This window comes from Myotis daubentonii, chromosome 3, assembly GCF_963259705.1.
Source record: "Myotis daubentonii chromosome 3, mMyoDau2.1, whole genome shotgun sequence".
In the NCBI taxonomy this organism is placed as follows: Eukaryota; Metazoa; Chordata; class Mammalia; order Chiroptera; family Vespertilionidae; genus Myotis; species Myotis daubentonii.
The window spans coordinates 123113070-123185158 of NC_081842.1; the positions used below are offsets into that span (position 1 = coordinate 123113070).

Here is a 72089-nt window from a genome sequence, read left to right on the forward strand (position 1 = left end):
CATCCATCACCCAGAATGGGACCAGGACCTCTTCCCCAGGGCCAACATGAAACACAATGATTTCACTACTTTATCAATGGCATTTTTAAATGAAGCAGTTTTCTATTTTCTCCTTTGCTTTTCCTGACTGTTTGGAGAAATACAATGACCAGAAGCCAGTGTTTTCTCCACCACTGCTGTGGCATCATCTGTGTGACAGTGAACAGGACTGAGTGTCCCAGCACCAACAGGGTTGCAGACCACGCTTTGAGGACCACTCCAAGGGAACCACAAGTAGCCCCCAACCAGTACAACCTGTCTAAACTGAAAGTTGGGGGGCCTAAACTATGGTTACTAACTAAATTGGGATGGATCACTTAATTCAGTTAGGATTCAGTTCAGTTTTCTCTTCCTTAAACCAGAGACAGCTGGAACAAATTAATCCTGCAGGTTTAATGAACCTTTGCCTCTTGACCACCATGTTGAAAATTCAGAGATTCAGTGATTTTAAAGCCCAAGTACCATGACCAGCACACTATTTATTTCTGCCCTGCATTGGTGATTTTAGATGCCAGGAACCTCTCAAAATTTAAGAAAGGTGAGACAGACTCTGAACTGTACTCTACCTCTTTCTGAACAGTTGGCAACACACACTTTGTTTATAGTCCAGACCCAGAATTCAGACAGTCTTGGATCTCTCCAACTCTTCATAACCTCTTCTTCCTCATCTGTCAGTGGGGGAAAAAATAGTACCTACTTCCTAAGAATACTATAACAATTAAATGGGGTAATACATCCAGCATGCTCAGCACTTTGGCTGGCACTTAATGAGTACCCTCTCCCAGTTGGCTATTTTAGGCACTTATGAAAGCAAAGTTAACCACCTTCTCACATTTTTTTTAATGTCATACAGAAGGGAACTTCAAAGTTTTCTGCCTTCAGACACTACCTAACAGAAGGAAAGTTCCACCTGGAAAAATGTGTGCTGACGCCAAGAAATGGAGCTGCATAATAGTGTTTAATGATGCCCAGTATAAACAACCAGACTGCAGGTTATGTAAACTCTGCTAATTTATTAGGCAGGGAGTGGCAGATAAAGGATCAAGGTTGATTCATTCATGTCTGGGACAAGGAAAAAGTCATGATTTTCAAGTCTAACCATGTCAAACCATGACGGTTAAATGGGCGAACCTAATGATAATCTCCAAGCTAGCAGGCCATGAGCGGGAAGGAGAAGGGCTTGGGTGAGCAGGAAAGCACTGGATTGTCCCTGCGCAGAATCTTTCCCTACACACAAGCCCTCCTCAGATGACTGCCACCACCCACTCTTGGCTGCAGCTCTAGTTCCCCTGCAGGCTCTGAGAAGGATGATTCGACCAAATCCTCCAACTAAGCAGGTTTTAACCCATGTGCATTGGGTGGGCTCTTAACAGACACAGACTTCCAAGAAAGGTGTTTATAAAGTGTGTGTTTGTCTGTAATAGGAGGAAGAGCAGAGGGTGGACATCTACGCACGTGTAATAAAATATTAGAGAGATTATCAATAAGGGAAACACTGAGCTGCAATGAACAGAAAACCCAACTATCATAGCTTTGAAAGAAGGGTTCATTCTTTGACATAATAAAAACTTTCAATGTAAGCATTTGCTCAGTAAAGTCAGCAGCTCAGTAATTCCACAGCTTACATATCTCTGTACTTCTTTTACCCTTTCCCTCAAGTTTGCAAAATAGTTGCTACAACTCCAACTACTACATTTGCATTAAAGTGAGGAAGAAGAAAAAAAACACACTGGCCACAATCTGCCCCCTTTTATCGGGAAAGAAGCAGCATTCCCAAACCGCCACAGCAGATTTATGCTTATGTCTAAATAGCGGCCTGATGCACGAAATTCATGCAAAAGTAGGCCTTCCTTCCCCCGGCTGCTGGCACCGGCTTCCCTCTGGCACCCAGGACCCGGGCTTCGCTCCAGCCCCGGTTTTGTCCGAAATGACGCCCAGAATGACATCTGGTCTAATTAGTATATTACCCTTTTATTATTATAGATTGGCTTGAACTGTGGCATGTCCCTGGGACGAATGTGTCATCCCTAGTTATAAGGGAGGCTTAAAAAGTAAGCATCAGAGTTTATTCCCCTCTCCCAAAAAATTATTGGATTTTTGTTAGCAAGAAAGTGGGAATAAGTATAATGTAGGTAACTAACAGATTCCAAGGAAACTCCATTAGAATCTTTATCATGAACACATTTACCTTCATTATGCATAGCCACCAACACTGGTGATAAAGTTAATTTGAACAATATATAGTTGTAATGTTGCTGTTGTTCCAAACAATGATGATCATGAATCTTTATTATTCTCCAAACACCAGGATTACTACCATTCACTTCCCCTGAGAACCTCTGTTACCAGAGGCCCTTGATTATGAGCAAGGAATAAACAAAGAAAAGAAAAAGTGAACCTGGAATCAATAACTTTGATTAGCATTTGAGGCAGAAGAAATTGAAATAAATGAATGGTTATAAATAAAGTTGAGGGTACACTCATTCAACTGTGCTTATTTTTATTGTTTGGCTAAAAAGAACAACTTAAAGAAAACTGAGTTTCTGGAACTCACCAAAAGATGAAGGAAAACCTGTTATGAAATCAAACTTAGGCCTGTTACAGCATTCACTTTGCTGGTCCAGACTCCTATTTTGAGGTCTCTAAGTGTGTTCAGGTAAGTGCCATACATTTTGCTATGTAGAACCAAAATTTGCAAAATTAAAATTTTTGCAAAACAGGTAAAGGAATGCTGTACTTCTTAGAGTCCATCAGTACTAAATGTTTCAGTAGTGCCTGGGGCAAGAAGACAAATACTCCCCCACCTTCTCAGAGATTTCATTAAGGTTTTATAGGAGACAGCATATTGTGTGCTTTTAAGTATATGGAACATTTAATAAAGTTAAGTGAATTTTCCAAAGTGAAGGATAAAGAACATGTTCAGAAGGTATCAAAGTGGATGTTGCAACATCTTCATTTATATGCAACTATAAATGTGCATATCATTTTGGGATTAAGAAAAAGATTCTTGCCCTAATTGGTTTGGTCAGTGGATAGAGCGTCAGCCTGCAGACTGAAAGGTCCCAGGTTCGATTCTGGTCAAGGGCATGTACCTTGGTTGAAAGCACATCCCCAATGGGGGGTGTGCAGGAGGCAGCTGATCAATGTTTCTCTCTCATTGATGTTTCTAACTCTCTATCCCTCTCCCTTCCTCTCTTTAAAAATTAATAAAATATATTTTTTAAAAAAGAAAAAGATTCTTAATCTATGTGAGAATTGGATCCTAGGAGGAGAAGGGAAAGAACAAAGACAACACAACAAAAAATCTCACAAGTAGATAGCTAATTGACCTACAGGAATAAGGAGGTGAGGTGAACCATGGTATAAAGAAAGAAGTAGAAGGGATAGATGAAATAATGACACAAAGAAAAGGTGAGGGAGGATGATGCCCCTCATAAAATCAGCAAGTTGAACAAAAAGGAAAGGTGAGCCTGGTTGGTGTAGCTCAGTGGTTGAGTGTTGACCTATGAACCAGGAAGGAGGTCATGGTTAGATTCAGGATCAGGGCACATGCACAGGTTGTAGGCTCCATCCCCAGTGTGGGGCATGCAAGAGGTAGCCAATCTATGATTCTCTCATCAATGTTGCTTATATCTCTCTCTCCCTCTCCCTTCCTCTATAAAATAAATAAAAATATTTTTTTAAAAAAGGAAAGGTGAGAGAATGACCGGAGAAGGAAAATGATAATAGGATCATAGAACATCAGAGTTGGAAAATCCTAGAAGCTATCTCGTATGAACCTCTCATTTACAAGTGATGAAACTGAGATCAGAAAGTTTAAGAGACTATACTAATATTAAATAGGACAAAGGTCTCAAGATCTGAGCCCTCCTAAATGTTATTTCTTTCTAAATGTTAAAATGTAGCATAGTATTTTATAGATGCAGCTGTAAATGACATTAGTTGACAGGAACTCAATCAGATGAAAGTAGTCAACTATGTTGGGGTCCAACCCCAACAGGTCCAGGGGTTCCCAAAGGTGTGGATGGAGTCGGCGAAGAATGAAGGACATGGAAGCAGCGTTCAGTGGATCAGCATAGTAAGGTTCTCTTTTTATTCTCCTGTTGCACCTGTATTTATACCAATTGATTTTAATCCTATCCATTCTATTCCAAACGTTAGGGTGTTTGTTATCTCCTTCCAAGGTCACTACTCTATTGTTCTATTAAGCTACAAGGCAGTAACTGAAGGAGATTATCCTAAGTAAAGATTATGTAGCTTAAGTGTGATTGTTCATAGTTAAAGTGATTAACTACTCGCCTGGCACTTAGTTAAGGGGTTTTACTGATTCCCTTCCTTAGTCCTGTTAATCCCTAACAACAGGGGAAAATCCCCACCTGGGGAAACAACCTTTCCCGGAGAGGTGACTTTGGTTAAAACACATAGCACTAAGAAGGGGAGCAAACATATTAAGAACAGTATGCCATATACGCCAGGTCCCTTGAAACATATGCTGTGCAGATGTTTCTTTCCTGCAGTGACTGTGTCAAGCAGCAAGGATGGACCGGCTTCCTGCAAATTCCCCCTTTTTTATTTTTTAAATGATAGTGCATGTAAATCAGTGACCACCTCTCGGATTGGGTTGTTTAAGACTCAGAAGACCTGTTTGTGACTATATTGGCTCCCCACACAACTACAAAGAAGAAATCAACATATCAGTGCCAGTGTGTATAAGCAATAGTTAGCCTCCATTGGGGAGGCAGAACTTTGAATATGAATTCCCTATATCCTTTACTTATTGCAGTAAATAAAACTGAAAGGACAGAACAGGACTGATAGCTGCGTCCCTAACCCCTCTTCCAAGAAAAAGCCGCAGAATGTATCAGTTACTCAGCCTGCCCTTATCTCGGCCAATGGGAAAGCGGGGGAAACTAGCCCAAGCCAAAAGTATGCTAGCCACCACCCCTGTCTTTGTGTAATCAGACCCTAGCTGCACCCTGCCCTTGTGTCACTAGCCCCCGGCCCTCACTCAACCAACCGGAATCGGCCAAATCAGTGGTCAGAGTGTGCCCCCACCCCCCGACCCCAAGCCCTATAAATTCTTTGTTCTCTTGGGTCTCCGGGCTCTCTTGCATCCTGTAATGGAGGCAGAGGGACCAAGCTAGCTTGAATAAAAGGCTCTATGCTTTTGCATTGGACTTGGCGCTCCCTGGTGGTTCTGTGGGGGATCTTGAAATCTGGGCATAACAAAACTACCTTGGGAAAACCATGTCTTTGTTTTAAATAGGTACCCCAAGTGGTGAACCCTTTGAGTTTGATAACACTAAGACAATAAGGTTATGATTATGGCAGAGCCAAGAGCAAAACCCCAGCTCTAAGAAGTTCTTTACCCTTGAAGAATGAATAAATCAACACAGGAATGAGCCTCAGAGGAAGCCAAGGGGAGGGTAGTAAACTGGATTTCCTGTAACTGACAATAGCAATGAGTGGGAGCAGGAGAATCATAAAGAGATTGGATATAGAGGGACAAAGCCACTACCACTACTATTTAATTCGTACTATTTTTTTTTCTAAATTTTACTTTACAAATATATGACCTTCCCCAAGTCTGGTTTATAATCTTGAATTCCAGTGCATTCTTCTGGAACAAATGACAAATTTAGGTTGACTGACAATATGGGACCTAGAAAGAGAGTTTCTGCATAATCCATGTGATATCTATAATAATAAAAGTACAATATGCTAATTAGGCCAGACTTCCTTCCGGACAAAGGTGACCTTCTGGATGAAGCCCGGGCTGCGAGACAAGCCAGGTCCCAGGTGCCTGCCAGTGCTGGAGTGAAGCCTGGGACCTCCGTGCCTCCTGGCAGCTGGAGGGAAACCTGGGTGCCGGGTGCCAGAGGGAAGCTGGTGCTGGCAGCCAGGGGAAGGAAGGCCTACTCTTACACAAATTTCGTGCATCAGGCCTCTAGTGTAACTATAATATTAGAACCTCTGAAAATAACATATATAGGGTTAAAATGTATACACAGTAAATTTACTCTTGATTAGTAACTACACTATTCATTTGCTCTGAAATTTCTTTAACCTCTTTTAACATTAAAAGCTCTCATTTACAAATGATACAGTATTAAAAATAGGAAGATGCCTTGGCCAATGTGGCTAAGTAGTTAGAGCATTGGCCTGAGCATTGAAGGGTCACACATTTAATTACTGGCCAAGGGCACATACCTGGGTTTCAGGTTCAATCCTTACCCCCAGTCCTGGTACATGCAGGAGGCAACCAGTCAATGTGTCTCTCTCACACTGATGTTTTGAAACCAAAATGTAAGTTGTTTGAGTCCAAGTTTGTTGTCTCTTGAAAATCTAAGAATGAAAAATTAAGTCATGGACAAAATTGGTTAGCAGAACTGAAGTTTATTGAGAGAAGTCAGTCCTGGAAACTGTGCAGCTAAAATTCCAGGAGCAGGCCAGGGTCCAGAGCTGCTCTCCATGTTACAGTTGGGTGTTAAAGTCAATTGCTTTACGTGTAGAGTCCCACATGACCTTTCTTGGTTTGAAGCATGTCCCCTGCCATCCACCCAAGAATATAGAATGCCTAGGAGAGAGCAAGGGCAAGAGGAATCGCTCAATTTTTAATCTAGGGGGCGTGGATACAGCCTTGCTAGCTCCTGATTGGACTTTTCAAAGAATGTTGTCTTAGCACCATCCTTGGAATTGGTTTATATGTCTTATTGCCTTGTGATTGTTTATCTGCAAATTGATTGTCTTAGCAACAATCCATGTATTTTAAAGTTTGTCATTCATGCATGCCCAGCTGGGTTCCCCAGTTTTACTTCCTCTCCACCCTGCCCCCATGCTCCTGATTCCTGACTACTTAGCTTCCTTCTGTCTCCTCAGTTTTGCCTTCTCTTCCCTTCCTCCCTCCCTTCCACTCTTTTTGAAAAGCAATGGGAAAAATTATCCTCAGGCGAGAATTAACAACAACAAAAATAGGGAGAGGAAGCAACTGTCAAAGAGAAAAGCTCAATAAGTTATCACTTCCACTTCACCTCCACATCTTCTTCCATTCTTGGCCAAGACACCTTTAACTTAGATCCAATAAAGTGGCATTTTCTGAAATCACAGAGATCTTCTAATCTTTTTGCCAATAGTCTAGTATATTTACTTGAGAAATTCTTAAACTTATGCTTTTCAGATTAAAACACCAAAAAATTAAAAATTTTAGTAGACATCACTTATAATGCACTTTTTGAAAAATATAGCTGTAGTGAAGTAATAACAGATTAACTGAATTGGAAGAAATGATACCTAGGGAAAGCAGTGGAAAAAATTTTATCTCAGACACAAGAATTTTTATTTTGTTAATAAAAAACTCTAGTTTCACAAACAGGTAATTAAATATTGATGGCAATTCAACAAAGGGTTATTTATTCCTGGGAGTGAGATATAAAATAGATGCTAATTGAAAGAAACTGAACAAGGGAGACAAGTTGAGAGGCTGCTTCATTAATACCATTGTTGCTCACTTATCAAAGACAATTTATAAGTATCCGTAGTATTAATGGCACTTTATGAGATACAAATTAATACTTACTTGAATGAGAACAGTTACTACAGAAATGGAAATAGTCCTATTGAATATGAATAAAATGATTAAACCAGGAAAAAAAGAATCTATGGTCAGTAGTCATTGGACATTCAACTGATACCTAGTAAGTTCCAACAAGGTCATTACTGCCGAGTGAGCTATACTGACCTCATTCAGAGACTCCACAGAATGGCCCCAGAGAAAGAAGAGGCAGAGCCATACCCCAAATTCAAGCCACACCCCAAATTCTCAAATAGCTACAATAAAATCATAGGACCACTAGCACAGGACTTGAGGGTTTCTGACCCTAGCAGAAGAAAGTCATCTGACCCAGTACTGACATCCCTTTCTCAGGCCAGCGGCCAGTGAGCACGCCTTTCACAAAGCCAGCTCAGTGCAAATGAGAACATTCTGATGGGCTGTTCATATGATTTTACAAACTCTTTTGATCTCTTTCTATCGGATTCTTGACTGACAGCTGCCACATCTTAAATAATTATGTCAGAATTTGCTTTAGTGACAGCTGGGTCAGCTTCCCTTTTATGTTATACATACCTCTCATGCTAAGCATATAAGGAGGTAGGAGCTAAGGTTTTCATCTCAAGCATTAATGGAGTCAATTAAACCACATATTGTGTGACTTAAATGCTTACACTTAACAGATTAATTAGTTTCCTCCCCTGAAAGTCCATGAATACTCTGTGCAAATATTATGCATGCAAAGGGTATCATTATACCGCTTAGATGTTTGCAGTCTCTATTACTTAATAACTCTAAGTGATATTTATAGTGTCTACTAATAGGTAAGGCTGGGGGCAGGGGGGAGAGACAGAAAAAAGACAGGAGAAATATTAGAGCTAACACAACAAACTGTCTCAGAGGGGAAGCTTTAAGTGGAAGACATGGCTGAATGTCCACAATCACATCCCCTCCCAGTAGTATGGGCCCTAGAGCTCTGGGGTTACTTTGAAAGGTTCTTTGTTGTTGGGGTCTTTGCCACTGAAATCAAACTGATAAATGAACATAAAACATCCAGAGAAACTTCCAGTTAGTGATACACTTTGCAGACTTCAACTTTCTCTAGAAGAGCCCCAGGGCCATCTGGGATTCTCAAGCTTCCACCAGAACAATTGAGCAGGGTCTTCTGCTCAGACATACCGCCAAGCTGTATCACACTGACTGGTGGAAATAGGAAGCACTGGACCCAGGCAAAGAAAGTTGCTTGAATCAATGCAATTTTTTATTCTTGTGAAAATCTTACTAAAACTAGCCAAGGATTTTTAAAAAAAAAACACATCAACACATGGGGAGAAGAGAAAAAAGCTGTAACATTTGGAAACTGGAAAGCATGTGTGAAATGATTATAAGGAACAGACCCAGGAAAGCTCACTTCTCAGCCAGCAGTGGGAAAAGGCTGAAATCAACCCAGATTACATTAGGATATCACCAAATCCTCAGGAACTTTCATAATAGGCCCTTTTAGAATTGGGAACTAAAAGTAACTAAAATAAGAAAGATTGGACAACAACAGTCTGAGAAGCACAGAGTCATCAGTCACCTTTTCCTACAGGCCCGTGACAACAGGTGACCAAAGTGAGAAAAAGTGAGGGATTCTTCTCAGGCAGTCCAGGTACAGTGAAGACCTGATTACTGCATATGGAACAGGGGCATGTAGGAGACCCCACAAGGCTGCACACAGACCTCCTGCAGCTTTCACTGTCCCTCCAAGTCCAACACTGCAGCATGTCACTTGAAATTCCCATGCCTAGGGTTACTGCATCAGCCATAACTCCATCCCAATGCACTATAATTCAGTCCAGGATATCAGAAGATATTATCAAGTTCCATGCCAAAACTAAAGTTCATTTGATGTAATTAAGCAACCAATTGATCATTTATTGGGGGCTTTAAAGCCTTTTTAATGGTCCTCTATTTGTCCTATTCCTTTGAGTTAAGGGGTGGGGTGTGTTTTTTTTTAGGGGGGTGCTTTTCTGTTGTTGTTATTGTCAGTATTACATAGGGCTTCCATTTTATCCCTTTATGCCCCTTTCCACCCAACCCTCAGCCCACCCCAGGCCTTCCCCATACTATTGTCTGTGTCCATGGGTTATGCATATATGCATATAAGTTCCCTGGTTTATCTCTTCCCGTCCCCCCATACCTTCTCCCCTCTGAGATCTGTTAGTCTGTTGCATGCATCCTTATTTTAGTTCCTAGTTCTGAATGGACCTATTGTGTTCCTCAGTTTATTTTGTTCATTAGATTCCACACATAACTGAGATCACTTGATATTTGTCTTTCTCTAACTGGCTTATTTCACTTAGCATAAGGGTCTCCAGGTCCATCTATGCTGTATCAAAGTTTCCCTTCCAAGGAAAAAGCAGATATAAACTTAGGATTGAATAGTTCCATGTTCACACTTTCACCTCAGCGCAGATTCCACACATCCCATGTGGCTTTTCCTCCAAACATGGCTTCTTGAAGACCTCTTGTGTCCTTAGCATTGTCATAAGCCACAGCTTCGTCTCTGCTTTTGCTCTCCCATACCACTTCCACACACCCACTCCTCCTGACTGCATGTAACCTTGGCTATCGGCCCCTCCTTTTATCTTTCCTTTAAAATCTGAGTCATCCAGCAGCTCCAGGGTCAGCATTAATTTTTCTAGATACTGTTCCTTCTTTCTTGTAGACATCACATGTGATTATATTGTCAATCATTTTTTTAAAGTCTCCCAGCCTTATTGAACCTCACTCAGACGCTCTGACCATCAGATCACAAATAATCTTTCCTGTGAGTCAGGTGTTGCCTGGCATTGCCAAAGCCTCTGCTTCTTCATGGCAAAGGCTAAGTAAAGCCCAGTGAATCAGGAGAGCAGACAGGATGAGCTCATAAAGAGGCCAAGTCAGCCCTTCCAGAGCTTGACCTTGTGGTTTCAAATGCCCAGAGGTTTCTAAGGTTGTCTCAGACCACTGGGCTAGGCCCACCCCTCCTCCTTACTGTGTCATGTCTAGAAATGGAACCACCAAAGTGGTAGAGCTGTTGTGCATTCTGTAAACACACAGAAAAATCTCTGGACACAAACAGCTGGCCACCCCATCCCTGTCTGTTCTGGCTCCCTGCTTCATCCTCTCTTGTGCTTCCCTGGGTGAACTGGCCACAGCTGAGTATTTCTCATTTAGGTCTCACCTACAGATGCAGTCAGATGTCAGCAAAGGTCGCAGTCACCTAACCTCCCAGCTGAGTTAGATGTCCAAGGTGGCTCATTCACATGGCTGGAAGTTGATGCTGGATTGTCTGGGAGCTCAGCTGGGGCTTCTAACAAGACAGCCTACACCAGCAGGCACTGGGTTCCCAGAGACCACTCCCAAGGGCAAGCATTCTGAATGACCTAGGTAGACCTATGATGTAGCCTTGAATCCTCAGAATGTACCACCAATTTCCACTAGCCAAGCAAGTTGCTAAGGCCAGACCCAATTCAAGGGGAGGGTGCTAGACCGTCCCTCTTGCTATGAGGCATGAATGTGGAGGGAGGGAAGGCTTTGGTCAGCCAGCTGTAGAGACTATCTGCCTCACAGTCCATCTCCATTATTGGCTGACATCTCTGAAGCGAGAGGAGCCTGGTCTTAGATCTCGCAGCCTGGAGAGGCCAGGGAGTCCAGCCATACCTTCAAATGCAAAGAAGCGTGTCTCATTTTATACTTACCATAAAATGTGTCTATTCTCAACCTGTGTGACCCAGAAGGCCACTCCAAGCTGCCTCTCCTCTGCCCATCAAAACCAGAACCCGGAAAGGAATGGTTTCTCCTGACACTCTGTCTTGGATGAATTCGTCTTGGGAAACGGTGACTCTCATTTTAGATCAGTGGTTCTCAACTTTCCTAATCCGCGACCCTTTAATACAGTTCCTCATGTTGTGGTGTCCCCCAACCATAAAATTATTTTTGTTGCTAATTCATAACTGTAATTTTGCTACTCTTATGAATCGTAATGTAAATATCTGATATGCAGGATGTATTTTCATTGTTATAAATTGAACATAATTAAAGCATAGTGATTAATCACAAAAGCAATATGTAATTATATATGTGTTTTCCGATGGTCTTAGGCAACCCCTGTGTAAAGGTCGTTCAACCCCCAAAGGGGTCGTGACCCACAGGGTGGCGACCCACAGGTTGAGAACCGCTGTTTTAGAGGAAGCTGAAGAAACTAATCTGAAAGAGACATTTTCAAGTTATATTCTCTGTATCTATGGTAAGCTGAATAACAGCTCCCCCCAATATGTCTGCTTTCTAATTCCTAGAACTTGTGAAAGTTTCCTCATCTGACAAAGGGACTTTGCAGATGTGATCGAGTTAAGGAGCCTGTGACGAGAAGATTATGCTGTGAGCCAAGGAATGCTGGTGAATTTCCCTGCAGAGGCTCCAGAGGAACCTGCCCTGCTGGCGCCCTGACTTCAGCCCAGTGAGAGGCCTTGGGGCTCCAGGCCTCCAGAACTGTTAGAGAATAAGTTTGTGTTGTTTTAAAGCACTACATCTGTGGTCAATTGTTAGAACAGCTACAGGAAATTGAGACAGTATTCCATAAGAATTTTTTTTTAATTTACAGTTCTGAATGAATCCCGACAAGAGCCTAGAGAGCTTCCATTCTGTCCTAGAATTAAGTTTCATTCCTCCAACAAAATACCTTTTTTGTGTTTGGGTCTCATATACTCCATTCTGGAAATCTATTCCCATCCATGAACTACATAGGAGCAAGAAAGCCTCAGGAACACAGGAGACCAGGATTCTAAAATTAATAGAGTGAATAATTAATAAATCATAATCACAATAACAGCAAACATTTATTGAATTGTATGTGCCAGATAATGTTCTAAGGGCCTAATGTGAAAAATCCTGTAATAACCTTGTGAGGAAGGCAGAATATTTATTCCTGCTTTGCAGATAAGGAAAATGAGACAAAGGTTCAATAATAAATCCACTCACTGATGATCTGCCCTCTACACAAACACACGCCCATCCACACCATCGGTATACAAAGATCATAACTAGTATTAGCAACTATTTACCATGTCCATACACTATTGTGCTTCAAATGTATGAACACATTTAATCCTCAAATGACCCCATGTGATAAGTACTATATCATCCCATTTCACAGTTGAGAGAACAGATACACAGAGAGATGAGGAGATCAGCCCCCAGAAGTGACAGTATGGCTCTTACCCAGCAGACTGAGCCCAGAGCTCACACTCAGCCCTTGAGCGATGCTGCCACCTCCTAATGTGAAGAAGGGCCTGAAGATGGGAAACATGCACACACCTGCTGGGTGCCAGGAGTGGGGGTGAGGCAAGCAGCACCAGGAGACCCAAAGGAAGACCCAGTGAGATGGACAGTGTCAGGACCCAGGATCTGGGATAGAAACTCGCCAACATGGGGGAAGGCGTGGTTATCTCACCTACTGCAACCAGCCCCACCTTCTGCAACCAGCAGGCTTCAGCAACCAGCCCCACCTAAGAAAATGACTAAGTGCAAGTGGATCAAAATAGAATGACACTCAGGAGCCCAGCAGTGGGAAGGGAGAGCTGCCATGCACCCAGAGAACCACTACAGCATGAAAACAGCTAAGAATCTACAGAGCCAGTGGGGGTAGTGGAGACAGCACTGCAGAGTGGCTGCATGGAGCCAGCACTGGGGGTCTGACAAGAACAGGACAGGGGCAGGCTCCCTCCCACTCCCTACCACTCTGTGTGTGGTCTTTGGGTCAAGTTTGAGTTTCACTGGTCCATGGGGCAACTAACTTCCCTTCCAGCTATGATTTAAGTCTGTCTGCCCATAGGGTCATGTCCTTAGAAAGTTTAATAACAATTCTCTTATATCAACCAACTTAAGACCTTTATTGAACCATTTTGTTAATATGAATAACTCAGGTAAAGGTTAAAATGACCCTAATTTACACTAAGATTTGGTTACAAAAATCTTATAAATTTTTTAAAGTTCAATTTGAATGTTTTTTAAAATTCAAATAATAGAATTAGACTTTGATACTTATGTTTAGCTCTTTAGGAAAATATATGAAATAAAATCATTATCCTTTTAAAAGAAAGTGAATACTTGTCAAGCTTAAAGAGGATTTAAAAAATTGGTTCTCTTCAAAAGTTTTAAATGAATCCCTATAATTTTCTTTATTGATTTATTTGCCAAATTCTTTCATTGGCTGCTAGTCTGGGGTGATTCAATTCAACTTCTGTCTAAATTATTACATAAATGAACTATAAAACTTCAGTTCAATTGGTTTATATCACACAAATACAGATAGTTAACCAGATGTTGAAACTAGTAAACATCAACATTGGATAATCTCATCATCAATACAAATGATAAGGGGAAAAGTTTCATTGTAAGGACTATACAAATTGCATTGTTACCCACCTTGGGGAGTGGGAGAGAGGCACCCAACTGCTGCCCCAAGGCACATGAATATGGCTGAAGCTAAGGTCAGCCTAGGAGTTTTGATATGAGCCACACAGATTTGTCAGTAGCTGCACACCTCCTTTGCTTCAAGTCTCTTTGGTACAAAGTCTTTGATTCCACCTCCTCACCCCCTCCCTCTCAGTTAAGTGTCAAATTTAAATTGTTGCCTGTCACGGCACTATTTTAATGCTATTTTGTAATTATCTCCTATTTCTTTCTAATTCTGGGCTGCAAGCCCTTTCTTGGCAAGGTTCAGGTCTTTATATCTGTGCTATCTGGTACATAGTTTGTGCTAAAAATATTGTTGGCTGAATAAAAGAAGGTCCCTTTATAAAACCACAAACAGATATAAAAGTGTAGAAAATGAAGCATGAATTTAAACATCTCATCTTCTCCTTAAAAGTCCTGATTGAAAAAGGAACTCTGTGCAGTCTGACTGTAGCAGATGCTGTCCATGAACAGCAGCGGGACAATGCCACCGAGCCCAGGCTTTGTGCCTGCATCCCTGGGCTTGATGGAGATCCTGATGCGTCACTCACCCGCTATCCGCTGGGCAGCATGCTTGGGTAGTGGTCAATTTGTAGCTGCAGACCCGCATTGCATAAGCTGTGGGCTCCTGGTGCTTATGTCAACAGGGAAGCCTTTACCCAGCCAATGATTTCATGTACTTTTCCTCTTCCTTGACAATTAGAGCTCAAGTGTGGCATATTTGTGTTTCAGGTGAAAGGTTTGAGGCACCAAGAGAGAGTCGCCCTTGCTGTATCATCAACTGCTAATTAGCTGACGTTATTTCCAAATAGTCTTTGATTAAAGACTTTGAGGCAGCGACGATAAAGAACAAGGTCTAAGTGTTCGCAAATCAAACAAAAGAAATGCTGTCCACAACAGTCACATCTTGGAGCTTGCTGCCAGAAAAGTAAACCCACCAAAGACCAGCCATCCCTTAAGATCATCTGAAAGCAATCTGCAAAAGTATCTCAATCAAGAGCATTGCAAAATGCCCTGAGGTGCCTAAAATAGAGGTTCAGAATTACCTCCCAAAGAGCCTACAAGAAGCTCTGTTTGCCTCAGCAGAGAATCCTATATAATAAGAGAGAAACATGCAAATTAACCATCCCTCCACCACAAAGATGGCTGCACCCACAACTGAGGCCAAGTTCCCGTAAGGAGCCTTAAGGAGCAATCAGTGGGGACCTGAGGCCACGCCCCCCCATGGGGCTTGATAGGGGCCTCAGGCTGGGCCTCCCACCCAGCAGGGCTTGATGGGAGACCTCAGGCCACGCCCCCTGCCCGGCACCAGGCCAGGGGACCTGAGGCTATGCCCCCGACCCAGGGGCCAAGCTGGGGGACCTGATGCTGTGCCCCTGCCTGGCAGGGCTTGACAAGGGACCTCAAGGTACACCCCCCACCCTGGCGTCAGACCAGGGGACCTGAGGCCACAGCCCCCACCCAGCGGGACTTGACAGGGGACCTCAAGGTGTGCCCCCTGCCTGGTGCTGGGCTGGGGGACCTCAGGCCGTGCCCCCCACCCCAGCGAGGCTTGACTGAGGACCCTCAGGCTGCACCCCCAGCCCCAGCACCAGGCTGGGGGACAACAGGCTGCTCCCCCTGCCCAGCGGAGCTTGACGGGGGACTTCAGGCCATGCTCCCCCCCCCCCCCGCACCCTGGTGCCAGGCCAGGGGACCTGAGGCTGCGCGCCCCACCTGGAGGGGCTTCACAAGGGTGGGACCGGCCAGGTCTGGATCTAGCCCAATGAGGGGGGGCCCGCTGGGTCTGGGTCTCGTGCAATTTTGAGGCACACATGGGTGGGTGGGGACATGACTCTGGGTCCCATGGTGCACCCAGACTCTGACAGGAGGAAGATTTTCATATACATTTTACTAATTTTCTTTCATCTCTAACACTTCTATTATAAAGGGCAAATAGCAATATTAAAATATTTCCTCTAATTAATCCCCTTTTAATGTGCACAAATTTTGTGCACTGGGCCACTAGTATAGGTAATAACTAAAGCATGGACTCTGTGGCGAGACCAACTCTCAAATACCTCCTCCAGGGTATTGCTGGCCAACAGCTGCAGGTTACAAACTGGAACATGCATCACATTATACCTTCAGTCTTTACCTCCTGCTTTTCGTGTTTCCCTCCCCTCAACCTATTCCTCACCATCTCCCCTGCTGCTCCAGCCCCATGCACTCCTCGTTACTTCTTCTCTCCTCTCACATTTTATTGAGATCAAAGGCTGCAATTGATATCAATAATTATATCTAATGTAAAAAAATAGCTTTACCCAGATCAGCAGAGATGAGTAATAAAAGAAAGTCTTAGCAGCTGGGTAGAGGAGAGGGAGGACACAGGGTATCTTTCTGTGAAAGTTGAAAATCACTGGTTTAGAGGCAAGTAATTTGTGGGTGAGAAGCAAGAATCCTACACCTTTAAATTGAATATTAATTAAATTCAACCCCAAACTTGCAAATTTATTACCAACTCACCAATAATCTTTGAATGGAATCCCCCCCTGCTTCTGCTGGGACCTCTTCATTCAGTTCATCACCTACTGAGTTATTCCTCTGTGTCAGGAACTGTGCTAGGTAGGCACTGGGGATGAAAAAATGGGAAAGACACATACCTTCTTTCAGGTTGCTCAATCTAGGTGGGTCTACTTGCATGGTTACAAGAGGGATCTTGCTTGAAAATTCAGTCAATGAGGTCAAGGAAAGTAGTCTCTACCTCCATCTCCATCAGAAATTTAGAACCTATTTTCCCTGGTTTGCTTCCACCTCAGATCTTCCCTGGTCCCATGTAGTGACAGCATTTCCACATACTAAGTCAATCATAGGCAGCTTCCTTAAGCCTGGGTGGATTTCTTATGGCAGATTTTCTTCCCTAATTTTGTCCTACTTTGATCCATAAACAGTATGAATCTGTTTAAATTTTCTTGAAACAATATTAACCAGAAACTCAAGAACCACCTTACTTCCAAACATGTTAGATTCTCAGTCTTAATTGCCACCAATAGTTCACAGGTACACACAGTTTACTAAAAAATACACAAGATTTTGCTAAGTGAGATTAAGCTAATTAAAATAAAACTGTGAATGGAGAAACAAAGGTAGAAAATTGTTTCCAAAAGAGTGACTAATTGGTGATGTTCAAATCTATTTAACCTAAATTGGCAATATTTATTCAAGGCTCATATAATTGCCTACCATGAGAATTGTGGTAAACTTAACACAGGGAGGTAATAAAAATCTTTGAACCTGGTTGGAGGCATTTCTATCCTTCTTTTTGGTTGTTATTCTTATTTGTTGATTGTTGGTGAGTTGGTAATAAATTGGCAAGTCTTGGGTTGAATTTCATTAATATGTAATTTAAAGGTATAGGATTCCTGCTTCTCATCCACAAATTACTTGCTTCTAAACCAGTAATTTTCAACTGAGTGACTGCACCCCCAGGGACACTGAATGATGTATGGGCACATTTCTGTCTTCACAACTTGGGAACAGAAATGTGAGGGTGCAGCTGGCATCTAGTGTGGAGAGACCAGGGATGTTCCTAAAACATCTTAAGTGCCCAGGACAGTCAAAAAAAATTACACAGCCCAAAATGTCAACAGTGCCACAGTTTTACAACCAGCTCTAAAGAAACCCATTAAACTGCACAGTGTGTTCTGATCGCTCTGTGTGCCACTTTGCCTATCCCATAACTCCACCTTTGCTGTGTCACCCAGCTATATTCACTAAGTGTCCCTCAAGAAAGTACCCATGGCAAGGCCAACTACACAATGCCTTAGTTCTGGCCAGCTTTAAGTCTTCTCTTTTTTAAAACTGTGCCCTTGCCTGCTGATAAGAATACCAGAGTTAGCAGCACACTCCCACAAGCCTCATACCCTCTAAACCCTTACAATGTTCACAAGGGACCTTAACCAGAGTAGGACAATTGTTTTATTTACTTGAAAGGTTTGGAGAAATAGGTGGAATGGTAACTAGTAATACATGCTTGGCTTTGTATTGCCTGGGTGGACAGGTCTAATCACACTAGACCAGACATGTATGGTGTAAACGGACCCTTTCTGAAGAACACCTGCAACTTGCCACACTCACTGCCTCCTGGTTAGAGTTTCCTTATGCATAGGTCACCACAATTACATTTGGGGCTTACCTACCTGGTCAGACAAGACCAAGGATGGGTGTCTGCTCCAAAGGTGGTTCAGAAGGGAAACCTGAAACATGAGCTCTTAATACAAATGAGTGATTGGCAGAAACTACCATGTTCTTTGGGTTGGAGTGTTCATGCTACATATAAACAATGACACAGATAGTTTAAAAGCACAGACAAGGCTGTGGACAGAATCCATGAATGGCACAGATATCAGCAAGCAGAAACATGATGCAAAATGAAGACAAATCTGTTACACATGCTTGTGAATCCCAGTGTGTAAAATTATCACTGGCTCATAGGTGGGTGTTTAATAAATATATGTTTAAAGACTGACTTAAGAATAGGGAGTCATGAAAACCAAGATGGCGGCATAGGTATACACCTGAAATTGCTGCCTTGCACAACCACTTCAAAAATACAACTAAAAGACAAAACGGACATCATCCAGAACCACAGGAAGGCTGGCTGAGTGGAAATTCTACAACTAGAAGGAAAGAGAAAAGCACACTGAGACTCAGAGGAGGTGCGGCAGTAAAGTGCAGAGGCACGGAGGCACACTGGAAAGGGCTGGCAACGGAGGACTCGGTTGTCTTTTTCAATTGGGAGGGAGACACAAGCTCCCAACGGCCCTGAACTCCAGTTCCAGGTGAGTCTCTGGGGACCCAGACTCATACGGGGAGAAACTGGACTGTCTGGCAGTGGGTGGAACTCCAAGGCAGCTTTCTCTCAGAGGTGCTTGCAATGATTACCAAGGGACACTGAGACCTGGGACCTCTTAGGGCAGGGCTGAAGATTAGCTATAACTGTTTGCTCCACCCTGTTGATTCCCTGAGACCCCGCCCCACCCAAGCTGTGCAAAGAGGCTTTGGATATGAATGGCCTGGCCCTTTGCAATCTAAAATTACCTAACTAACTGCAGCTGGGTCAGAGAGACCCAGAACATCCAAAAGAAGGCCCAAGGCCCCATAGCAGCTTGCATTGCTTCACAGCTGGTCCTCATCTGGGCATCTCCAAATCCCAAACAAAGAAGAGGAATCTGCAGATCTCTCTGTAGCTCCTGCTGGGTAGCCTCAGGCAGAGGTTAAATTAGCACCTCCTTAGAGATCCAAGTGTCAGTGTACCCAGTGGTCAGAGTGGGACCAACCAGATTGCAACTCTTCAGATCCATAAGGGACATACTCAGGGGGCAGACTCAGTGAGCACCAAAGCCCCGCTAAAGCAAGTTTTGCCCCATAAGGGTGTCTCCAGCACAGAAGTTCTCCCACTGCAGACACAGCTGATTCTCACAGCCAATTGGCCTGGAGGTCAATTCCTCCCAGTGATATCAACTACAATTAAGTCTTAACTACAACAAGACTGTGCACACAGCCCACAAAGTGGTGCACCAAGAGTGTCCACCTCAGGTAATTGGGGAGGCTGAGCCACTGGGCCCTATAGGCCACCTAGCACAGAAAGCCACTCTATCAACACAGGAAAGCAGCCAAAATGCGGAGACAAAGAAACAGGTCACAAATGACAGAAATGGAGGAAAGCAAACTACTGGATATAGAGTTCAAAACCACGGTTACAAGGTTTTTCAAGAATTTTCTAGAAACCACCGATAAATTTAGTAAGATCTTCAATAAGTCTAGTGAGACCTTCAAGGATATGAAAAAGGGCCAACTAGAAATTAAGCATACACTGACTGAAATAAAAAATATTATACAGAGCTCCAACAGCAGACTAGAGGATCGCAAGAATCAAGTCAAAGATTTGAAATACAAAGAAGCAAAAATCACCCAACCGGAAAAACAAAAAGAAAAAAGAATCCAAAAATATGAAAATAGTGTAAGGAGCCTCTGAGACAACTTCAAGTGTACCAACATCCAAATTATGGGGGTGCAAGAAGAAGAGAAAGAGCAAGATATTGAAAATCTATTTGAAGAAATAATGACAGAAAACTTACCCTACCTGATCAAAGAAATAGACTTACAAGTCCAGGAAGTGCAGAGAACCCCAAACAAAAGGAACCCAAAGAGGACCACACAAAGACACATCATAATTAAAATACCAAGATCAAAAGACAAAGAGAGAATCTTAAAAGCAGCAAGAGAAAAACAGTCAGTTACCTACAAGGGAGTACCCATACGACTGTCAGCTGATTTCTCAACAGAAACTATGCAGGCCAGAAGGGAGTGGCAAGAAATATTCAAAGTGATGAATAGCAAGAACCTACAACCAAGATTACTTTACCCAGCAAAGCTATCATTCAGAATTGAAGGTCAGATAAAGAGCTTCACAGATAAGAAAAAGCTAAAGGAGTTCATCACCACCAAACCAGTATTATATGAAATGCTGAAAGGTGTTCTTTAAGAAGAGGAAGAATTAGAAAAAGGTAAAGATACAAATTATGAACAACAAATACACATCTATCAACAAGTGAATCTAAAAATCAAGTGAATAAAAAAATCCGATGAACAGAGTAAACTGGTGAATATAATAGAATCAGGGGCATAGAAAGGGAGTGGACTGACAATTCTCAGGGGGAAAGGGGTGTGGGGGTGCTGGAAGAGACTGAACAAAAATCGTACACCTATGGATGGAGACAGTTGGGGAAGGGGGGTAAGGGCAGAGGGTGGAGTGGGAACTGGGTGGAGGAGAGCTATGGGGGGGAAAGAGGAACAACTGTAATAATCTGAACAATGAAGACTTAAAAATAAATAAATAAATAATAATAATAATAAAAGAATAGGGAGTCATGCATGACTAGTAGCAGGAGATACCAAAGAGGAGCTCCTGACACCATAGTGATGGAGACCTAATACAGGACACTACAGGCACTACTGCTGAGTGAATGACAAGGTAACTTGATCCCTAGAGGTCTCATATAAGATAAAGTATCCATTTTTACCCTGAGGCCAGGCAAGGCCTCTGTAGAGGCTGCTTCCTATTTTTTACCTGTGGAATTTCAAAACAGACTGACAGGGACTTACTTAGGTACTCCGTCTCTTGAAATGCAAAAAAGAAGATCCATGAGACCTTGTCTAAATGAGAAGGACGCAGAGCCCCTAAACCTGGGAATATTTTATTTTATTTATTTTTTAATATATATTTTATTGATTTTGTACAGAGAGTAAGGGAGAGGTTATAGAGAGTTAGAAACTTCAATGAGAGTCTACGGCCATACCACCCTGAACGCACCCGATCTTGTCTGATCTCGGAAGCTAAGCAGGGTCGGGCCTGGTTAGTACTTGGATGGGAGAAACTTCAATGAGAAAGAAACATCGATCAGCTGCCTCCTGCACACCCTCTACTGGGGATGTGTCCACAACCAATATACATGCCCTTGACTGGAATCGAACCTGGGACCCTTCAGTCTGCAGGCCGATGCTCTATCCATTGAGCCAAACTGGTTAGGGCAACCTGAGAATATTTTTAAATGGATGGAGGACCATGGAACTTGGAGGACTAAAAACCATATATATACCCTGTGGTTAATCTCCAGGACATTTTGACTTTCCTTCTAGTTCATGACAGATTAATAATGGGACATAATCTCTTAGTGGAACCAGAAGGAGAAAAAATATTTTCCAGATGGTTCATTCCTTCCCCAGCTGCTACTACATGGTACCTGTTGCCAGATCTAATACAAGATTTTCTGTACTTCTTCCTGCATGATATAAGCGGGGCTGAGGATTGCATGAGCCCTAGTTTAGGTGAGACCTGGGAGAGACAAAAACTCTGTGCTCAGCCCCCTCCTGAATGAATCAGCACAACTCAAATCACCCTATCATCAAAGCATGATTTATTTTGGAGCCCTGAACACACAGCAAACATTAGATAATAATTAACCTATTAATAAGAGATGAAAGTGTTATTTTTACATTAGATTAACCTAGAAAAAAAGTTGACTCAATTCTGGCTTAGTAAAATGACCAAGATTATATATATTTATAGCAATGGTTCACCTACTTATGTATTTAGCAGTGCTCAAATTAGCAGCTCATATCTACTCTCGTAGCTCTTTGTGGCATCTGATGGACACATATGATCTAGGTAAGAGTCACTTCTGTGAACAAATGCATTTCTTTTTTCTCTTAGAAAACATCTCAAAATCTATTCCAAATGCTGTGCAAACCAAGGCTGTAAGGATAATACAAATTCAGTGCAAGTTGCAATCTGACTACAGTTTCACACTGAGTTGACATTTGCTTGTTCCTCTTTTGGGTTTTCTTTGGTGGGTGGATAGAAGGGAAACACAGGCACAACACAATGCAAGTATGATTGCTGCTGTGGTTGTTATAGTAAGGTTTTAAATTAAGAATTAATTACTCAATGTCCACATGGAAATAACTTAAAGAGAATGAGGAAGAAGAAGACAAAGAACACTGTTTTGTTTTCAGAAAAAATCTCTGTGTTTCCTTTAGATTCAATAGTCCTGACAATTATATAAATGAGATAGTATGCTCATTTTACAGATTGGGTAATTGAGATCAGAATAGTCATGATCACAAAACATTTTCTAGTTGATTCTAGAATGAAGCCAAATTTTTCTCATTTTAATTTTAGTACTATGACCTAAATACATGTATTTCATTATCTGAATAGGTTAAATGAGACCAAAAAAGAAATAGAGCTACTAACTCAAAATTATTAATATAGGAGTTTTATTTCTGGCTCTGATGTTTCAATCCAAACATCCTACTAGGAACAACCATAAAACCTGAAGAAATTACAAGAGAAGTTGTTGAAAGACAATACACAGTAACCAAGTCAACAGAGACTTGAGGGGGAAAGATCTCAGAAAAACAACCAAGTGAACTCTGTATTCCTCTTTGCTCTCTCCCTAAAGCTATATCCTAAACAACACCAGCACAAGCAGAAAGCAGCTTTCACCAGGTGTCAAAGAACTGAGAAGATGGAATTGGAGTCCAGGACTACCAACAGAAGTACTGAAGAATGCCAGACTTTGGAGACACAGAAATCATAGATCGATAAGCACAACATTCTGAATTGATTTTCACCTTGAGGTGTCTGTCAGTTCCTAACTTGTGTGCAAGGAGAATCCAAGAAGCTAATAAGAGTGTTCACTAAGAGGCCACAAAACATCAGAGCTTTCAGAAAAATCATGGTACCGGAGACAATAGAGAAACAGCTGAAGATTAATGTGCTGGTAATAAGAGGAAACTAGAAATAGACTAGCCCACATAAAGAGTTAAAACATTTCAATCCTTTATTGGATCAAGGTGATCTGCCCTTTTGTAACTAACTGTCTGTTAAAAGGAAAGTAAATTCTCTGTGAGAAAAGACAAGATCATTCAAAAAGTCTACAACTTTTATATGCAATATTCAATCATAAATTATTAGGTATGCTGACAAACAGAAACAAAGGAATGAAAACTAGGAGAAAAGTGTAGACAATGGCAACAGACATACAAGTGATCTAGGTCTTGTTATCAGATAGAATTTTTAAATAACTGTGGTTAATACAGTCAAAAGAATAGATGACAAAGATGGGGAACTTATATTTTAAAATTTATGAAAAATCTAGAAATTAAAAATATAATTATCAAAATTAAGAATTCAAGGATGTGCTCAATGATAAACTAAACAGAACCAGCACAGAGAATTAATGAATTGGAAAACTGGTTAGTAGAAAGAAGCAAAGAGAAAAACAACTCTGGAAAAGAAATATAAGAGCATGGGAAGTACATGACATAGTAAAGGACTAACATATTAGTAATTGTAGTTTAAGGAGGAGAGAGAGATAAAGGACCAGAAGCCAAGTTTGAAGAGGTATTGATAAAGAATTTTTTCCAAAATGGAAACAGGGTAAATCCAAAGGTGGAGGGAGGAGGGGGACTTTTAGATTCATCAAAGTTACATCAAGCTAAAAATATCATAGTCAACATGCTGAAAACTAAAAACAGAGAGAAATCTTAAAAATAGCCAGAGGTGAGAGGTAGGGACAATAAAGAGGGAGATAAATCACATGCAGAATAGCAACAATTACAACTGTAGGTGCAAGAAAGAAACATGGTATCCAGAAGATGATGGAATGATCTTTGAAATGCTAGAAGAAAATAGTTGCCAAATTCTAGACCTAGAAAAATATATTTTTAAGTGAAGGTCAGATAAGGTATTTAGTCAAATCTATTGCTATATAGCAATATAGCATAGTAGAGAAAGTTGTAAATATTTGTTTAAAAAGTTATTTGTGCAATTCATGTTTTTCTTCTAATGTATATGGCCTCTCCCACTAGGCTATAGACAAGGTCGGAAACCACAAATTATTTTTAAGAGCAACCAACTAATACATCTCATGTTTTTTCTTACTCCAATTCAAAACTTTCACCTTTATCTTCAAATATACAAAAAGTTGTGCCTAGGAAACTATCCTATCTAATAAAAGAGAAACATGGTAATTGGTGTACGACCGCTACCCTTCCCATTGGCTAATCAGGGCAATATGCAAATTAACTGCCAGCCAAGATGGTGGCCGGCAGCCAGGCAGCTTGAAACTAACATGAGGCTTGCTTGCTTCAGTGACAGAGGACTCCAACGTTCCCCGCCTGCCACTGCGGCCCTCTGAGCTGCAACTCTAAGCAACTATGAAACAAATATAGAAGCTAAACAAAACCCCAGAAACCTGCTTTAGTCCACCAGGCTTCAGCCAGCAGGATCGCAACATTGTAAACAAAGGCCAGAAACCTACTTTCAGCAGCGGAGGCCTAAGAGCTGGAGCCAAGCCTCAAAGCTAAAGCTGGCCCAGAATAAAAAAAGAAAAAAGAAAAAAAAGAGTGGTTGGGAGCTTCTGTCACCCCCAGCCTGAAAACAGCCCTCAGCCCCTCACCCAGACTGGCCAGGCACCCCAGTGGGGACCCCCACCCTGAAGGGTGTGTGACCAACTGCAAACAGCCATCATTCCCTCACCCAGGCTGGCCAGGCACCCTAGTGGGGACCCCCACCCTGATCCAGGACACCCTTCAGGGAAAACCAGCCGGCCCCCACCCATGCACCAGGCCTCTATCCTATATAGTAAAAGGGTAATATGCCTCCCAGCACCGGGATCAGTGGAGCCATGAGGCCTCCCGGCACCGGGATCAGCATGACAGGGGGCAGCGCCCAAACCCCCTGATCACCCTGCGACTCTGTGTGTGACAGGGGGCGGGGCCAACACCCCCTGATCGGCCCTGCTCTGTGTGTGACAGTGTGCGGTGCCCCAACCCCTCCCCGCCCCCACGGGCCCTGCTCTGTGTGTGACGGGTAGAGCCATAACCTCCTCATTGGCCCTGCCCTGAGTATGACAGTGGCGGTGCCCCAACCCCCTGATTGGCTCTGCTCTGTGGGTGACAGGGGGCAGCGCCCCAACCCCCTGATGGGCCCTGCTCTGTGCGTGACAGGGTATGGAGCTCCAACCCCCCTGATGGGCCCTGCTCTGTGGGTGACAGGGGAAAGTGCCCCAACCCCCTGATTGGCCCTGCTCTGTGCGTGACAGGGGGTGGCGCCGCAACCTCCCCATCGACCCTGCCTTGAGTGTGACAGGGGACGGTGCCCCAACTCCCTAATCGGCCCTACCCTGAGCGTGACTGAGGGTGGCATCACAACCTCCTGATCGCCCTGCTCTGTGCATGACAGGGGGCAGCGCCTCAACTCCCCAATTGGCCCTGCTCTGAGCCCGACCAGGGGCTGCACCTAGGGATTGGGCCTGCCCTCTGCCACCAGGGAGCAGGCCTAAGCCAGCAGGTCGTTATCTCCCGAGGGGTCCCAGACTGCGAGAGGGCACAGGCCGGGCTAAGGGACCCCCCTCCCCCTGAGTGCACAAATTTTTGTGCACCGGGCCTCTAGTCTATATATATAAAACCCTAATATGCAAATGGACTGAACAGCAAAACAACCAAGCATCTGAACAACCGGTCGTTATAACCTGTGCTGACCACCAGGGGGCACGTATGGAACATGGCAAGCATCAGCAGCAGGTGGCAGAGCGCAGAACATGGCAGGCATCGACTGTTGTGGGATGGTGGAGCAGGTGAGTGGAGGTTACTGAATATTCTTTGCTCCCACACACCCTGGTTCCACCGGGTGCTTGCATCTGAAGCCAGCACTGGAGCCACTGCTCGCACCCGCTGCTGGCGCCCATTGCTGGTCCTGATCGCTCGGCACCATCACCAGGTGCAAGCGGTGGCTGCTGGCCCCAATTGCCCCCTGAGGGCTCTCCAACTTGCCCTGCTCCTGAGGGGTGACCGGGGCAGCAGCCACCCCTCACACCTGCTGCTGGTGCCAGCCCCTTTTGCTCTGCGCTGTCAGTGGGTACAAGTGATGGCTGTGGGAGTGGGGCTGCTGGCAGAGCAGGGTTGCCTCCAGACAGGGGATTGGGGCTGCAGTGTGAGGGGCCAGAAAGGGGTGCCAAGGATGGGCCGAGACCCGCCCCTTTGCCCACCACAGCCTTATGGCCCACAGGTCCTTTCAAGGTGCACTAATTCATGCACTGGGCCCCTAGTATCTCTCTATAAGTAAACTTCTTTGGTAATTGAAAAGCATGAGAAAAATGAATTTAAAGATCTTACTCTGGTACCACACAGCAGCTGAGGAAGACAGGGACATTCATTATCTTTCTGCATTATGTTTCTAATGTTCCTGCATGGAACAGAAAATGTTCAAGTGTGAGGTGTGAAGCTGAATAGAGGCATCAATAACTTGCTACAGATGCATTGCCTGCTGAAGGTACTTTAAGACTACCTGAAAACGTGATAGCACCTGTCCTTGATGATGTCCACAGAGTGTGAAGGGAAGATTGTGGGGCTTTGGCATCAGACAAATCTTTCAGTGGTCTCTTCACAGCCATAACTTTCCAGCTGAATGACCTTACTCAAAGCACTTAATCTCTTTACACCTTGTTTTCTCCATCTTTTAAATGGGAATACTAATACCTACCTCAAAGAGCTATGAGGATTAAATTAGATAATGAATATAAGTTCCAAATACAGTGCCTGACTCATAGTTGGCACCCAAAAGAGGCGGTATTGTTTTTATTGAATAGGTATATTGGTCTTTCAGGTACAAGAAAAGGAGTGAATGGCAAAGTACTAAGTGGGAAAAAGTTGGTAAGTCCATTGTCACTCAAAGATGATGAGGAATGGGGCTGGGCACCAACAAAGTAACATGTTATTTATGCATGCTGATTTCCCTCTTCTGCAAGCTGTGAAATCTGGTTGCCTTAGAGAATGAGTAGTTATTAGCCACCAGAAAAAAATAAGCACACTACTGAGAATTTATAGGAAAATGCATTTAATTAAGTGCCATCTGAGCCACCCACCCTGTGAACAAGGATTCTGGCAACAAAGGGGTTATTATAGCCAAGTTCATTTTCCTAAGTTAGTGTAGTGTGTGTGTGTGTGTGTGTGTGTGTGTGTGTTTCTTTTCTGACAGAGGCCTGAACAAAGAGTTCCAAGTGGAGTGAGAAAGCCTGGTCACCATAGACCAAAAGTCTGCCAAAGTCCAAAGAAGACTGGGAAAAGCTTTAAAAATATTTCCCCTGAAAGGAGGAAGGGAGTGGGTACCACAGTCAAATTTAAAGTAGGAAATAATAGTGATTAAACCTTTGGGTGAATTCTTTGAGGATGCCAATTAGGTTTATTCATCTTTGAATGTGCCTCCAGTGTGGGGCCTTTGAAAAGTACAAGGTTGTCACTAAGTGCGGTGGGACTGGATTAGACCAATCACTAGAAAAGACATTAGGTACCCCGTAACATAAACAACCATACCAATCTAATAAGCACCTGTATGTTTCAGTCACTGTTAAGCACTTCACATGTATTATAAATTTTAATCTTTGCAAGCACCCTATGACAACTTTATTTCACCCCAATTTTTAGGTGCAGAAACCCAGTCTTAGAAAAGCAAAAGAGTTTACTTGTTATCATAGCTCTATCAGTAACAGAGCTGCCTCAAAACAAGGTTGTCTGAATTCAAAGGTCATATGTTACCACTCACTGAGAAAATGGGGCCAAGTTCCAAAAAGTCCACTTTTACATGAATAGGTAACTAAAAAAAAATCAATGTATAAGATTAAGCCTGGTCAATAGGGCAATACCAGCCAATATGAGAACAGAGGTCAAGAAACTCAGAAAGATATTTGTCCTGTGTTGGGCAATCACAGGACAGTCTATGTAACAAAAAACTTCAGTGTCATGGGATTAAAAGTAAAAGCATTCCAAAAAGTCCATGAGGGCCAAGTGTTTAACTTAGTCCCATATTTCCACTAGAGGGGCACAGTTTACATCTATATCGTTTTACAGCCTCTTGCTTTCTTCTTAGCTTGTAGAAAAACCTGCATGTGCAAGTTGCAATTATAAATGAAAAACTTTTCAGCTGTGACTGGTTTGGCTCAGTGGATAGAACGTTGGCCTGCAGACTGAAAGGTCCCAGGTTCCATTCCGGTCAAGGGCATGTACCTTGGTTGCGGGCACATCCCCAGTGGGAGGTGTGCAGGAGGCAGCTGATCGATGTTTCTCATCGATGTTTGTAACTCTCTATTCCTCTCCCCTCCTCTCTGTAAAAAATCAATAAAATATATTAAATGAAAAATTTTTCAAGTAATTGTCAAATTTTCTTCTAGATGTCAGATGTAGTGACAAAAAGACACAATGATAGAGGTCTTGTTTTCATAACTTATACAAATAGAAAATAATGGAATGGAGATATTCAAAGTACTTAAGTACCAGATACAAGTGCAAATTTATCCCATACGCATGACCTGTCTCTTCTAGATCTATCATCTATAAACTGAAGACCCCTATATCACTCATAAATATCTCTCCTGAGCTGCAACTCCATATGTCCAGTTAGCTTCCAGACAACTACAGTTATATGTCACAAGCAGTTCAAATCGTGTAGTCTAAATATGTTCTTTCTTTAGTACCCTCTCTTCCAGTGAATAGCCCAGGTATTCTCACAGTCATTAGAGCCAGAGAATCAAGGGCCATCTTTACTCCTCTCTCTCTTTCTCCCTTGACATACAATCAGCCACCACGTTCTGCCAGTTTCATCTCTGTGTATTTCTTGATTTCATTTCTCTCTCTCTTTCCATTCCTAGTGCCATTCTTTGTTCAGCTTATTTTCTTACCTGAAATAAACCAAGCTTCCCTGTCATTCTCCCTGTAGTATTGCTCTCACATAGCCCATTCTTCCCTGCATCCAGAGTGATCTTTATACAATTTAATCTGCTCCTATCATCTCATTAGCAAAGAGCTTTAACTTTTTCTCTAGGCACTTCTGTAAAAGATCCAAATAGTCTCACATGCCATGCAATATTCTTCGTGATCTTTCACTTTCTTATCACTCCTTGTTTGACTCTTAACATTTCTACTTTGCCCTACTATAATCTAATCAAAGCAAATTACATACCTTATTTCAAATTCTTGTACTCTTATCTCTATCAGTTTTCTAAATGTTGACCTTTTAGAAACAAACAAATAAACAAAACAATTGAAATTCTTTCATCTCTTTCTTACTCATTGCCTGCTAACCCCTTTCTACTCCTATCTCTGGTAACATTTCTTCCAGAAAGTTTGTTCTTAACATCCATCTTTGGTCCTATCATGGTACCCTGTGTTCTGTCATGGTACTTATCTAATTGGGTTATGATCATCGTCCCAACTATGGTGTAACCTTCTAAACAATAGGAATCTATTAAAAATAGTAAGTGGTCAATAAAAGTTTGTGGTCATAACATTTCCTCTGCATTTTGAATTTGTTCAACCAATTTATTGAAATCATTTTAATGAATTGGAATTGCTAGGGCTAATGATATTCAAAGTTTATGTTTTGATTCAAAACTAGCTTGCCCAATTGTAGATGCTCCTCATCAATCTGTCTCCCAGTGTTTATTTATGAGAGTTTAAACTGAACAACACTGTTCAAAACTGAAAAACATTAGATGTCACTGTTTTTATTCTGTGAGCGTGATACTGCAGAGAAATGATTCTTCTACCACTGTTCAGGACAATCATCATATGTGCTTCATCCTTAATCGTCATTTGTATTATTTCATGTTCTTTTTTCCAGTTTCCTTGGATTATAATGCTTTTGTTGCTGGTTTCTAAGAGCTCATTTATGACTAAAGATGTTAATTATTTCTTATGCATTGCAAATGAAATACCATGTTTTTTTGTTACTATTTTACTGTAGTGTTTTACTTTTTGGTTGTACCAAAGTTGTATATTAAATACAATCATGTTTTGTTTTAAAAAAACTTAAGTTAGAAATACAAGAGAAGAATTTCTTTTCAGACACATTTTAGCAACTATGAAACAGATGATTTAATATAGTTTTAGGATTCAAGACTTCAACAGGGAAATGAGAAGAATAAAGAGAATCCTGATTTCAAAGATTCAAATAAAATAAAAATAAAATTAGACATACAGATGGCCAATAGACACGTGAAAAGTTGCTCAACATCACTAATAATCAGAAAAATGCAAATCAAAAGCACAGTGATGTACCACCTCACACCTTTTAGAATGGCTGTCATCAATAAATCAACAAACAAGTGTTGGCAAGAATGTGAAAAGAAGGGAACCCTCATGCACTGTTGGTGAGAATGCAAACTGATGTAACCACTGTGGAAAACAGTGTGAAGGTTTCACAAAATATTAAAAATGACACTTTCTTGTGAATCATCAATTCCACTTCTAGAAATATATCCAAAGAAACCCAAAACACTAATTTGAAAGAATATATGCACCTCCATGTTCATTACAACATTATTTACAACTAGAGGCCCAGTGCACAAAATTTGTGCACGGGTGTGGTCCCTTGGCCTGGCCAGCAATTGAAGCGCGAGTGTCTGGTGTGGAAGGGCAGGTCCCAGCTGACCTCTGGGCCCTGGGAAGTACCTGGGCCTCTGGGCTCCCGCCCCCCTGCCCTACCTCCGCTTGAGTCATGGGGCCCCCACCCGGTTCCCTCAGCGCCTGGAAGCCAGATGGAAACCCCATCCCCCACCACCTCTGGTCCCCTTCAGCGAGGCAATCGGTGGGGTGATTGGGCCCCACTCGCACCTGCCTTGTCCTGGCGCCACCTGCTCACCTGCTCCACCATCCTGCCATGGTCCCACTCTTATCGGGGCTGGCAGCACTTCTACTGCTGCCCACTGCCAGTGCTGTGTCGCTGATGCCCACCATGTTCTGCGCCACCCCCTGGTGGTCAGCACACATCATAGCAAGCAGTCAAACTCCGGGTTGAGGGGACAATTTGCATATTAGGCTTATATTATATAGGATAGCCAAGATATGAGAGCAGCCCAAATGCCCACCAATGTATGAGTCAGGGGAGAGGGGGAGCTGTGGTACATATACACAAGGGAATACTACTTGGCCATAAAAAATGAAATCTTACATTTTGGAACAGCATGGATGGACCTATAAGATAATATACTAGGTGAAATAAATCAGACATCTAAAGACAAATACTATATGATTTTACTTATATGTGTAATCTAAAGAACAAAATTAATAAACAAACAAAATAAAAACAATACAGAGAATAGATGGCTGACAGAGAGGAAGGGGTTAGAAGAATGGGATGAAAAAGGTGAAGGGCTTAAAAAGTACAAATTAGCAGTTGCAGAATCGTCACAGAGATGTAAATTATAGCATAAACAATATAGTTAATAATATCATGATAACAATGTACAGGGAGGGATAAAAGTGGGTTTAGTTGTGAGTATGTGAAACACAGCATTTATTCTTGTATTATTATTAATTCATTGTTGTATTATTTTCCATGTGAACAATTGTAAATCTATTTTTGCTCCACCATTTATGGGGCCAGGTGAGTACTTAAAATATCAGGGGGAACACTTTGTAAAGTATAATGCTTGTGTCATAACTATGCTATATACCTGAAACTAATACAAAATAATATTGAATGTAAACTGTAATTGAAAGAAAAGAAATACAAAATAAAAGAAAGATCAAAATTTAAATATTTAATTTCCTAAAGATACAAATGGATTCATTAGCTGATAGGTAGATGATTCATTGGTTGGTTGATTAACTGTTAAATAGATAATAAGTAGGTGATAGAAAGATAGATGATAGCTAGATGAATAGATTGATTGATAGAAAGATAATAATTAGAAAGATAGATGATAGATAATAAATAGATGGATGGATAGACAGACAGAGAGATAATTAGATGACATATAGAAAAGGAGGGGAACAGAGTGGGGAGAAGGAGGTAAAAAAGGAAGGAGCTCAGTAATTGGAGCGTCGGCCCACAGACTGAGGGGTCACAGGTTGGATTCCCAGTCATAGGTGCGTACCTGGATTTCAGGTTTGATCCCTGGCTCTGGTTGGGGTGTGTGCAAGAGGCAGCCAATCAATATTTCTCTCTCTCTTGCTCACCACCAAGTTTCTGTCACTACTGTAAGCACGGAACGTGTGCTGGACCTCAAGGTGGCTGCAGATTACATCACCAACATCTTGGAGGGGATTGACCTGATTGAAAAAAGTGAAAAGAAAAAAAAAAAACAGCATCCAATGGAAAGGTGTGGGTGCTGACTGTAACACTAAGAAGTCCTAGAGAGGTTCATTTAAAACTTAAGAAACAAACAAACAATTGTTTTAAAGCCTCTTTAATCTTGACTTCTTTATTTTATTTTATTTTATTTTATTTTATTTTATTTTATTTTATTTTATTTTATTTTATTTTGTATTGCTTAGAGTATTACATATGTCTCCTTTTTTTTTCCTCTCCCCTTAACCTTCCCCTGGCCTCCCCTACCCCCCAGTGTCTTGTGTCCATTGGTTATGCTTATATGCATGCATACAAGTCCTTCGGTTGGTCTCTTACCCCCCGCCCCCCAACCAACCCTCCCCGGACTTCCCGCTGTGGTTTAACAGTCTAGTCAAGCTCTTAAAGCTGAGTCCGAGGATCTAGAACTGAAGGAATAACAAGGATCAGCAGAACTAATAGCTGCAGCAAAGCATCAAAAATGGGATGGATGACTCCATTAATAAGAGGTTTGCTATGTAACTCATGAGGACATCTGCAATTGCTTTAACAGTGACACAAGTTGGGCCATTCAGGCACCTTCTGGTACAGAACTGGAGGTCCCTAGTCCATAAATGGGTCAGAATGGACAAAAGAAATACCAGATCAATTAAGAGTTATTTGGGCCCCATGCATGTGCTGCTTATAAATAAAGAGTCCAGTTCATTCAGCCCTTGGTCTTTCCTGTCCCCCCACTGGACAACCTCATGTAGCCCTTCTCTTAACCCTCAACTCCCGGGTCTCTGCAGAAGCCCAGGCCCCCGAATCGGAGGCCCTCGGGCAGCCAGCCTCTGAAAGGGGCCAGGGCCTCCGGCACGCACTGCCACTGGCTCGGCTTCAGCACTGATTAATGCGGATACCATTAATGAGCTCATGTCTTCTGATGTGTTTCCTCTTCTGTGGCTCTCTAATGAAGGGGTATGTGACTTTTTTGATGTCCAGATACTAAATTATTAGATTCCAAGAAAACTTTGGACTGTTATCTACCTATAACTGTGTAACATTGTAGACTTCCTAATAACCTAAGTATTTGTAAAGAACATAACACCTGCTTAGTTTGCGGATCCTGAAGTCTCATTTCCTAATACTTTCTCTCTTATTTCACAAACCTTCAACCATGAAAACTATATCTTACAGAAGGCAGACAAGTATATGAGCATACTAAATAGCCACATGGAAGATATAAAAAAGAGCCTTAAATTTTGGAAAGAAGTGCCTCAAAACTTGAGGTATTTCTATGATATGTGAGAGGAAAGCAACAATATCCACTTGCATAATCTAAAATTATCAGACTACTTATTGTGCAAACAAGTATACTTTTGAGAGTAAAAGAAAAACAATTACCTTGGAACTGGAAGCATCAGTTGAAGCTACCCAGGGTTAATTATGACATGTGATGAGGTAAGCATTCCCTCCCAAAGCTTAGCAAGATTAAACTCAGGACAAGGAAGTATGTGGTACCCGGCCATCAAAAACAGTTGACACTATAAAATTCCTGTACTTAAAGAGATGACCTACAGCTCTTTTGGAAAACCCATCTATCCAAAACCTGAAATCTGCCTGACATTAGTTTTTATTGCAGCCTTCTCCACTTTGCCCCATGACTGATTTTGACCTCTCTTTACTGTGTCATGTCTGAATCTTCTATTGAGAGTCCCAAGCTCAGATTCTGTAGTCCTTCCCCTGATAAAACTTAGCCGACCAATGTTCCTGTCCCATGGGACCCTACTGTCCACTACTCAACAGGAGCTAATCTTACCAAACTCAAAGGGTTTGCCACTTGGGGTGCTCTATTAAAAAATAAGACATGGTTGGTGCAAGGTAGTTTTACTTACTTGCAACAAGTAAAGGGGAGAAGGGATTCATATCCAGAGCTCTGCTTCCCAGAAGGAAGGCTAATCACCATTGCTTACATATACTATTTGGTCATTTATAAGTTGATTTCTTCTTTGCATTTGGCTACACTTATCAGATGAGTTCCTATTAAGTTCATCTTGTTTACATCTGATCTGCAAAACTCTGCTGCATATTTTAACATTTAGCAAGAATAATATTTAGAAATAACATTTAGAATTGCCCATACCTTGAGACCCTCCTCCTACTACTACTAAGATAAAAGATTTGTGGAAGAATGAATGAGCTCTTGGTATATATCTTAAATAAATTTTGACAGTTATATCTTTTTTAATATCTTTAAATTCTTTATTAGTTAAGGAATCACAAATGTATCCTCATTCCCCCCCCCATTAACCCCCATCCTCCCCATCCCCCCGCCACTCATGCTCTCATCCCCCTGTTGTCCATATCCATTGGTTTGGCTTATATGCATGCATACAAGTCCTTTAGTTGATCTATTCCCCTTACCCCCACCCTCCCCTACTTTCCCTCTGGGGATTAATAGTCTGATTGCTGTTTCTCTGTCTTTGGATCTGTCCCTGTTCATCAGTCTATGTTGTTCTCTATATTCCACAAATGAGTGAGATCATGTGGTATTTATCTTTCTCTGACTGGCTTATTTCACTTAGCATAATGCTCTCCAGTTCCATCCATGCTGTTGGAAAAGGCAAGAGTTCCTTTTTTTTTTTTACCTCAGCATAGTATTCCATTGTGTATATGTACCACAGTTTTCTAATCCATTCATCTGCTGATGGGCACTTAGGCTGTTTCCAAATCTTAGCTATGGTGAATTGTGCTGCTATGAACATAGGGGTGCATATATCCTTTCTGATTGGCGTTTCTGGTTTCTTGGGATATATTCCGAGTAGTGGGATCACTGGGTCAAATGGGAGTTCCATTTTTAGTTTTCTGAGGTAGCTCCATACTGTTCTCCACAGTGGCTGCACCAGTCTGCATTCCCACCAGCAGTGCAGAAGAGTTCCTTTTTCTCCACATCCTCTCCAACACTTGTTGTTTGTTGATTTGTTGATGATAGCCATTCTGACAGGTGTGAGATGATAACGCATTGTCGTTTTGATTTGCATCTCTCGTATAATTAGTGACTTTGAGCATGTTTTCATATGTCTTTCGGCCTTCTGTATGTCCTCTTTCGAAAAGTGTCTATCTAGGTCCGTTGCCCATTTTTTTATTGGATTGTTTATCTTCCTTTTGTTAAGTTTCATGAGATCCCTGTAAATGTTGGAAATTAAACCCTTATCGGTGGTATCATTGGCAAATATGTTCTCCCATGTAGTGGGTCTTGTTGTTGTTTTGTTGATGGTTTCCTTTGTTGTGCAAAAGCTTTTTATTTTGATGTAGTCCCATTTGTTTATTTTCTCTTTAGTTTCCATTGCCCTAGGAGCATTATCAGAGAAGAAATTCCTTCGGCATACGTTTGCAATTTCGCTGCCTGTGGATTCCTCTAGTATTTTTATGGTTTCCCGTCTTACGTTTAAGTCTTTTATCCATTTTGAGTTTATTTTTGTGTATGGTGTGAGTTGGTGGTCTAGTTTCATCTTTTTGCATGTATCTGTCCAATTTTCCCAACACCATTTATTGAAGAGACTGTCTTGACTCCATTGTATGCTCTTGCCTCCTCTGTCGAATATTAATTGGGCATAGTGGTTTGGGTCGATTTCTGGGGTCTCTATTCTATTCCATTGATCAATATGTCTGTTCTTGTGGCAGTACCAAGCTGTTTTAAGAACAGTGGCTTTGTAATACATTTTGATATCTGGTATTGAGATCCCACCTACTTTGTTCTTTATCAGGATTGCTGCAGCTATTCGGGGTCTTTTTTTATTCCAGATGAATTTTTGGAGCATTCGTTCTAGATTTGTGAAATATGCCGTTGGTAATTTAATGGGGATTGCATTGAATCTATAAATTGCTTTGGGTAGTGTGGACATTTTGATGATGTTGATTCTGCCAATCCATGAACACGGTATATTCTTCCATCTGTTTATGTCTTCCTCTATCTCTTTTTTCAGTGTCCTGTAGTTTTTGGCATATAAGTCTTTTACCTCCTTAGTTAAGTTTATTCCTAGGTATCTTAATTTTTTTGGTGCGATGGTAAATGCGATTGCTTTTTCAGTCTCCCTTTCTGTATGTTCACTATTGGTGTAAAGAAATGCCTTAGATTTCTTGGCATTAATTTTGTATCCTGCTACCTTGCCGAATTCATTTATTAACTCTAATAATTTTTTGATGGAGTCTTAGGGTTTTCTATGTACAGTATCATGTTATCTGCAAATAAGGACAGTTTTACTTCTTCTTTTCCAATTTGGATGCCTTTTCTTGCTTCTTCTTGTCTGATCGCAATGACTAGTACTTCCAGTACTATGTTGAACAAGAATGGTGAGAGGGGGCATCCCTGTCTTGGTCCTGTTCTCAGGGGAAATGGTTTTAGTTTTTGCCCATTGATTATGATGTTGGCTGTGGGTTTGTCATATATGGCTTTTATTATGTTGAGGTATGATCCTTCAATTCCCACCTTGCTGAGAGTTTTTATCAAGAAAGAGTATTGAATTTTGTCGAAAGCTTTTTCTGCATCAATTGATATGACTATGTGGTTTTTATCTCTCAATTTGTTTATGTAATGAATCATGTTTATTGATTTGCGGATATTGTACCATCCTTGCATCCCTGGGATGAATCCTACTTGGTCATGGTGTATGATCTTTTTGATGTATTGCTGGATCCGATTTGCTAGAATTTTGTTGAGTATTTTGGCGTCTATGTTCATGAGGGATATTGGCCTATAATTCTCTTTCATTGTGTTGTCTCTATCTGGTTTTGGTATTAGGGTGATGCTGGCTTCATAGAATGAGCTGGGAAGTGTTCCTTCTTCTTGAATTTTTTGGAATAGTCTGAGGAGGATAAGTTTTAGTTCTTCCTTGAATGTTTGGTAAAACTCCCCTGTGAAGCCGTCTGGCCCTAGGCTTTTGTTGGCTGGAAGCTTTTTGATGACTGCTTCAATTTCTTCCATCGTTATTGGCCTGTTGAGATATTTAGAATCCTCTGGATTGAGTTTTGGAAGATTGTATTTTTCTAGGAATATGTCCATTTCCCCTAGGTTGTCTAGTTTGTTAGCGTAGAGTTGTTCATAGTATTTTTTAACAATTCTTTGAATTTCTGAGGGGTCTGTTATTTTGCCTCTTTCATTTCTGGTTTTGTTTATTTGAGTCCTCTCTCTTTGCTTCTTGGTGAGCCTGGATAGAGTCTCATCAATCTTGTTTATCCTTTCAAAGAGCCATCTCTTGCTTTCATTGATCTTTTGTTTTTGTTTTTTGGCTTCTATGTCAATTATTTCTGCTCTGATCTTTATTATCTCCTTTCTTCTAGTCACTCTGGGTTTTTTTTGTTGTTGTTCTCTTTCTAATTCTTTGAGTTTTAGTGTTAAATGATTTACTATCATTTTTTCTTGTTTATTGAGGTAGGCCTGTAGTGCTATACACTTCCCTCTCAGGACTGCTTTCATTGTGTCCCATAGATTTTGGGTTGTTGTACTGTTATTGTCATTAGTTTCCAGGGTGTTTTTAATTTCTACTTTGATCTCACTGGTAACCCAATCATTATTTAGTAACATGCTATTCAGCTTCCAAGTGTTTGAGTTTTTTGGATTGTTTTTATTGTGGTTTATTTATAATATTATGCCCTTGTGATCTGAGAAGATGCTTGGTATGTTTTCAATCTTCTTGTATTTGGGAGACTTTGCTTGTGACCCGATATGTGGTCTATTTTTGAAGATGTCCCATGTGCACTTGAGAAGAATGTATATTCCGTGGCTTTGGGGTGAAATGTTCTGAAGATGTCAATTAAGTCCATCTGATCTAGTGAGTCATTTAGGATTGCTGTTTCTTTGCTGACTTTTTGTCTAGAGGATTTATCCAGTGATGTCAGTGGTGTGTTTAAGTCCCCTACTATGATTGTGTTGTTGATCTCTCCCTTGTTATTTTCCAGGAGGTTTTTTTTATGTATTTGGGTGCTCCTGCATTGGGTGCATATATGTTTATAAGGGTTATATCCTCTTGTTGTATCGACCCCTTTAATATTATGAAGTGGCCTTCCTTATCTCTTGTTATGGCCTTCACTTTGAGGTCTATTTTGTCAAATATAAGTATTGCTACCCCTGCTTTTTTTTTTCATTTCCATTTGCCTGAAAGATATTTTTCCATCCCTTCACTTTCAGTCTGTGTGAGTCCCTTTTTCTGAGGTGGGTCTCTTGTAGACAGCATATATATGGGTCATGTCTTTTTATCCATTCAGCTACTCGGTGTCTTTTGATTGGAGCCTTTAGTTCGTTTACATTTAAAGTTATTATTGAACGGTACGTGCTTAGAGTCATTTCTATTTTTGTGCCTGTGTTCTTTCTTACCTTTATATTTCTTCTTTTTACAGCATTCCTTTTAGCATTTCTTGCATTGCTGGCTTGGTAGTGATAAACTCCCTTAGCCTTTTTTTGTCCACAAAGCTCCGGACAAATTTGATTGATAGTCTTGCTGGGTATAGTATTCTTGGATTCAGTCCTTTGCTTTGCAACACTTTGTATACCTCCTTCCATTCCCTTCTAGCTTGATGTGTTTCTGTTGAGAAATCATTTGATAATCTGATGGGGGATCCTTTGTAGGTAACTCTCTGTTTCTCTCTTGCAGCCTTTAAGATTCTCTCTTTGTCTTGTACATTTGCCATCATTATTATGATGTGTCTTGGTGTGGATCTTTTGGGGTTCATCTTGCTTGGGACTCTCTGTACTTGTGTAACTTTTTTCTTCCCCATATCTGGGAAGTTTTCTGTCATTATTTCTTCAAATAGACTTTCTAATCCTTGCTGCTCTTCTTGTCCTTCTTGCAGCCTTATTATGCATATGTTACTTCGTTTCATGTCGTCCCAAAGCTCCCTTAAGCTTTCCTCCTGCTTTTTAATTTTTTTCTCCAGTTGTTGTTCAGATTGAGCTTGTTTCTCTGCCTTATCTTCTAACTCACTAATTCGGTCCTCTGCTTCTTCTAGTTTGCTGTTGAAACTTTCCATGGTGTTTTTGATTGTAGCTATATCACTTTTCATTTCTTCCTGATTCTTGCATAGGCTGTTGATTTTCTCATCCATCCAGTGAATGAATTGTACAACCATTATTCTGAATTCTTTTTCTGTCATGTTGCATGCTTCAACTTCATTAATTTTCTTTCTTAGCGACTCCTCATTGTCTTTCCTCTGGGTGTTGTGTCGTCTCTTCATTCTGATTATCTCCCGATGGTTCAAACACCGAGTTGCATGGGCCTGGGCCGTGTGCAGTGGGAGCCTCACACCACCCAGGTGTCACTGAAGAGCTCTGACACTAAGATGTGTTGTTGTTGTGGGTTCGTGGGAACCAGGCTCTCTCAGAGTCAGTGTTGCCAGCGCTCAATGTGGCCTCCTGTGCACCCTTAGAATCAGGGACACTGCCTGCACCCTGCTGAAACATAGACCCCCCTGGAGCATGTTGAAAATCAGCGCCCCCTAGCATGTGCCAGGAATCAGAATTCCCCAAGAATCCAGTATCAGAGTCTCTGATGCTTCACACGACCTCACATTGAGAATCAGGGTCCCTGTGTGCCCTTGCACTAAGAATTGGAGTCACTGGCTCTTAGTATGAATGCACAGGGAGTCAGGGATCTCAGGCGCAGGTGATAAGGAACACAGTCAAGTCACTGGTGCTTGGTGCTGCCTCCTGCCCAGAGAATCAGGGTCCCTGGGCCCGCGCTATGTGGGACAAATTCCCGGTGTTTGCGAGATTACTCTCAGACCAGGGCTCCTGGAACAGGCAGTGCATGCAGGATCAGTTCCTGATGTTTGCACGTTTGCTCCCAGCCCAGGACTCCTGAAGCGGGCACTATGCGGGACCAGTTCCAAAGTGCCCGCGCACTTCCAGGCTAATGTTCCTGTGGCAGCACTGAGGCCCGGGCAAGGGGTGGGTCTATCAGTTACTATGGTGTTGCCCACGAGCCTGAAGGGAGGGGGATGGGCTCTGTTACTCACGGATCTACCATAGAGATTTCTGAACTTTTGGTGTCCGCAGGTCTGTAGCTGTGGTCACAGGTCTCTGTGCCCAGTGTCTGCAGGGTCCTGGTATGCGTCTGAGATCAAACTGGGTGGTGCTGAAGCCAGGATCCTAGTCTCAAGCAGCTCTGTTTCCCAAGATGGCATGGTCGCTGTGCCTGGGCTGGCCGCCCAGGAGTGTCCGCACAGGGAGCAGGGCTCCGCCATCTAAAACTGCCAGGTTAGCAGCCCCTTAGAAGACCTGCAGAATCTAACTGTCCCTAGCTCATACACACACACACCACACACGTCCACACACTGCTCTATCACTTCCTTGCACTCTCACACTCTTTCCCTCCCTACCTTCCTGCCGGTCACCATTTTTTCTGTCTTGACGGTTATATCTTAAAGTGTTACTTTTGGGAGGTAATGCCTTGGACCAGCCATTTTCAACTTTTTCATCTCATTGCACACATAAACTAATTACTAAAATTCTATTGCACACCAAAAAAATCTATATTTATAAAAGTCTAAGTGACCTTTACAACCAGTCGACCCAACGACCGGTTGACCGGTTGCTATGATGAAGCACTGACCACCAGGGGGCAGATGGTTAATGCAGGAGCTGCCCCCTGGTGGTCAGTGGGCTCCCACAGCCTACCTCCCACAGCCAGCCAACCTCCTGCGGTTCCACCCCCCAGGGCTGGCCAGCCACAATCAGCCCTGATCAACCCTGATCATTGTCCAGGCTGAGGGACCCCACCCATGCACGAATTCATGCACCAGGCCTCTAGTATATTATAATTTTTGCTGATCTGACCAAAAAGTAGGTGTAATTTTCATTTATTCACCAGACAGCTATTTTTGTTGGCTGTTGTCATTTACTTTTTTAATTTGACAATCTAAGGGAAAAGAGGTCAGTGCCTCTGACTAAATAGTCAAGTATTGCCTGTTTTAAAAATTCTTGCAACACACCAGTTAAAAATCGTTGCCATAGACCAGGAATAACAAGAGTGAAGATGTCAGGCCTCTTTTGAGGGCATGTGAAACTGGACTTTCAGGACAGCCCTCAAGTTGTAATTATGATAGTTTCCTTTTGACTAAATTTTGGCAAATTCTCTGCCAGGTGGAATCCACCCATACTCTGAAAGATTTACTCAAGTGGGTCAAAATATTAATGGTTGCCAAACAAATATTACAGGATTGCAGGGCATGAGGAATAGGGAAGCTGGGGTAGGGAAGTTAAAACAAGGCCAAACAGTATGAGCAACTTGTAGCCAGCTTGTAACTAACAAACTATTATTTTCCCCAGCCAAAGACACTAGATCAAATGGTTAAAAAACCTCCCTAATGAGAGCATGCAGAAAGAAAGGGGAAAAGGGGAAAGGAAAAAAGGGAAGTTTTACTCCCTAAGCAAAGAAACCAGCAGTCTTAAGGTTTGGCAAGATAAAGTTTCAGCTGCTTCTCACGAATTCTGGGAAGGCCACGATAAAGTTAAAAAAAAAAATGGGGGAAGGGGGTAGACCTTGAGAATTAATCTGTACCAAAATATTCAGCAAAAGAATTTTGAAATCTATAGACAGGAGGTTATACAATGCCTCAGACCACCACCCAACCTGCTCTTCAGAGTAGCTGAGAGCCTGTCTGCCCTTCATTAGTCAGATGTATAGGCTTGCTTGCTTTGCTTTTTCAATAAAGGTGCATGCTTTAATAAGTTGACTTTTCACAATGTAATCAAGGTATCTCATACAAATTCATATTTATGAAAAAACCAGGATCAAGGTTGGGAACAGCCTTCTCCCACTGACTCAGGGGCCTGTCTGGTAACACCTCTCTGGTGTTAGTGAGAGGTGCCACTAACAGAAAGATACTCTTTTGAAAGATAAGAAACAAGTCTCATGAAATCTTAAAATTGCTCAGGTGAGAAATTTGGATCCACGGGCATAGTGTGAAAGGACACTGGAGGTGTTGGTCACTAGAGTGTCTATTTCAACGAGCCTTTGTTCACGTAGATAATTAGATTATCACAGAGCCTGATTTCATGTTATGACCTGATTGAAATCCAGACCTAAACCTGTCCTGGAGCATGTGATAAACCATATGAGCCTGGAGCTCAGTTGTCACTACCTTTTCAAATACAGGCATCTTAATTAAAAAATTATAAGCTAGACTTTTGCCAAGGATTCAGATAAAATATCAAAAGAGGGAGAGGAAGGTGTCTTTCTTTCAGTTAAAGGGCAGGTCAAAGGTTTTGTAATGGGCAAAAATCACTCAGAGTGGGCTCCTGAGGCCTGGACCTAAGACTGACCAAGGGGTAACCCACCCTCAGCCATGGGAACTTCCCTATTTTTTGAGAGAGATTGCACCATGCTGATGACCATGTATAAAACAAGCCTCTTCCCTCCATTGCTAAAGCTTGTCTCTGAAAACAGGCCTGTTCCAGCATGTGGGGAAAAACATGCAAAGCATGTTGAGCTTAGATATGAATCTGAATGTTGTGGAAAATAGCCAAAAAAGTGGCATCTTGTCAGCCACTAATAATACTTTAGATTCCTCTGTTCCTTTCAGGTAAATGTGAAAAAGAACTCAATCTTGGCTCCCAGCAGGAAAACAATTTAACACAGGAACATCTACATTCATGTAAAAAAAGTTCAGTGCCTGGTAATTGATGCAGGAAAAGAAAGTCAGATTTGTTAATGTCAAGAGTAGTCTTGGAATGACAAAATTGGTAAATATCAACCTTGAAGTCAAGAAAAAACAATCCTTCTCCAGCCATAATCTGATAGTGATCTGACAGTCTTCAAAATTTGGGTATTTAACAAACAGATTTTTTTATAAAATGTATAATTAACACATAACGGTTGTCGATGAAGATTGGAATATTGAAAAGACAAAGAGGAGAATTTAGTTTATCTTCAGTGCTCTCAATTTTTACTTTCTATACCTTTATCTATAGAATGACCACATCCCAGAAACAAGGACAACCAACAGAGGAGGTTTAATGAGAATTCTCACACAAACCTCTCTTCACCTTGGTGCCCAGAATTGGAACTTTTCAAAGATTCAGGTGTACATGCTTCTTCAGGAAGCTCAGTGAGTTCCAAACAAGATAGATCCAGAGAGGTCCACACCAAACACATCATAATTAAAATGGCAGTTTAAACACAAAGAGAGAATCTTAAAAGCTGCAAGAGAAAGGCAGTTAGTTGCCTACCAGGGAGCTCCGATAAAACTATCAGATGATTTCCCAACAGAAACATTTCAGGCCAAAGGGATTGGCATGAAATATTCAAAGTGATGAAAAGCAAGGACCTAAAATCAAGACTACTTGCTTGATTAAAGCAAGATTATCACTGAAAATTGAAGAAGATATAAATAGCTTCCCAGACAAAAAGAAGCTAAATGAGTTCATTACCATCTAAATAGTATTACAAGAAATGTTAAAAGGTCTTCTTTGATAAGGAGGAGAAGGAGAAGAAGAAGGAGGAGGAACATAGATATAAAGATTAAAATGACAGTAAATACATACCTGTCAATAATCACTTTAAATTTAAATGGCTTAACTGCTCCAATCAAAAGACATATGGTAGTTGAATTGATAAGAAAACAATACCCATATATATGCTGTCTTCAAGAGACCCACCTTAGAATGAAAGATACACATAGACTAAAAGTAAAAGGATGGAAAAAAAATATTTCATGCAAATGGGAAGGGAAAACAAAGCTTGGGTAACAATACTTATATCTGAAAAAAACAGACTTTAGAACCAAGGCTATAGTAAGAGACAAATAAGAACACCAGATAATGGTAAAGGGAGCAATCCAACAAGAGGCTATAAGCCTTATAAACATTTATTCACCCAACATAAGAGCACCTAAATCTGTAAAGCAAATCTTAATGGACATACAGGAGAGATTGACATTTTCTTTGGCAATAATGCTATGCAATCACAGGAATAAAAACTGAAAAACACACAAGACATGGAGGCTAAATAACATCTTTCTAAACAATGAATGGGTTAATAATGAGATCAAGAAATAAATCAAAAGATATATTGAAACAAATGAAAATGAGAACACAACAACCCAAACTCTGTGGGACATAAGGAAAGCAGTCTTAAGAGAGAAATTCATAACATTACAGGACTATTTCAAGAAAGAAGAAAAGCCCAAATAAAAAAACAAACTTTACGCTTACAGAAACTTGAAAAATAACAACAAACAAAGCCCAAAGTGAGTAAAAGGAAGGACATAATAAAGATCAGAGCAGAAATAAACAAAATAGAGTAGAAAAAATCAATAGAAAAGATCATTGAAACCAAGAGCTGGTTCTTCGAAAGGATAAAAAGACTCACATACCTTTAACAGAGTCATAAAGAAAAGAAGAGACAAGACACAAATAAATAAAATCATAAATTAAAGAGGACAAGTAACAACTGACACCAAAGAAATACAAAGGATTGTATGAAAATATTACAAACAACTATATGACAACCAATTAGACAGTTGGGATGAAATGGATAAATACCTAGAAATATACAATCTTCCAAAACTGAATCAGGAAGAATCAGAGAATCTGAATAGACAAATTACAACTAGTGAAATTAAACAGTAATCAAAAAACTCCCAAAAAACAAAAGCCCTGGACCAAATGGTTTCACAGGTGAATTTTACCAAACATTAAAAGAACTAACACCTACCCTTCTCAAACTATTCCAAAAAATTCAAGAGGAGGGAAGATTCCCAAGTTCATTATATGAGGCCAGTATTATCCTAATTCCAAAACCAGATAAAGACACTACAAAGAAAGAAAATTTTAGGCCAATATCCCTGATGAACACAAATGCTAAAATCTTCAACAAAATGTTAGCAAATGGAATCCAGCAATACATTAAAAACATCAAACACCATGATCAAGTGGGATTTATTTTGGGGATGCAAGGTTGGTACAATAACCATTAATCAATAAATGTGATACACCACATAAGGAAAATAAACGATAAAAACCACATGATCATATCAATAGATGCAGAAAAAGCATTTGATAAAATTCAGCCCCTATTTATAATAAAAACTCTCAGCAAAGTGTGAAGAAAGGGAATACTAGTATATCTCAATGTAATAACGGCCACATATAACAAACCCTCAGCCAACATCATACTCAATGGGCAAAAACTACAAGTGTTCCCCTTAAGATAGGGAACATGACAGGAACAAGACAGTGCCCACTTTCACCACTCTTATTCAACATAGAACTGGAAGTCCTACCTGCAGCAATCAAACAATAAAAATAAATAAAAGGTACCCAAATTGGAAAAGAAGAAGTAAAACTATTATTTGCAGTGACATGATACTGCCTATAGAGAACCCTAAAGATCCCACCAAAAACCTATGAGCACTGACAAATGAACTCAGTAAAGTAGCAGTATACAAAATAAATATCCAGAAATCTATTGCATTTTTATACACCAATATTGAACTATTAGAAATAGACACTAAGAAAATAATCTTATTAACAGTTGCTTCAAAAAGAATAAAATACCTAGAAATAAATATAACCAAGGTTGTAAAAGACGTCTACTCAGAAAATTATAATATGCTGAAGAAAGAAATTGAAGAAGATTCACATAAGTCAGAGCATATACTATGTTCATGGTTAGAAAGAATTAACATCATATCCATGACACCCAAAAAAATCTACAGATTCAACACAATTCCAATCAAAATACCATTTGCATATTCCACAGAACTAGAAGAGATATTCCAAAAATTTACATGGAACCACGAAAGAACCAAATAACAACAAACAGTAAAGTAGGTTTCTTCCTACTCTTAATTTTCCTTTAGTCCCCTAATCCTTTATTTTATATCATATATTTTAATTTTATTTGTTTGTTTGTTTGTTTGTTTGTTTATTTATTTTGTTAATTCTCACCTGAGGATATTTTTTCCATTGATTTTTAGAGACAGTGGAAGGGAGGTGGGGAGGGTGAGTGAGATAGAGAGAGGTACATCTATATGAGAGAGACAAATTGATGGGTTGCCTCCCACACCTGCCCCAACCTGGGCCAAGGGTCAAAACTGGGAGGCAATACATGCTCTTGACCAGGAATCAAACTCTGGACCCTTCAGTGCTCTAACCCGAGAGCAACAATGGCCAGGGCTATATATTTTAATTTTATAATCATTGGTTTATTTAAGATTTATCTCTCTCATACTCCAGACTCCAGGAGGGCAGGAACCATATCCAATTTTTTCATCACTATATACCCAGTGCCCAGGACAGCTTTTGACACAAGGAAGGTACTCAATAAATATTTGCCAAATCAGTGACAGGAGAATAATTGCTCAATGGTGAAAGCTTTAGTAATGATGATGAGAATGAATGAATGAATGAATGAATGAATGAATGAATATGATCAGAGAAAAATGAGGCAAAGGAAAGATAGACTTTTCCTCTCTTTTAAAGTGAGTAGTCGAGAAGAAAGACTTTCTGCAAGAGGAGGGGTTTGATTGTCCTTAAAATATAAGTTGGTTACACAAGTAGATTGGATGAGAAATTGGAAAGATAATCTAGTTAGAGGGAACAACATAAGGAAAGTTAGAGGAATAAAAGAGAATGACCCGCTGGGAATCTGCAGTAGTTGGGTCTGGCAGGAAGGAAAATGTAAGAAGGTGCAGAGTAGGTGGCAGAAGCAAGATCAGGAGGAGCCTTCTGCGCCTTGACAGGAAGTTCGGACTTCATCTAGTTCTCCTTTGGAGTCTGAAGATTTTTAAGCAAAGATTATCTTAGGCTAATTTTCATTCTGGAAAGCTGACACTATCAGTCTGTAGAGACTACATTGGACAAATGGAAGAAATGTGGAAAGAGAAGGTGGATTGATTGAAGCATGTCAATTGAACAAATAGCAGTTTGGACTGGGGAACAGGTGCTATGAGGGAAATTCAAGGTTGAATTCCAATTATCCAGCTTAAACAACAGAGGATATTGTGTACAGATCAATGAAATAAGGAAAGTACATGGCTTTGTAGGAGAAAAAGATAATGAATATCCTTTAGGACATGATCACCTGACCCCCGCATCATACCAAATGCACCTCTTCCTAGATGGCGTGCTCTTTGAGCCTAGAAATCTGCTAAAAAGAAATGAAATAACTGGGTAAATGACACTAAGAAATATATCCAGGCATTACCACCCTATAGGTAATCCATGAGCATTTCCATAGGGACCTTGTTAAAAAACGAGCATGTTAAATGAAATTAGTTTGGCTTGTTGGGCTACCCAGGTATAAGTGTCTTTTTTTAAATTTGCATTAATATTGTTATTTAATAAATAAAATCTAAGAAATAAAAGCAGTATAGCAAAGAAACAATATAGAAAAAATTCTGTCTGTAATAATTTTTTTAAAGAGAGACTTCTAATGATGAAACCATCAGGAACCATATGGGAGATATTTGGGGCCATCCGATACATGGATTATTTCCTCTCCTGCTTCACATATCTAATGTCAAAAAACACAGGCTCAGCACCTGAATTATTATAGTAACTAAATTCACAGGATAGCTCTGCACTTAGGTTTATACCGCAGCACTGTCACTTCCTAACTCTGTGACTTTGGTCTCCTTGTTTCATTGTGCCTAACCATGATAATAATTTCTACTTCACTGAGGTGTTGAGAAGATTAAAGGAGACTACTGTTAATGCCCAAAGCATCTGACACACAGTAAGTCTCAAGATATGTTAGCTATTTTAGTAGTAATAAAGTTTCCCGGGAATATTTGTGACTTTTTATGATTTACTGTTTCTACATGGTTAGTTTCCCCATGCCATCATAGGCTGAGAACAGTCACATTTCTTTGTCCTATTCTCAGATTTGGAAACAAGGCGGGGTCCTGAGCAGACTCTGCTATCCCTAAGGAGCAGGAAGTAAACATTGCGAAAGACAAATAGAATCAAACACCGTGTAAACAACTGCACAAAGCTCACAATGCCTTTGGTGATCCTTGTAAAGACAACAGGAACAACAATTATGACAGTGAAGCAACAATTATGGCAATTAAGTTTAATGGAGGTAATTAAGCTAACTTAAATCAATGAACATTCTTTAGATATCTTGCTTACTTCTATCACTTAAATGTTCTTAGGATTCAAAAGAGCAAAGCAAACATACAACCCAGTCTTCCCACAGAAGGTTTAGGGAGAAACCACCAAAGCTGCAGGTGTCCCTCCCTTTTTAGGGCCACAGCTCTCAGGATGGGGATGGGTTAGGAAATGGACCTGGTTGCTCATGTGAGGCCCCCAGGCAGGGACCAGGCATCTCTTAATAGTTTCCGTGTTTTCACACCTGGAGAGCTGAAAAAGAACTGCAATGCTGAGGGCTCTGGCAATGACCCTGGGATTCCCTGCAGGGTAAAGACCTTGCCCCTGAATCTCCCCTTCTCCTCAATAAGTTCTCTGCTGAAGCTCTATCCTAAGAGCACCTGGATGGAGCACAGAAGAAAGCTGTAGTGTTAATGCCCAGAAAGAAAGATAACTAAAACTAACCTATCTCAGATAACAACCACGCTTTTGTTGATGAGACTTATGGGGAACTGTATGGAAACTGATACATATAAAAGGAAGAAAAATAGTACCTATGATCCTAAACACTTCCCAGTTCACCTCCAAACAGTCCTGCTGGTGTTTGAAACAGTTAAATAAAATGCTAAGCTACACAAGAGACAGAAGATAAAAACAAGGACTCAGATTTGCCAGGGTCCAAATCAAGACTCTGTCACTTACAAGGTGAATGATCTCTGTCAAGTTACTTAACCTTTCTTTGTTCCCATTTCCTAATTTTTAAAATAGGAGCAAGTATAGTACTCCTTATAAGGTCATTTAGAGAACTAAATTGAGTTGCAAATATAAAGTACATAGAACAATTACTGACATATACACAGCACTTTGTAAGTGTTAGTGTGGGACTACATGCACATTTAAAAATATGTATTTTATTTATTTCAAAGAGGAAGGGAGAGGGAAAGAGAGATAGAAACATCAATGATGAGAGAGAATCATTGATGGGCTGCCTCCTGCATGCCCCCTACTTGGGATCAAGCCCACAACCTGGGCATGTGCCCTGACCGGGAATCGAATAGTGACCTCCTGGTACATAGGTCAAGGCTCAACCATTGAGCCACGCCACCTGGGCTTCATGTGCATTTTTAGCTTCAGTCAACTATGAGCTTATTCCATCCTGTTACTACCAAATCACATCCTTCCGTGGGAATTCAGAGCATATGCAATACTCTCTCTTTTTGTTATTGTTGCCTTCAGGAAAGGGAGGACTTTTACACTTGACTCATCAAACATTATATATTTGATTTAGAAAGTCCTCTTAGATCACAGAATCTGTTTTGGATCCCTGCATGTTTGCTTTGAATCATTTGAATACACATGATCTCTTCTCCTACCCACGCCTTCAGCCAGATCAACCTTTTTCTAACTGTGCCTCCTATTCTTGATCCTACCCTGTTGTCCATGTTTTATCTAACTCTTGAAACAAATTTCCCACTTCCTGTTGAGGGACAGTGTTCCCTGCATATTTTCATGTTTCTGCAAGGTCAGTTGTTTGAGCAACCTGGGATAAAGTATGATTGAATGACAAACAAGTTATGAAAGTTAAAGATAGAAACTTCTTTAGAGAGAGAGAAATATACATATACAGAAACAGACTTACCACTTCCTGTTCACTGAGACACATCAGTTCACCTAAATTCACTTTCTGTTGGAATCCATCGATGGATAAAATTACGAATTACTAAGGGACTAGTTCTATTATTGTTTTTTTGCTCCACAAACTTGATACCCTCCCTTTCTTTTAACAAAGCACAAATCCATTAAAAAAAAAGTGGTAAAAGAACTAAAATGACAAAAAATAAAGTCAATCCCAAATATTAAAAGACTCACAGAACCACACTGGTCTGGCACTAGTTGGGTCCTGCTTTGGGATGGTGTAGAGCTGCAGGTCGGGAGCCACTGATCATAAGAGCTTGGAGAGGACTCCTGCCAGTGTCAGCTCTTCCCTCCCTCCACCACTTGCTGTATAAGGTGGGGACAGAGGAGCTCACATTCAGATTCTTCCAATATTTGTCAAATTTAAAACTGGCTTTGTATGAGAGCATGGTTTTCGTTGTTTGTTTTGTTTGCTTTCATTTTCTGCCTTAAAGGCGAAGCTACAGCAGCCGCTACAACTGCGCAGTAGAACAGGGTGAAAGGGCACGGCAGAGGGCAGGAGGAAAAGACCAAAGGAAAGTGTTCCTATTTTTCTCCACCCTCAGCTCCTCAGGACCTCCCTTCTTCTCATATTCTGGTTAGTAGATAAGTTAATAAATAGTTTGGTAAGGAAACAAGCTGATGGGTGTCCTGCTGTCCTCTGCCCAGTTATGCCCACACACAGAGACCCAGGGAGGAGAGAAGTAGGACCTCCTCTGAAAGGAAGGGCAGAGAAGCAAGTTCTTAGGAAGAAGAAACAAGACTAAGGAAGAGGACAATGGCTGGGGTTCCTTTAAGAGAAAGGACTTGGGCAGCTTCTCTGGAGAGCCCGTGGCAGTGGGAAGAACCTCAAGGAGGCACAACTGCAAGGACCACCCTGGAGGACTAGTTCTATTATTTTTGTTTGCTCCCCAAACTTGATACCCTCTCATTCCTTTAACAAAGCATAAACCCCAGCCAGATGACCACAAAGTTCAGACCGATGTGTGCTAAAGAATGGGAACTGGCCCCTCCTCACTCCCAGCTAGCAAGTGGCAGAGGAGAGGCGTGAGAATGATGCTGGCAAAGCGTCGGAAGTCAGATCTTGGGACCTCATCTGAGTGCAGCCAGCATCGTGCTATAGGGTTGGCTGGGGCTGCAGCAGGTGGAATTTCTGGCTACCCTGGCTAAGTGAGGACTCCGTGTCAGATAGATTTTAATTTAGAAAAGTATTCTGCTTGCTGTTGTGGACTGTGTTGGTATAACATGAATTCCAGCTTCATAAATATGCCTCCAAGAAATCAACCTGTACATATTTTTCAATAGTTAGTTTGCCTTATGAATAGGACTATAGTCATTTCAACAACTCACAATTTTAAATCTCCTTTTTCTCTCTACATGCAAAGGGGGGTTCATGCCCTGCCTTTTTTTTCCTGGCTGCCTTCTTTGAAGACCTCTGCATGTGCTGGAGTAAGTAAATGGCAGTCCTGTCGGTGACAGGTTGGCTAAACCTGAGCAGTCAGCCTCCTTTCTGCTGCTCAGCTAGATGTGGCAGGAGGAAGTTACAGAAGCATTGGTGGTCATGGCCAACACCTAGGAAGTAAAGGGAACAGAGTCCCGCCCCGCCCCCCCCCAACTCTTCTCTGTTCACCTTGAGGAACCTCCCCTGTCCTCCCTCAGGCGCATCTGTAAAGGCAGTTCCACCTTGTGGAACAAGTAGTGGGTCTCTCCTCTTGAGAGAGCCCTCTTTACCCTTAAACTCACATGGTCCTTCTCCCGTGGCTGCCTGTGCACTCCATCATCCGTCCCTACATCCTCCTTGGAGGTTTGCCAGGGTGCATTTGGAATTGCACAACACACTCTGGGAACAAGTTCAACTCTGTAACTCTTTTAGTTGTTTTATGATCAATACCTCTTGCCTCCGGCTCCAAAGGAAAATTACAACTAAATAAGCCCTGTGTTTTTATAAACTGTGCGCAGCCTCCCTCTGACTTTGATCCATTCTCATGTGGCACAGTAACTGGGTGTGGTTATGGCCAAGTACAAGTTCAGAATACTGTATTAATATTGGGCCACACCCTAAGCAAATGGCTACACAGAAGCCTCTTTCCTTACGGGCTCACCTTTGCTGTCCTATGTTGACCAGGAATCCTTTCATCTGGACTCTCATTCCTGCACTCCTGTGCTCTGTGTGTCCATGCCCCTGGAAGCCCATTCACTGTGACTTGCCATTCTGGAATCAGGAGGAGGTGGGGAGGTGGCGACCAGGGCCCAGGAGTGGGACTGCAATTCTCTGAAGCCCCAGAGGTTTTGAGTGTGGTATTTGCTCCATTTTAAACATGAAGTTCCAGAAAAGGAGAGTTATAATCATAAAAGTTATAATCCACTGAGGGTCTATGAAACAATTAAGCAATTAAAACTCACAAAGGGGGGTAAAGCAGGTGTTCAGGAAGCCCCAGTATCAGCTCATGAGTATCAGAGGAGTGGGCGAACCAGACATGGCTTATGCCAGATGCTGAACTCTGAGGCTATGCTGCCTGGTTCAAGCCTGGAGAGGCTGAAGTGCTGCCCCTGGGACAGGTGGTGATGTCCAGAGCAGAGAGAACCCGAGGCTGGCCCAGTCTCTCTGCGCCTCTTCCGACACCTGCTAACAGGTAACCAACGGGGTGCCAAGAGGAGAGAGCAGCAGATCATGTAAAGGGAGGGGTAGCTGTGTTCCCATGGCCATAGACAGTGTTCCCTGCTGTGGTAAGGTTCTTGCTGAGCCTCACAAAACCCCAGCCCGGGATAACACCCCAGAATTATATGACACACGGCTCTCCCTGGGATTTCCTACTCTTGGGAACTGATTACTTTTGAGGTTCAATTCCCCACTCTGGAGAAATGCTGCCTCACAGACCCACCCAGGTGATGAGCCTAGTCCTGATGCATCAGAAGACAGACTCTCCCCCGTCAAGTTACACTTGAGATCCCATATGGAACCCAGCATCAGATACACCTTCCCACTGATTTGGATTTGGCAGCAGAGAACTTCTGCAAAAGACAGGTCCCTAAGTAAGATGTTTTTTAAATAAGAGAGGAAAATGTAAAGTACATATTTAAGGGAAGAGGTCATTTCTTAATCATACTCATGCTTTAAGTAACAATGTACGGGAGATCAGTCTTCTGTCCCTCTGAGACCCTGTGGTTGATGACCCCTTCCATCTGCACCTAAGACACTTTTTGTGTGTGATGATAGTATAATTTTATTATCCAAACCTAATAGAGATAGTAAAAAAAGAAAAACTCTGGTTTGGTTTAACTCAGTTGCTCATTCTAAATGTATCTTCTGTAATATCTCTTCATTGTTGGCTTATTTAACAGCCACATTAAGACCTAAAGATGATTGATGTCAATTGTATCTCTAGACTACTCACAAATCCTCCCAGCTTTCCATTCCCAATCCTCCAGGTGATGTTCTCATTACCTTTTCTATGACCTGTATGGTCTCCAGCCTCATCCCAATCATCAAAGTCACTAGACCAGAGCAATGTTCCTCAGAGTTCTGGTCACTGAGCACCTACGGTTCTCCACTCAAACAAAGTAAGTGTGGCTTCCTTGTGGCATACACACAGCTCCAAGCTACCTTGCAGAATTACCTTGCACAGGTCCCCTTTGATCAAACTCGACTGCTCATTCTTTCCCAAACAAGTGCTAAGCCTTTGCTCATTCAGCACCCTCTGCTTTTGATGTGTACTCCCTCATTTCCCCTGTTGGGATCCTATGGTTCTTAGCCTTGGATACCCAGCTGAGTCACCTGGGACACTTTTAAACATGTGCATGCCCATTACCTCACCTGTTCAACTGAAGCAACACCTGCGAGGGTGATGGCACCAGGATTTCATGAAAGTTTTCCCCAGAGTGAAGCCTGCTGGACCACTTGCAGGTGCTCCCTGTCCACAAAGCTTCTCCTCCTGAGCCCCCCGTGCTTGGAGTCTCCTTGCACACACAAGGGCAGTTGTCAATATCTCCTTTCTGGCCTCCCCAGGGTCAGGTGTGTACTGGCTCTGTCTGCATTTTACCATATCCCCTCACCTGAACTGTAACCTGCTTGCAGCAGGGTGTGCCCTCATCTGCACGCCTCCTTGAGTCCCACCACGGGTCCCAGCCTTGGGCAGGCCCTTGGCAAGCTGCTCAGTCATGAGTGGAGGCTGGATATTTACATACACACAGAAAGTTCCCCAGTGCAGCTGGAGGGCTTATTTTTTATCCACTGCCTCCTATCAGGGGTCAAGTGAAAACATTATTACCAAGCCTTAGTTCCATAAATGATTACTGAACTAGTTCAAGAATACTGTACAACATGCAGTAACATTGATCTTAAAAACTAGGAAACTTTACAACATGCATGTCAGAGCGGCGCTCTGAAGTCTGACAGAAATCAGGGAAGAGTTCAGTATTTCAGAGGAGCAGGTATGAGTGAAAGAGGTAAAGTTTGTTATAAGCAGAAACGAGACCAAAGGTCTTGACACCAAGTTCAGGATTAGGGCTTTCATCCTGCATGCCCCTGGGAGCTGTGAAAAGTGCTTAGCTATGCATTTTAGGATGTGACCTGAGGAATGACCTCCAGGACAGGTGCACTGGTGGCAAGGAGTTATTGCAGGAATCCAGTGGGAATGACTTCTGCCAGAACTAAGATAGTGGCACAGAGACAGAGAGAGGCCAACTGACCTCAGAAAGTACCTGGTTTGGGTATTGAGGATAAAGAAGAGGGCAGACTCTGTGGTAGCTTCCGATCTTCTGGCCTCCTCACTGTCTAATGGTGAGGACATGCACTGGCTGAGTGACCTGAGGAGAAGCACTTTGATGGGGGGTCAGAGTTTATGCCTGTGGGACATTCGATGGCAGATGTCCAGTAGACAACTGGATGCCTGAGCCCAGAGTGGAGGACCCCATTTAGGGTTGGGGTTCTAATCATATGGCAGCCATGATCATAGAGGGGCTCCCTAAAACTCTGTGTCAGGACATGGCCACCGAGGGAGATAAGGGAGGGGGAGAGAAAGAGGCAGAGGATGGAATTGGAAAGAGACAACGTTTTAGGGACAAGACACTGAGAAGAAACAAGTAGGAAACCCAGCAGGGGGGAGTGGGGACAGGCCTGTCAGTACGAAGCGAGCATGCACGAAGTCCCGGCGAGTGGGTCTACATTCAGGTCTAGTTTTGGAGGAGAGTGCGCAATTCTACACGGATCTCGGAAAAATGAGTGTGAATGGAAAGCTGCGTTGACAGCGCGGTAATGGAACAGAGCAAGAGAGGAGGGTGCGGAAGGTGCAGAAGATGAGGGCAGAAAGTGAAAAAGTGCAAGGGGCCCCGTAATCAGGTGGAAGGCCTGGGAAAGAGCCAACAGCCCCTGTGCTCACCCACCCGCTGACTGAGGCACCCTGAGAACACGAGTGTACTTGCTCCTCCCAGACTCCAGGCTCTGGGCCTGGCTTGCAGCTCTTCTCCTCTTTAAGGTCCCCAGCATATGACAGTGAAAGGTCCCAGAGGCACCTCCTCACGTGCGCTGTGTTTGCTTGATAATTCAAGAGTAGCCAGAAGCATTTTCTTGCCACCCCTCGGCCCTGAGTATTCTGTTCCATCAAAAGTCCTACCAAGAACCCTAAATATTCCACCAAAGAACTCTTAGAACTGATAAGTAAATTTAGTAAACTAGCAGATACCAAATTAATATTCAGAAATCGTTTACATTTTTATACACCGATACTAAACTATCATAAAGGGAAGGTAAGAGAACAATCCCATCTACAATTGCATCAAAAAAATAAAATACGTAGGAATAAATTTAACCAAGAAGGTAGAGGACCTGTATTCGAAAAATTATAAGACATTAAAGAAAAAAATTGAAGAAGAACAAATAAATGAAAGCATATGCACATTAGTGAATAGGAAGAATTAATGCTGTTAAAATATCCTTACTACCCAAAGCAATCTTTTTTTTTTCTTTTTATTTATTTATTTATTTTTTTTAATTAAATCTTTATTGTTCAGATTATTACATTTGTTCCTTTTTTTTTTCCCCCCATAACTCCCCTCCTCCCAGTTCCCGCCCCACCCTCCGACCTCACTCCCCACCCACTGTCCTCATCCATAGGTGCACGATTTTTGTCCAGTCTCTTCCCACATCTCCCACACCCCTTTCCACCCCAGGAATAGTCAGTCCATTCCCTTTCTATGTCCCTGATTCTATTATAATCAACAGTTCATTCTGATCATCAGATTATTTATTCACTTGATTCTTAGATTCACTTGTTGATAGATGCATATTTGTTGTTCATAATTTGTATCTTTACCTTTTTCTTCCTCTTCCTCTTCCTCTTCTTAAAGGATACCTTTCAGCATTTCATATAATCCTGGTTTGGTGGTGATGAACTCCTTTAGCTTTTCCTTATCTGTGAAGCTCTTTATCTGACCTTCCGTTCTGAATGATAGCTTTGCTGGATAAAGTAATCTTGGTTGTAGGTTCTTGCTATTCATCACTTTGAATATTTCTTGCCACTCCCTTCTGGCCTGCAAAGTTTCTGTTGAGAAATCAGCTGACAGTCGTATGGGTATTCCCTTGTAGGTAACTGAGTTTCTTTCTCTTGCTGTTTTTAAGATTCTCTCTTTATCTTTTGCTCTTGGCATTTTAATTATGATGTGTCTTGGTGTGGTCCTCTTTGGATTCCTTTTGTTTGGGGTTCTCCGCGCTTCTTGGACCTGTAAGTCCATTTCTTTCACCAGGTGGGGGAAGTTTTCTGTCATTATTTCTTCAAATAGGTTTTCAATATCTTGGTCTCTCTCATCTTCTGGCACCCCTATAATTCTGATGTTGGTACGCTTGAAGCTGTCCCAGAGGCTCCTTACACTATCCTCGCATTTTTGGATTCTTTTTTCATTTTGCTTTTCCAGTTGGATGTTTTTTGCTTCCTCGCATTTCAAATCATTGACTTGATTCTTGCGCTCCTCTGGTCTGCTGTCGGGCGTCTGTATAATATTCGTTATTTCAGTCCGTGTGTGCTTAATTTCTAGTTGGTTCCCCAATATAAGATCAAGGGTCTTATTAGTTTTCGTGTAGATCTCATTAAGTTTATCGGCAGCTTCTAAACAGTTCTTGAGAGACCTTAAAAGTGTGGTTCTGAACTCTATTTCTTCCATTGACAATTTTGTCCTGTTTCTTTGTCTCCGCATTTTGTTATGCTTCCTTGGTGCACCCCCTAGTGGTCTTTGTGCGCAGTCTTGTAGTTAAGCCTTGATTGTTGAAGCAAAAAACCAGGGAGGGTTTGACCTCCAGGCCAAGTGGCTATGAGAATCAGCTATGAGTGTCAGCAGTGAGAGAACTTCTGTCCTCTAGGGAGGTGCTAATCTAGCCTTTGCCTGAGGCTATCCGGCAAATGCCTCTGTGCAGGGCTTGGGCGGGGCGGGTCGCACAGGATCAACAGGGTGGGCCGGAGAGAGCAGTTATGGCGGCTCTCAGTCCTGTCCCCAGGGGCTCTGCCTCTCTGAGTCCCAGCACCCGCTGCAAAGCTCGGAGAGAAAGCTGCACTCGCTCTGACCGAAGCCAGACAGTCCCGCTTCTCCCGTTTGAGTCTGGGTCCCTAAAGACTCGCTCGGATCTGGTGCTCAGAGTCTGCGACTCCCTCCCGATTGAAAACAACAACCGCGCCCTCCGCCGCCAGCCCGCTCCGCGCACTCCGCACCTCAGAATTTGACTTCAGTACTGCGCCTCCTCTGAGTGTCCGTGTGCGTTTCTCTTTCCTCCTAGTTGTAAGACTTCCACTCAGCCAGCGTTACTGTGGTTCTGGGTGATGTCCCTTCCGTTTTTTGGTTTCACTTTTGAAGTAGTTGTTCAAAGCAGCAAACTCCGGCGTTAACCTATGCCGCCATCTTGGTTCTCACCCAAAGCAATCTTTATATTCAATGTAATTCCTATCAAAATACCAATGGCATTTTTCACAAAACTAAAACTAATAATCCAAAAATTCTTACGGAACCACAAAAGACCCCAAATAGCTACAGCAATATTTAGAAAGAAAAACAAAGTTGGAGGTATCACAATACCTGATATCAAACTATACTACCAGGCTATAGTAATCAAAACAGTAATCAAATCCTGGCATACAAACAGAAGCATAGATTAATGGAACAGAATAGAGAGCCCAGAAATAAACCCATGCATATATGGTTAATTAATAACAAAGGAAGCAAGAACATACAATGGTGTAAAGACAATTTATTTAATAAATGCTTGAAAGAACTGGACAGATACATGCAAAAAAAAAATGAAACTAGACCACCTTCTTACACCATATATAAGAATAAACTCAAAGTTGATTAAATACTTAAATATATGACCCAAAAACATAAAACTTCTATAAAAGCAATTTCTGACATTTTTTTTAGTAATATTTTGTGTGATATATCCCCTTGGGCAAGGTAAATAAAAGAAAAAAATAAAAATAGAGTACCCAGCAATTCCATGTCTGGATATTTATCTAAAGAAATCCAAAGCACTCATTCAAAAAAGACTCAGAAAACTCAGATGAGCTTAAAAATGGCAGGCTGGGTTTGGTGGCTGGAGCAGTGGTGGTGAGCGTGCTGTAGTATTGTTACCAAGGTTATGAAGCACCTGGTTCAAGGGAGGGGGCTGCGATGCTTGGTGGAAGAGGAAACTCACAGATACCAACCTACTACCTGAGCCACTTCACATTCCTGGATTATTCTGCTTTTGAAATCTACTTAATGAGAAATGAATTTGAAAGACTGGCTGCTGGACAACCAATTGAATTGCTTGGTATGAAAGGATATGAACCCACAGCTCCTTCCTCGAGTCAGGAAAATGACATTACTGTATCCAGAATGTGTAAACAATTCTATAGCTCAGTGAGAGTGTGTGTGAATCAGTTCAAACAGTGAATCTGGAACTAATGTCACAGCGTGGACGCAATGCCTAGAAAGTGTATAATGAACATCTCATTCAGATGCTTGAGCACGCACAGGAAGAGCTCCAGAAGTAATGAAACATATGCAAGACTTAGACTGGCAGAGAAAGAACCTGCAACTCACAGCTGGATCTAAATGAAGAGGAATGGAGTCAAATTGGGTATCCCTGGTCAGTAAGAATAATGAGATTAAAAGGACCATTGTGCAATTAGGAAATGAAGTCTTTCCAATGAAGCAGTAACATGCAGAGGCCAATGAAGAAAACATCTGGAAAGACAAATAAATGAGGTTGTAGAAAGAATTCAGGCTGGCTTCCATAAAAGATCAGACACCAGCACTGTGAAGGTCAATAGCATCGTACGGAACTCATCAGTGGTTAAGTGTTCAGAAAGCACAGAAAGTGGACAGCTATATTCTATTTGCACATTAGCAAAATAAAATTTTCAACTTGGAAAAGAAGACATATGCACCCCTATGTTCATTGCAGCATTATTTACAATAAGCAAATACCAAAGCAACCTAAGTGTCCATCAAGAGATGAATGGATAAAGAAGATGTGGTGCGTGCATACAATGAAATACTACTCAGCCATAAAAGAGAAGGAAATCTTACCATTAGTGACAACATGGATGGACCTAGGGGGTATTGTGCTCAGTGAAATAAGTCAGACAGAGAAAGACAGATACTATATGATTTCACTTATATGTGGACTCTAAAAACAAACGAAACTAACAAAACAGAAACAAACTCATAGATACAGAGAACAAACTGATGGTTGTCAGATGGGAGGGACTTGGGGAGCTGGGTGAAAAAGATGAAGGGGTTAAGAAGTACAAATTGTCAGTTATAAAAACAGTCACAGAGATGTAAAGAACAGCATAGGGAATTTAGTTAATAATATTGTCATAACTATGTATGGTGCCAGGTGGGTTCTAGACTTATCATGGGGATACCTACATAAGTTATATAATATGCCTAACACTATGCTGCACACCCAAAACTAATATAAAAGAATATTGAATGTCAATTCTAATAGAAAAATAAAATAATTTAAAATTTTAAACAAGTCCTCCCTCTGAGGACAAACCAGAGGCATCACGAAATAACCTCACAAGGTTTGAAACACTAGAGGGCTGACAGCCAGAATTATTAATCAGACTGTGATAGGTCTTCAAGGAGCATGAGCTTCAGACTTCCCGTGGTGATTGTGAACACCTCAAAATGTTTGGGAACTAGGCCAGTGCCAAGGCCAAGTATGTCCAGGTCTTAAGTATGTCAGACGTGATTCTCTGCTACTTAAACTCTTCAATTCACATTCACAGTATTTACTCAATGATTAGGAGTGAGCTTTACATAAACCGAAGTGATATTTGACTCTCTTGGAAATGGATTTTTAAAATAAACCAAAAATTACTTGTATTGTCCTTTGTGTTTGCACATGAATGAATGATAGTTAACATTCCTTATAAAATACCTAAATGTAAGCACATACTAAGCCCTGCACAGTCATCTCATCTGACTCCCCTCACAATTCTATGAGGTAGGTTCATTTTACTCATTCGTTATTATAATGAGTAGAGTTAAGCTCAGCCAATGTGCTGATCTGCCTCCCACCCTTTTGGAGGAGATGGTGTTAATGACTAACCCTAGTTTTCCTCATAACACTTATGTGTGGTAGTTGCCAAAAAAGAGAGCTCCATTCACCAAGCAAAATTTAGTAGTTAGCAACTTGAAACTTTAGATGTGCATTTATTGAGAGAAAAATGATAACAAATGTTAACTCTGTTGTTGTGGTTAAAATCCTCCAATGACTTCTTATCCTGAGATTGGTTCCTAATTCCTCAGCAGAGCAAAATGACTGCTCAGGCCTGCCTCACCTGGGCCTTGTTCTTCGGCCAGCTCTAGCAGTCAGGCCTCAAAAGATGTCACGGCCTGGACGCATCAACACTGTGCACAGGCTGTTCCTGCTGCCTGGCACTCTTCTCTGCCTGCAGGCTTCCAGGGCTAACTCCTATCCCTCTCATTCTCAGACTGGGTTATAAACCTTTCTGCCACCTACCACGTTCATTAAGTTAGGTTCCCATCAGTCACGTACTCACAAAGCCCATTAGAATTTTTCAAGATAAAATTGATCCTTTTGCTAATTAAGCACTCACTTGTTTAATCTCTGCCTCCTCTTTCCTCTGCTAGGCTTCAGAGCATGAAGACAAGAGTCCTATCTGTTGTTATCTGCTCTATTTCAGCCCCTGGCATAGTACCTAGCCCTTTAACACTTGTCAGAGGAAGAAGGAAGATAACCTGTGTCTATTCTAATCCTTTGAAATAACACGCACAGGCTGTCCCATGTGGACGTGAATTCGGCCTGCACATGGGCCCCTGAGGGTGAGTGGAGCTGAAATCCATCCAGGCTTCTTATCTAATTTGGGGCCAATGCCATCTCAGCCAGTAGCGGCTGTCTGCACTAACCATCATCCATGTATTAGACACAGTTGTTGCTTCAACACATTATTTAAACTTCACCATGACGCTGTGACTTAGGTCTGATTAAACCATTTTACAAAAATACAGGCCACAGAGAGATTAACTTGCCCAAGGTGTTCCTGGCCTCCTTCAAATTTAGGTGTTCTCTCTCTCTCTCTCTCTCTCTCTCTCTCTCTCTCTCACACACACACACACACACACACACACACACACACACGGCTGCTAGATAGAACAAAGTGCACCCAGTTTAATTTGAATTTCAGATAAACAATGAGTAATTTTTTCAGTATAAGTATGCCCTAAATACTGCATGGAACATACTTACACTATTAAAAAATCTTTAAGACATTGAAGACTTTTGTGGGGAGCTCTGGGTTTAGGGGCTTCCTCCATCCCTCAGCTACCTTGGATCTTTGCCTACCTCCTCCTCAGATCCCTGCTGCAGGGGTCATACCCCTCCTCTGGCTATGTGTGGAAAGGACTGGTTCCTGACCCTCTCTCCCCTCCCACCTCCTACACATCAAAAATATCTTGTCTACGCCCTTCTCTGTCTTTATTTTTTTGTTTGTGTAACTTGTAGCTAGGTGTTTAAGGCATAAAGGAGAATGGAAAGAAAAAAATCTTTATTTAATCTGAAATTCATGTTTAATTAGGAGTCCTGTATTTTTATTTGCTAAATCTACTAATACTGTTGGCTCAATCACACTTGTGCACTTAAGTATAAAGGTCTGGAAAATAGGAGCATTCAACTCACTGGACCTGGTATAACATTCAGATGATTTTTCATAATCATTCACCTTCTTCCCCACCAAGTTTACAAGGAGATCTAACAATCCTATGTTTGGTTGGCCACCTGAAAGGCCAGATGCTAACTGGAGGGGATTTCATTTCCTCAGGAAATTCAGCTATTTCTTCCCTCACTGGCAGGCCTTGGAGCTCATAGAATTGTTACCCCATAACTCCTCCCTTGTTCCCCTGACTGACTCCTGCAGACCGTCACCTACCCACTGCCCTTCCTTTCCCTCAGAGTCACTCAGAAATATCTGGCAACATCTCTTCCCTAGAAAGTGGTGGTATTGCATAATGGACGTTATTGACTCATGTGTTTTGTTTATTTCTACCTACTTTCCATTTTAATCACCTTTTTATATTGGCCCCAAAGTTTTTACCTGTCTTTCTTAATATCTTGAAAGCTTTCACTTTCCCAATTAGAACTCCTGCAGGCATTAGTTTTATTACCATTCTTTATTCTTTACATTATACTATGCATACTCCCTCATTCTATTTAGTTAGTAAAAGAAAATTAAACTCAAAACAAAACAAATACACAAACAAGCCCAAAGCACACTCCTGCACCTGAGACTTCTGTGTGCCTTCTAGGTTATCCTCGGGTATCCCTGCCAAATGGGTGCTGAACTTAGGTGTTTGATAAGAAAAAATGGGCTTAGCAAATATATTATTTGATTCTTGACATTCCATTTAATGTGAGAATAGAATTGGGGGGGGGGGAGAAAGACAAAGAGTAAGAAAAAGGAGAAATGCCTCCAGCCACAAGTTAAACATCTTAACCTTTGTCTAACATATTATTTGACAGTCTTTTTTTTTTAATTGCATATATTTAACATATAACCATGCATAAATTTGAGATTGACAACCTGGTAACTTGACACATTTATATATTGTAATATGATTGCCTTGTAGCTGTAATTAGCACCTACATCATATTATATAATTATCCTTTCTTTTTAACTCCAAATGGATCAAAGATTTGAACATAAGACCTGATACTATAAAATTACTTTCAGAAAATTTAGGGAAGAAGCTCTGAGACATTGGTCCTGGCAATGAATTTTTTTATATGACAACACAAGAACAAAAAGGAAAGTAAAAATGAGCACATGAAACTAAGACACTTTTTGACAGCAAAAGAAGTCCTATCTAATAAAAAAGAAACATGGTAATTAGCGTACGACCGCTACCCTTCCCATTGGCTAATCAGGGCAATATGCAAATTAACTGCCAGCCAAGATGGCGGCCGGCAGCCAGGCAGCTTGAAACTAACATGAGGCTTGCTTCCTTCAGTGACGGAGGACTCCAACGTTCCCTGCCTGCCGCTGCGGGCCTCTGAGCTGCAACTCTAAGCAACTATGTTACAAATATAGAAGCTAAACAAAACCCCAGAAACCTGCTTTAGTTGCCAGGCTTCAGCCAGCAGGATCGCAACATTGTTTCAAATACAGAAGGTAAACAAAGGCCAGAAACCTGTTTTCAGCAGAGGAGGCCTAAGAGCTGGACCAAGCCTCAAAGCTAAAGCTGGCCCAGAATAAAAAAGAAAAAAGAAAAAAAAGGAGCAGTTGGGAGCTTCAGTCACCCGCCAGCCTGAAAACAGCCCTCAGCTCCTCACCCAGACTGGCCAGGCACCCCAGTGGGGACCCCCACCCTGAAGGGTATGTGACCAGCTGCAAACAGCCATCATTCCCTCACCCAGGCTGGCCAGGCACCCCAGTGGGGACCCCCACCCTGATCCAGGACACCCTTCAGGGCAAACCAGCCGGCCCCCACCCATGCACCAGGCCTCTATCCTATATAGTAAAAGGGTAATGTGCCTCCCAGCACCGGGATCAGCGGAGCCACAAGGCCTCCCAGCACCGGGATCAGCATGACAGGGGGCAGCGCCCAAACCCCCTGATTGCCCTGCGGCTCTGTGTGTGACAGGGGGCAGGGCCACAACCTCCCTATCGGCCCTGCTCTGTTCCTGACAGGGGAAGGTGCCCCAACCCCCTGATCGCCCTGTGGCTCTGTGTGTGACAGGCTGCGGCACCCCAAACCCCTGATTGGCCCTGCTCTGTGGGTGATAGAGGGCAGCGCTCCACTCCCCCCACCCCCACGGGCCCTGCTCTGTGTGTGACAGGGTAGAGCCATAACCTCCCCATCGGCCCTGCCCTGAGTGTGAGAGTGGCGGCGCCCCAACCCCCTGATCGGCCCTGCTCTGTGGGTGATAGAGGGCGGTGTCCCAACCGCCCCCCCCCCCCCGCCCACGGGCCCTGCTTTGTGTGTGATGGGGTAGAGCCATAACCTCCCCATTGGCCCTGAGTGTGACAGTGGCAGTGCCCCAACCCCCTGATCGGCCCTGCTCTGTGGGTGACGGGGTAGAGCCATAACCTCTCCATCGGCCCTGCCCTGAGTGTGACAGTGCGGCGCCCCAACCCCCTGATCTGCCCTGCTCTGTGTGTGACAGGGGGGAGCTCCCCAACCCCCTGATGGGCCCTGCTCTGTGAGTGACAGGGGGCAGCGCCCCAACCCCCTGATTGGCCCTGCTCTGTCCATGACAGGGGGTGGTGCCACAACCTCCCCATCGACCCTGCCTTGAGTGTGACAGGGGGCGGTGCCCCAACCCCCCATTCGGCCCTACCCTGAGTGTGACTGAGGGTGGCATCGCAACCTCCTGATCCGCCCTGCTCTGTGCATGACAGGGGCGGCACCCCAACTCCCCAATCAGCCCTGCTCTGAGCCCCACCAGGGGCTGCACCTAGGGATTGGGCCTGCCCTCTGCCACCCGGGAGCAGGCCTAAGCCAGCAGGTCGTTATCTCCCGAGGGGTCCCAGACTGCAAGAGGGCACAGGCCGGGCTGAGGGACCTCCCTTTCCCCTCGAGCGCACAAATTTTTGTGCACCGGGCCTCTAGTAATTAACATAAAAAGGCAGAGAGACGAAAATCACAATCATATCAATTGATGAAGAAAAAGCATTTGACAAAAATCTAACACCATTTCTTGATAAAAACTCTCAGAAAAGTGAGAATAGAGGGATAATACCTCAACATAATAAAAGCCTTATTTAGCCAACATCATACTCAATGGGCAAAAACTAAAACCATTCCCCCTAATAACAGGAACAAGACAGGGATGCCCACTCTCACCACTCCTGTTTGAAATGGTACTGGAAGTATTAGCCATAGTGATCAGACAAGAAGAAGAAATAAAAGGCATCCATATTGGAAAAGAAGAAGTAAAACTTTTGTTATTTGCTGATGGCATGATATTGTACATTGAAAATCCTAAAAACTCCATAAAAAAACTACTAGAACTAATAAATGAATTTGGCAATGTAGCAGGATAAAAAATTAATGCCAAGAAATCTATGGCATTTTTATTCACCAATAACGAACTCACAAAAAGAGAAACTAAAAAACAATCCCATTTACCATTGCAACAGAAAAATTAAGATACCTAGGAATAAACTTAACTAAGGAGGTAAAAGACCTGTACTCAGAAAACTACAGGACATTGAAAAAAGAGTTAGAGGAAGACATAAACAAATGTCTTCTACCGTGTTCATGGATTGGTAGAATCAACATCATTAAAATGTTCATACTACCTAAAGCAATCTATAGATTCAATGCAATCCCCATTAAAATACCAACAGTATATTTCACAGACCTAGAACAAACACTCCAAAAATTCATATGGAATAAAAAAAGACTCCGAATAGCCACAGCAATCCTGAAAAGGGAGAACAAAGTTGGAGGGATCACAATACCAGATATCAAGCTATATTACAAAGCCACTGTTCTCAGAACAGCCTGGTACTGGCAGAAGAACAGACATATAGACCAAAGGAACAGAACAGAGAACCCAGAAATAGACCCAAGCCGTTATGCTCAATTAATATTTGACAAAGGAGGCAATAGCATACAATGGAGTCAAAACAGTCTCTTCAATAAATGGTGTTGGGAAAATTGGACAGATACATGCAAAAAATGAAGCTAGACCACCAACTTACACCATACACAAAAATAAACTCCAAATGGATAAAGGACTTAAACATAAGACAGCAAACCATAATAGTCTTACAAGAATCCATAGGAAGCAAAATATCAGACATATGTCATAGCAATATCTTTACCAATACAGCTCCTAGGGAAATGGAAACTAAGGAGGAAATAAACAAATAGGACTACATCAAAATAAGAAACTTCTGCACAGCAAAGGAAACCATCAACAAAACAACAAGAAAGCCCTCTGCATGGGAGAACATATTAGCCAATGTTATCTCTGATAAGGGTTTAATATCCAAAATTTACAGGGAACTCACACAACAAAAGGAAGATAAACAATCCAATCAGAAAATGGGCAAAAGACCTAAATAGACACTTTTTGAAAGAGGACCTACAAAAAGCCAAGAGACATATGAAAACATGCTCAAAGTCACTAACCATCTGAGAAATGCAAGTCAAAACAACAATGAGGTACCATCTCACACCTGTCAGGATGGCTATCATCAACAAATCAACAAACACAAGTGCTGGAGAGGATGTGGAGAAAAAGGAACCCTCTTGGACTGCTGGTGGGAAATGAAGACTGGTGCAGCCACTGTGGAAAACAGCATGGAGTATCCTCAAAAAGTTAAAAATGGTACTCCCATTTGACCCAGTAATCACACTTCTAGGCATATATCCCAAGAAATCACAAACACCAATCAGAAAGGATATATGCACCCCTATGCTCATAGCAGCACAATTCACCATAGCTAAAATTTAGAAACAGCCTAAGTGCCCATCAGCAGATGAGTGGATTAGAAAACTGTGGTACATCTACACAATGGAATACTACACTGCTATAAAAAATAAGGAACTTTTATCATTTGCAATAGCATGAATGGAGAGCATTATGCTAAGCAAAATAAGGCAGAGAAAAATAAATATCACATGATCTCACCCATTTATAGAATATAATGAACATCAACTGATGAACAAAAATAGGTCCAGAGACAGAGAAACACCAAACAGACTGTCAAACCTCAGAGGGAAGGCAGTGGAGGGATGGGGGTGGGGGTAAGAGATCAACCAAAGGACTTGTATGCATGCATATTAGCATAACCAGTCAACACAGACACTGGGGCAGAGGGGGCTTGTCCTGGGGGTGTGGGGGGCGGGAGTGGCCAGGGAGGGGTGGATGGGGGAAAAGGAGATATATGTAATACTTTACACAATCAACACTAATAACAGAGAAAAATGGTAATTGGCGTACAAGCTACCCTTTTCATTGGCTAATCAGGGCTATATGCAAATTAACTGCCAACTAAGATTGGCAGTTAACTGCCAACAAGATGGCGGTTAATTTGCATACGTAGACACAATGCAGGGAGGCGAAAGGGAAAGCAGGAAGAAGCCCCCTGCCACTGACAGTGATCGAAAACCCAGGGGGGAGCTAAGAGCTGGGGGGCAGGGCAAAGGCGGCCCTGGGGCCGCCTTTGCCCTGCCCCCCAGCCATGATCAGAGAATCAGGTGCCTTTTCCGCCCTGGCCAGTGATAGCAGGAAGTAGGGGTGGAGCCAGCGATGGGAGCTGGGCATGGTCAAAGCTGGCAGTCCCAGGAGCTAGGGGTCCCTTGCCTGGGCCTAAAGCGAAGCCCACGATCGCGGGGCCGCTGCAGCTGCCGGTCCCCGCTGCCCGGGCCGGACGCCTCAGCCAGAGGTGTTAGGCCTGGGCAGGGGTGGAGCCTGCAACCGCGGGGAGCTGGGGGTCCCCTGCCCAGGCCTGACACCTCTGCCGGAGGACTCAGGCCTGGTCAAGGGGCTGATCCGGTGATTGGTGATCAGAGGGTGATGAGGGTCAACTCCTCTGGCCGAGGCATCAGGCCTGGGCAGGGGGCGGAGCCAGGGATTGGGGGGATATGATGGTCCCCTTGCCCAGGCCTGAAGCCTGGGTCAGAGGCGTCAGGCTTGGGCGAGGGGTGGAGCAAGCGATCAGAGGGAGATGGGGGTCCCCTGCCCAAGCATGATTCCTGGGCCAGAGGCCTCAGGCCTGGGCGGGGGTCAGAGCCAGTGATCGGGGGGAAATGGGGGTCCCCTGTCCAAGCCTGACACCTCTGGCGGAGGCGTCAGGCCTGGGCAAGGGGCCAATTAGGCGATCGGAGGGTGATGGGAGTCTACGCCTCTGTCAGAGGCGTCAGGCCTGGGCAAGGGGACAATCCTGCGATTGGGGGGTGATGGGGGTCAATGCCTGAGGGCTCCCAGTATGTGAGAGGGGGCAGGCTGGGCTGAGGGACACTCCCCCCCACACACACACCCAGTGCACGAATTTCGTGCACCGGGCCCCTAGTAATAATAATAAAAAGAATTAGAGAAAAAAAGAGGCAACCTATAGAATGGGAGAAAAACTTCACAAATCATATATCAAATAAGAGGGTAATAGCTAAAAATATACAAAGAATTCATACAACTTAAGAACGATAACAAAAATTAGTCTTTAAAATTTATCAATTGCCTTTTTAAAAACAAGGGTTTTGAATAAATCAAACTATATATATATTCTTATCTCACTTCTACCTAACCCTGGAGATTCAGTGATGCTTCTGGGAGCACAGGAGCCTGCGGGACTCCCAACCCCACCAGCAGGGCCTGGTGCAGCCGCTGCTCAGAGAATATTGTCTAGAGAATGGAACTCCTCCCTTTGCACTTTCTAGGTCCAGCTTTACTTCTGTGCCCTAATGCAGTGCTCCCGGAGCATCAGTTACTATGTGGCACCTCCAGGGAAGCTATTGAGGATACATACAGTAGTGATGAAGGGGAATCATGGGCCCCGGTGCTGGCCCAGCCACTTAATGGCCCTGTGACCAACCTTGGGCAAATCATTTCACTATGCCTCAGCCTCTGGTCTGATAAATGTTCACCACCTTTTCCTTCAAATGATCTCATTTAAATCTTGTTTTCTTAACTATGTAATTCAAACTTCACAGAAAGACATTTAAAGTTAGTTTTTTAGACTAATATTTTCTTATTAGGATAATGGCTGTTTTTCCCAGTATGATATAATAGCCTAATTGGCTGTATAACCATGTAAATTAAATCCTATTAAAATTTGGTAAATATACTGAGAAAACCAGACAAATTCAAAATGCAAATGTTCTGGGTCCCAACCCTGATAATAATTAGCCATCAGTCCTTAAGCAACTTGCTTCACCCTTTTAGCACTCCCCTTACCCATACCAAATAAGAAGGGAGTTTAAAGCACCCTTACTGAGCTTTACAGCATGAAAATGTAAATCATTTGAAGTTTCAGTATATGCAGAGTGTAACTGTACTGGATTTGCTAAGAGAGAGTAAGTGGTGCAGAGAATGTACCCTAAAGAGATTACCTATGTTACAACCACACTGTTTTAAAAAATAAAAACAAAGCCCTGTAATTAGAAACATGAAGTGTGGCTAAGTTACTAAAAACAACTAGCAAACCACAGGAATGTGCCTGTGAAACTTGTCTATCCAGTTGTTCATGTTACTTTCATGCCATATCCAATAATGCCCACTTGTCTAGTGAGATGGGGCTGCTGACATGAACAGAAATCTGTGTTGCTTCCTGAAACTCACCCTGGGAATAAAATATCAAAATTCCATTAAATGCCGCACTGTGTTCTCATCTCTACATCAGAGATGACACACCTGTAGCCTGAAGTCAAGCAGCATTTACAGCATAAAAAACAGCAAAAACAACAAATCAGAGCCTTTTAGCTTCCACTCTCTCCTCCCCAGCTGGTTGTTAAAATATATCAGCACTTCATATTAGATATCTTGTTTGGTCAAACTAAAACACAAAATTTCAAACCAAAAACTAGGCCCATCTTAAGTGGGTTTTACTAATGAAATTCTTTACAGAGACTGACCATTAAAGTGAAGTAGGATTTATTCCATATATATGGGTGTGTGTATGTATGCATATATATGTATGTATGTGTGATATATATGCATTATATATGTACATATATTTGAAATTAATAAATATGTTTATGGAGAACAAAGGCCCCATCCAAAGTGAGAACCAGGATAAATAAGTACCTGATGCTTACCTCAGAGAGCATATTATCTGTCTTATTGTATTCCTAGCCTGGCCTTATGCTTAAGTCTCTAAATTTCTCTTTATCATTTACTGATTAGTTATCTTTCTTATTTTTTCTTCCTTTCTCATTTATTCTCCTACTTGCTCTGTGAAGAATGTATGATGGATGGACAGAATCCATGAGGAAATAGATAGCATATGTAGACAAAAATATATCAGGCAAAGGCAAACAAGTTGAAAACAGGAGTCACAAAAGTAATATTACAAAGATATACTTTAAAAGTATATAAAGTTTCTTTAATTCCATAAGCAATATCTACGTATATAAAAGCCCAAGTGACCATTAAGGCCAAATGACCAGAACGACCAGTCAACCAGTCACTATAACTCACACTGACCACCAGGGGGCAGACACTCAATGCAAGAGCTGCCCCCTAGTGGTCAGAGCGCTCCCACAGGGGGAGCGCCGCTCAGCCAGAAGCCAGTCTCATGGCTGGCAAGCGCAGCTGACGAGGCACTGGGAGCCTTTCCCAACGCTGCATCAGTGCTACTGAGTAGTGGCAACAGGTGCAGCGGGACAGGATGAGCATGAGCAGTGCAGCACCTGGCCCCAGTTCAGGCTCCTTCCTGGCTGCCTGCTTTGAGCACTGCTATATCCCTCAGAGGATGTCTGACTGCCGGTTTAGGCCCTATCCCCTTAACCAGCAGTCAGACATCCCCTGAGGGGTCCTGGAGGGCGCAGACCAGGCTGAGGGAAGCCCCCCCCCCCGCGCCCATGCACGAATTTGTGCACCAGGCCTCAAGTAATTATATAATGGTCTCAAATATGTATTCACCAAAAACAATTACAACAAAATTTTTTGATACACTCTTTTTAGAATTAGATAGATCTATAGAAAAAGTAATTAGGATATTGTGATTATAATCCAAAAAAATTAGAAAAATGTAATAAAAATAGTTTTCTTAGAAACTAAAATATATCTTTCTAATTAATCAATTTAATAATGTTGAAAATCAAATTTAAAATTAAATCCAACTAGAAAATACTCAAATAATACTTTATACATACTAAAACAGATATAGCTAAATCAGTTCTAACTGCTTTATCTGAAGACATTAGAAAAAAAGTCTAAGATAAAAACATAGGCTCAATAAAGATATAATCTGAAAATAAGAAACGAAAAAAAGTAGAAAAGACAAATTCTAACACTGGTTATTTGAAGAGACCAATAAAGGACCAATTAAATAGATAATCTTTTCATGGGCCTCATTAAGAAAAAAAGAGAGTAAAAAAGATACAAAATTAGTGAAGAAAAAAATACAGATACAGAAAGGATTATAAGACTACTAAACAAA

General features: G+C 42.1%; 2 pseudogenes; both read left to right on the top strand.

Moving 5' to 3' along the window:
• Positions 1–14443: 14443 nt before the first annotated feature.
• LOC132229696 (transcription factor E2F5-like) lies at positions 14444–33734 on the top strand (annotated as a pseudogene).
• Positions 33735–55616: 21882 nt separating this feature from the next.
• LOC132229697 (pre-mRNA-splicing factor SPF27-like) lies at positions 55617–59704 on the top strand (annotated as a pseudogene).
• The last annotated feature ends 12385 nt before the right edge of the window (positions 59705–72089 follow it).